The 57,079-nt window shown below is 55.5% G+C and overlaps 1 protein-coding gene and 1 long non-coding RNA gene across 3 annotated transcripts; one reads left to right on the top strand and one right to left on the bottom strand.

The window, feature by feature from the left end:
• Positions 1–1,843: 1,843 nt before the first annotated feature.
• Positions 1,844–26,042, bottom strand: CYGB (cytoglobin). Of its 2 annotated transcripts, none has more exons than XM_067308178.1 (4): positions 25,666–25,927; positions 13,941–14,172; positions 13,177–13,305; positions 1,844–3,273 (listed from the first exon to the last, which is right to left on the bottom strand). In XM_067308178.1, exons 1-4 carry the CDS (start codon positions 25,806–25,808, stop codon positions 3,211–3,213), a joined length of 567 nt encoding a protein of 188 aa, XP_067164279.1. In that variant the 5' UTR covers positions 25,809–25,927; the 3' UTR covers positions 1,844–3,210. The 2 variants fall into 2 exon arrangements, with proteins under 2 accessions (XP_067164279.1, XP_067164280.1); XM_067308179.1 differs by lacking the exon at positions 1,844–3,273 and adding an exon at positions 5,602–6,653 and having other exon boundaries at positions 25,666–26,042.
• Positions 26,043–34,435: 8,393 nt separating this feature from the next.
• On the top strand, positions 34,436–41,805 carry LOC106485390 (uncharacterized). Its single transcript, XR_010886053.1, has 4 exons — positions 34,436–34,674; positions 40,113–40,169; positions 40,548–40,607; positions 40,808–41,805. It is a non-coding gene; the product is annotated as an uncharacterized lncRNA (long non-coding RNA).
• The last annotated feature ends 15,274 nt before the right edge of the window (positions 41,806–57,079 follow it).

Below are 57,079 nucleotides of genomic sequence, written 5' to 3'. Positions count from 1 at the left end.
CCGTCCAGCGATAATCTGCTTCGCGCCCACATCCGCCCGGCCAGCCTGCGTCGTGGCACCTGCTGTGGGTTCCTCATTGCCGCGGGTGCCGAGCGGGGAGCTGCGGTGCCGCCCTGATGGGCAAGGAGCGCCCGGAGAGCACCGGGCTCTCGATGCTTCATGCGAAGACGGGGGAAGCTTTTCAAACGGTTTCAAGAAGCGGGGACTTCCCCCGTCCTTCCCTGTGTTCTCACTCGAGCAAGTTTGGCGTGATGGAAACACGGCTTTGAACATTGCTTGACCTGCTCTGGTTGCAGTCCCTGGTGGGCTTTCACCACTGTCCTGCATGGGGACAACCACACGTCCGGCTGTTTGATGGGAGACGTTTCCAGAGGTGGCTTTGCCCACGTGCAAAGGGCTCTGGGGCTCTGCTGGAGCCCCCTTGCACCCAGAGCACCCCCCTTTTTGGCAGCAGGGCTCAGCGTGGGGCATGGACCCACGTCCTGCTGGTGCCACGCTCGCCCGCCCGGGCTGCCCCCAGCTCAGTGTCGTTGCCAGCATGGGCTGCTCCTGTTCACCCCAAACGCCATGGGTGGGAGCTGGGGGACCCCCGCTCTCGGCTGTGGAGGCACCGGCACCCATGGGTCCTTCCCAAGCACCCAGCGACCCTCTGACCCTCTGGACCCAGAAATGACTGGGAAACTCATATTTTTACCCCCCCGCTTCAACCGCCGTTTCCTCCCTCCCTCGCTGCTCGGCAGTGGGAAAGCACAAGGAAATCAAACAAAATCAGATGAAATCAAAGGCAGGCTGGTGGGAGTCGGTCTTCGGGGGTTTCCTTCTGTTCTTCTTGCTTTCCCAAGGAAGAAACATTCGGGAGGGCTCCGGGGTGTTTTGGCGGAACAGGACAGGGCAGGAGGCCCGGAGCTGCCGCCTCCTTCCAGCGAGTTTCACAGGATAATCATCCGCCCTTGGGGATTTTCCTTCCCACGTAAAGCCCTGCCTGGTGAGGCGACGAGGCTGGGAAAAGCCTGCCTCGGAGCGGGAGGCTGCTTTGCCCCTGAGGGCCAGGCTTGGAGGCAGAAGGTGCCCCACCTGCCTGCGCTGGCGGTGCGGGGCGGAGGATGCATCGTGGCCGTGGCCGCTGGGCGAATTTACGGTGACATGGACGCAGCGGCCACCTTTCGGAAGTGATCCACCTCGCCTGCTGCTACATATCCGGCCTCTGCGCCTGGCCTCACCGGGAGGCTGTAGGTACCGTGGTATCTGTGTGCACCCCAACACCCGTAGGTACCCCACATCAACAGGCAGCCCATCGCTATAGGTACCACAGTCTCTGGGGTGGCATTTCGGGTGGTTTTGGGTGCCAAACGTCAATGCGTGTCACAAGGGAGTGATTTCTATAGATGTCGTGGCCTAGCCAAGCATCTGGAAAACTGCTTGTCGAGGTCCCTCCGAACTGAGCGCAGTCAATGCTGATGGTCTCTGGCGCCTACCGAGAGCAAAACCGCTCTGAGAGCGAAAGTTGTAGATGCCAGGCGCGATCGAGAGGAATCCACCCCTATCAATAGGGACCGATATCGATACCTATCGGTATCGATCCCCATCGATAGGTCTAGAACTTGACAGGCATCGATGCCTCTCCATGCCGAGAGCTCTCCGCGTCGGTGGGTGCCGATGCCTCACCGACAGCAAAATTGGCCTAAGAGTGCCCCAAACTATTTTGGCGCCCCAAAATCTGTAGATACCAAACATCTGTAGGCACCCCGTTGCTATAGGTACCCCGTCTTCTGTAGGGACACCAACATCGGTAGGTACCCCACATCTGCAGGCACCTGATCCCTCTGCCAGGCCCCCACAACACACCCGCTGGTGCCAAAGGGTGTCCGCGGATAGGGGGTATATTTGGACCATGGCTGCCTTCCCGACACCCTCCAGCCCTTATCACGAGACCTTTTTAAAAATCTGGCTCTTTAACCTGAGAGTACAGTTTGGGGGCCTGATTCCTGCCTTCTTCACCTGCTCGTCACTGGCTGAGCCGGAGGCGACATCACCTGGAGGGGACATCACCTGGAGGGGACGTCACCTGGGACCGGGGACGCTTTGCCACAAGGGACACAAATGGGCTTGGCAGAAACCTCCCAGCAGCAGACACAGCTCCTCCGGGCAGGACAGCCCTGGCAACCTCCTTCCTTCGGAGGAAAATCCATCAGAAACAAGTAGCCCACGCAGTCACGCGCCACCGAGACCTTTGCATGTGCATCTGCAACGACATTATACATAGATAGATACAAAATACATTGTTCAATCACGAGTATAATGTTATTTATTATTAATACAACCCCAAAAGCTCTGCTGGCCTTTGTGTCTGGACATTTGTTCCTTCTTCCAAGGAAACAACAAAAAAGAGAGACAGCATTTGTGTTTATTCTTTGAAGTAGATAAATAAGGAACGTTAATGATTTCATGCTATTGCTTAGAAATGTATCCCTAAAACAAATCGCTATTCTATCCTGCTTAAACATAAAATTACGGTAATGTAACAGAGCCTGACAGTTGTTTTATTTCAGAATCCGTTTGGACTATCAGCCTCTAGGCTGGTTAAACGCACCAACAAGAGCGTCTGAGAAGTGTCTATCTAAAATTTCCCCTTAAGGCAAGGATGCTTGTCAATTTGAAAACTAAAAGGATTAGCAATACGCATCAAGAGCTCCCGGAGTGTTTTGTCGCTGATGAAACCTCCCGGAATCTCAGCCGGTGATGAGCAGGTACAAGGCGAGACCCTCTCCCGCGCAAGGCAACCGGACCCTGCGTTCGTCCCTGCGGTGAAACCCTGGGGGAAAACCCCCCAAAATCAGCTACGGCCAGATGCGAGAGGGACCGGAATAAGGTCCATCGTTAAAAACGACAGATTAATTGCGAATAAGGGGCCGCACGTCTTGTGCAGGGGGACAGCGAGCCTGTCGTGGGGCTCGGGTGGTCTCGCCGCGTCTCGTGCTCAGCTCTGGAAACAAAACGGGCTTTTTTTTGCTGTTTTCTTCCCAGTCCCCGGGCGCGCGGCGCGGGGCTCTCCGTGGCTGGGGAGCGCCAGCGCTTGTTAGTCCCGTTACGAGTCTCCCGAGGAATCCCGGGCTGATCTGCATGGATGGAGCAGCCAGTGGGAAGGAGACGGAGGCAGGTCTCTGGGGTGCTGCGATTCGGTGCCGGGGGTCCGTCGCGGCCGGCGGCGGCTCAGGTGGCCGCCAGCGGGTCGGTGGCTTCGGTGCTGCTGCCTCCACCGTCGCCCGGCGGCTCCTGCAAAACCAGAGGGCGAATCTGGCCGGTTTGCCCAGCCCTGAGGGTTGTGTCCCGTCCCCCCCCAGTGCCATCCCTGGCGGAGACGCTTCACCATGTACGGCCTCCCTGGGAATTACGGACCGACGGCACCGTCTCCGACTTGGCACAGCAGTCCTGGCCACGCTGCCCTCCCCACGGGGTGCAACGCTCAAGCCTGGCCCCATGGTCCCCACAGCCCCTGGCATGTCCCGGTGTCCTGGGACTGGGATCAGAGTTCCTCCCCCGTGGGAGACGGGGCCGGAGGATTTGTCCCCGGCCTGGAGAGGGAAGGGGGGAGTGGAGCAGGCGAGGAAGAGGAGGCCGAAGCCGCCTGCTCCCCCGGGAGCCCGTCGCCTCCTCCCGCTGCCCTCGGCTCTGCTAGCCTTCAAAAGTGCCTGGGAGAAGAGAAACCCGGCTGTAAATTAGCCCAGAGGCTTTTTCAATTTCAGATGTGCACTTTCCTCCCCCTCAGCGCCGTTATTTAATCTCTCGGCTGCCAAACTCCTGGGAATTAATCTCGGGCTGTGCTGACAGCGTTTACATTCAGCGCGGCTCAGATAAACCATATCAGCCAGTGCAGATGAAGAGGAGACAGGGACGAGGAAGGAAGGGACACGCTCCTGGTTAGCGTCAGCCCTGCCAGGCTGTTATTTTTCCCTGCTGTCTTGCTTCCTGAGCGGCTTTGCTCCGAGCAAGGAGCTGCGAGGGGATTAGAGAGGAGAAAAGAGGCCCCAGCTCTTCAACAGGTAAAACCGAGCTCAGCCGAGCCCAGGCCTGGCTCAGAAAGCCGGGTGGTCGCGCATGGAGGTTCGTACAGCACCCAGCGCCGCGCACTGCAGGGCAAAGCCTGGGGCCCCTGCATGTCCTCTCGATGCAGATAAGACAGGAGGAAAAGAAGGGAAATGTCCTTCAAGACGGCTGGAGCCTGCAGACTCGGTCTCTGAAGGCTTCTCGCCCTGCATCGCCTGGGACGTAGGAGGATCCCGGGCTGCTAGCAGAGAGCGCTGAGCGTGCCGGAGCTGATTTCTGCTCTCGGGGCTCTGCCGGACCAGCCGGCTCCCTGAGCCCAGCCGGGATGAGCACAGCTCTTTTTCAGTGCACTCATGAGGAGCGAGTGGCGCTTCCCACGCTCAGCGCTCCCGGCTGGCCCGTGCCGCAGGGAGAGCGTCGCACAGCCTGGGTGGCTCCGGAGGAGGTCTTGGCACGGGAAAGCACGTGAGCACTCGGGGCTCACCCCTGCCGCCTGACCGTGTGTCCCTCCGGGGCTGGAAGGGCTGCTCTGGACTCCCTCAACCAAGCGAACAGGGCTATTTTAGGGCAGTTTGGGGCAAACGCAGAGCCGTTCTAATGCTCTTGACCGAGCATTCGAACATGCTCGCCTCTAGGCAGGCTCATTCGAATAACGCCCTGGCACCGTCCCCAGCCGACGTGCTCTGCAGAAGGACGACTTCTTCACACCGTGAGCTCGCTAGGGCTATTTCTTAATAGGCATTTTCTCAGCACGCTCATTGCAGCTATTTACACAGCTCAGCCTCTTTTTACCTTCCCCTTGTAGATGTGTTTCTGTTCGTCCCTTGCAGCAACCTCCCAGCTCTCACCTTTGCTATAACTGGACCCAGGAGGGTAGCTGGGCTCCAATTTGGACACGTGTCACCTTTAAGCTTGTACCTGCACTGAGCTCTTGAGTTTGCTCCCAAGACACCACAGTCTCAGCTGTTTGCAGCCCCTTGCTGGGTTCCCGGGGCGGTTGGGACGCTGGCGAGCCAAGAGGCGATGCGTGCCTGCCTGCAGGCTGGTTGTCCCCAGCATCCCGTCCTGGTCCCCAGGAGCCAGCCAGGGACACACCGGGCACGGGCTGCGAACCAGCCATGCTGGACACGGTGAAACGTGAGGAAAACCCCGGCAGACTAAATCCCAGCAGCTCTGCTGCCAGCTTGCCGCTGCGCTGCTTTGCTGTGCAGGCCTGGTCCCAGCATGACCGCCACTGCCACCCCAACTAATGAAAAGAGCAAAGGGCTGCTTAAATATTTTCTCTCTGCAAGGTGATGCTGAAATTCCCAGCTCCTTTTCAACAAGCCACTGGGAAAAACAACCCCATGTTAATGATTTCCAGTCAGCACTGGTTCTGGCTAGCCTCAGGCCAGTGTGCGAAGGTCTAATAGCTTCATGTCCCCACCACAAACTCCCCTGAGCTTGCTGATCCTTTCACTCATGATTTCCAAGCCAATGTTTCACATCTGCAGCATAGCAGCGTGCGGGCTTTGCTGACCATTCGCTTCCGCCTGAAAGTATATACAGGATGTGGTGGAGACTCCAAGGACGGTTTATTAATCACATTAACAGCACCAAAAGATTTTCCCGAAAAAGGCACAGCAGAAAAAGACAGATTAAACCAGGCCGTTACTCCCTTCTCCGGATGGGTTGGCTTTTGGTTCCCTTCCCCGAGTGGTGCTTTGGCCGTGGCGGGCTTGGCTTGCTTTGACTATGCGACCTCATGGCTTTCTAGCTCACCACCCACATTACAACCTCAGACTGGGGCCCTAAGCCTGGTTTGCTCCCATTAAAACTGGCCCTGGCTGGGTGCTAGTGGTTTCTATCACCCCAGTGGGATGAGCTTTCCCATCCCTGACTGCCCCGACCAAGTTGTGCTCATGCCCTTTTATTGGCATCATCAGAGAGGAGCACAACAAAAATGATCACTTAGATTTCTTTTCCACATCTTTCATCCCAAGGAAATGAGTCTTATGGGGCCATAAGGAGCATCTGACTGTCTTTCTGTCCATCAATCCTCTGCCAGCAACTTCTGAAAAGGTTGGCCAGTGTCAACCAAATCTGACCGAGGTCTCAAATACATCCCTACTTTGTAAAGCAGGGAGCTGGAAAGACCCAATGAGGGAAACCACGACATGACCCAACCATGCTGGGACCCAACCCGCTGCAACATGATTCAGCCATAGCATCAGGCATGAGAGGAGCCGCATGGGACAGAGCCACAGAAAACTTGGCTTCTGCTGCTCAGGGAACTATTTGTTATTTTTAAAGGCTGGGAACCATCTCAGTCTGTGGAGGTCATGGGTGATGTATCTTGTGGTGGTTACCACTTCAGGTTTCACTTCCAGCTCCGCCCCGCAGGCCCCCGAAGCAGGGGGGAGCCTCTGTTTCCACGCCTGTCCGGCTGGGAGGCATTGCTCCCGGATTCACCCAGCACAGAGCCATGAATCAGCCTCACCACTGCCGTTGCAGATAGTTCCCGTCAGTCCCATACAGCTAATCCTCTTGGAGAGCACGCCAAGCTGGCCGGGGCTGGCTAGGGCATGAGACCATGTATCTCCTGATGCATGGAGATTTGCACAAGGAACCTGGAAGCCAAGCAGAGAGCACGGAGAAGGAAACGGTTCCCCACCAGCGGGCACAGCCTGGGCTTGGTTTGAGCCCTCTGGCCGCAGCCTGGTGGCACCTGGGCACCCAGGTGTGGGTGATGCCCAGCCCAGCAGGCAGCCCTCGCTGCGCCGGACCCCCGCCCCGAGGTGCCCCCTGGCAGGACGGACGCGGCCCACCAGCCGCCTCGCAGGGGACCCCAGCGCGAAAGAAACCAGGAAGAGATCCAGCGGTTTGAGCGATTTATCCACCGAAGATACAAGTTTCAGTTTAATAACACCATTCCGTCCGGTTACAAACATACTAAAAACCTACAAAAAGAAAAACAGTTACATCCATCGTACACTAAACGGCATGTATAAAACCAGCACGGAAGCGCCGAGGAACACGTACATGAACAGTATCCGTAGCAGTATCGTTAACAGTAAAGACACAGAGTTACATCGGACCACGCTGGCTCACGTCTGTGGGTCACTGTGGGACTGGTTAGAGACATACTAACAATTAGAGACAACTTCAGCTATGGAAAATAGTTAGCGTTACAGTCTGTTAAATAGGTCAGGCCCACACGGGTAATTTTATCCCTCTCTTTCTGCTAAGTTGGTCCAAGCTTAGTTAATATTTTTTTCCCCTTCCTTGCAAGCATCTGCCTTTCTTTCTGCCGTCACTGGTGCCGGCCCCGAGCAATCCTCGCGCCGACGTTAGCGCGACAGGGCGGTTTCCTACAGCGACGGGCAGGGAAGGCTGAGCTCTGGTCTCAGAGTCCAGCGAGCCGAATTCTGGTCCCCACTGAAGTCGGTGAGCGCGTCCCCAGGGAGCGGAGGGACGCTAAGATCCCCCTTGCCGGATCGAAGGGGATCAAAGCGGCAGAAATGCAGCAGCATTTCCCCATCAGAGTCTGCGAGTTTGGCTACCCTGGCCGCGGGGTTTGGGATCGCTGTAAGCGAAGGCGATGGAGATGGCGCAAGGTCCTTAAGGGCTCCTTGTCTAAACGTCCCTGGTGACTTCAGAGTATTTCTCTAGACGTATATGCATATATGGAGGTATATATATTTTATGTGCTAGCCATGAGTATGAAGAGACAGAGAGGACAGGTCTTTGCCTCATCCGGTACCTAATGCTTCGTTCTCCTTCGAGCGCTGAGCTCCGTCTGACCATACATGGTGTTGACCTTCGGATGGGCAGACACGAGCCGATCCGAGCGGGTGTCCCTAGAGGGAGCCGAGACGAGGGGCTCAGGGCTAGACTCTACCCTGGGGACAACCGTGCTCGGCTGAATCCCTCCCCTTTGACTCAGCATCCATCCTGGGGCTGGCTGGGGGCTACAGAGACGTTCCCACCTTGGGCACTGGTTCCAGCCTAGCCCTCACGCTAACGCAGGGCACCAAACTGCCACGGAGCAAGGAGGCCGGATCCTTCCTTGGGATCTTGGGGTCTTCCGCAGGGGTGCCCCTCCAGGGAAGGGGACAGCACGGCATGTCCCTGGCAAGGGCTGCTCACGGAGGGCCTGAGCTGTCCTCAGCATCATGCTGCCCCTGGGACGTGTCCAGTGAGTGCTCAAAGCTCAGTGGCATGACTTGGCCCCGCTGCTGCTCGCCCGTGAGTTTTTGAGGGATCATTCTGCAAGTCGGTTCCTACCTGCTGTCACTACAGACAGCAAAGCCAAGCCCAAGGCATGTGTGGGCAGCGGCCTTATTGCAGCCCAGACACATCAGGGGCTGGAGAGGCTGCTTGAGCGCGCCGGGAGGCAAAGCGCCTTGCTCCAGTGAGCAGGGCCCAATGGGAAGAGCTGAGAAATGGATCCCCAGCTGGCTGCGACCAGCTTGGATGCAAACCAGCTGCCTGTGCTGTAACAGGGAGCAGCTGTGCATGCATGTGCATGGTGGGCAAGAGACCCACGCTCGGAGCCAGGACCCGTCCTCCCTTTCTGCTTGGCCACACTGCATTTTTCATCCCTCTGTCACTCTGGAATTATAATTTTTCCTTTTTCCGTTCATTTTCAACTCTCCTCAGATGAGACTTCTCCCAGTTTAAGCAATGCCTGTTCTGTGTTGGGGGTGGCAAAGAGGGGGCGTTTGCTTTATCTCTGTCTATTCCCTTAGCAAACTCTCCCCTGGCTGCCCTCCCTGCTTCGTTTTACTTCCTACAGAGCTGGTAAAAATAAACATGTTTTTGTTTGCATATATTTGAATGGTCTGCAATTTGGCTGATGGAGTGGATCCTCAAGGGACAGCAGCTGTACACATCTGGATTTGATTTAGAAAAATATGCCTGGAAAAAAAACAAGCCCAACATACACATGTGTGTGCACACAGACACACACAGCGTCACAGAGCGTGACTGTCTGGGGGTTCGGGAGCGCCTGTTTGTCCAGAGATGCAAAAAAAGAAGAAACTAAGCCACGTTCAAATGTCCTCCGACTCTGGGGCTTCCCTTGGCTGCGGCGATGCCCTCAAGCCGATGGAGACAGCCCCGCTTCGCTTGCTGGAGGGTAGCAGCCTGTCCCCAGGCCCAGCTGGGGGAAGCAACTCTTGTTTCTTTAAAGCCAGGGGGATTGCTGCTAACTTCTGCCAGGCTCGATCCGAGCCCAGCAGGGAGGGAGAGGAGAGGAGAGGAAGGATTTCCACTGAAAAACAAAATTCCCTTCTAGAGCATGTTAACCTCCAAGGTTAACGCGTGAACTTTGCCTAAATACGAAACGTCATAGTTCTGACCTGGTCCCATATCTGCACAGCCTGCAGAGTACATGAACTCATCAAAAAACCACACTGTTGACCCCAAGGTTTTGGCAGGAATCGGTGAAGCTACCCAGCGAGCAGGCAGAAACCCTGACGTTCGTGCTCCCAATGCTCGCGGCTCTGTTCTCGCGCTGGAACAAAGTCAATGATTTAGCAGGTCCTTTCCCATCCGCATGGGCCTAGCCCTGACACCGGCCAGCTGCAAGCGCAGCTGACGTTTGAAATACATCTCTGCAGAGGGTGCAAAGGATGAGCAGCCACGCAGTCATGAGCCAGAGGTGTCAGCTGTTGGCACCTTCATGCGCACAGGCTGGTGGGCTGAGTTTTGGGGGATGCTGACGCTCTAAATTATAGCCCAGCCCAGCTCCAGCGAAGTCACCATGCACCCATCCCTTCCTCATTCGCAACCCTTCCACCGTGCAGCAGCTGCGTGCTGCCACGGCAAGGGAAGCTGGACAGCCATACCCTGAGCTGCTATTCCCGTTGGTTATGCCCAGGTCACTCCAGGAGGGCAGCTCCCAGCTGGAACTCTTCTATCAGCTTGTTCCTAGCTATGGGACATGGAGAGGAAAGAGCTGCAAGGCAAAAGAGCGACTGCAGCGGGGTTGGTTTTCATACCAGTTCTGGGCCCAGATCACAAGGGATCTGGGAGGATCTGGTCCCTGGAAGAGGTCTGGCCCTACCTTCCCCACCAGGCAGGAGGAAGTTCAGGATCCTGCTCACTGTTTGATTTGGAAAACCTCCTCCTTTTTCTGGCAGAGCTGTTATTCCTTGCTCCGCAAGGGAAGCAGTTTCCAAGAGGCCTGAAGACTCTTACCCTGGTGGTTTCCTTGCAGCCCTGCTCTACGTGGCAAAAATAACGGGTGCGAGTGGAGGAAGGCAATGGAGCACCACAGTGATGGGCTGGGGAACATGGCCAAGTAGCTTAGATTGTGCCACGAATCCCCTGTTGCCCAGAGCCCGGCTGCTGGGCAAGGGGACAAACTCCGGGCTGCGTAAAGCAGAGCGCAGAGGAACCCAGAGATGAACACAAAAGGGAAAGACACCTTCTCCTGAGCACCCTGCCCTGGGGCAAGGCCAGCCGTGGAGGGGAAGAAGGGCTGCTGGGCAGCACAGCCGGAGGAGGAAGGGGGAGAGGCGGCCATCTGGCAAAACTCACTGCGTCTAATACTGCCTCCAAGCAGCAGCTCACCCTGGGTCTAGGACAGAGGCACACAGTGGTCATACCAGCTTTGAAGGCAAAATCAAGGATGAGAATGAGGGGAAACAACTGTTCAGTAGGCAAATGGGGTAAGAAATGGTAAGAATTAGCTCCTTGCAGTGCTCGAGATAAAGAACTTAATGCAGTCCCTGCTCAAAGGAGCTTCTTGCCCAAAGTAGTCCAGCGCTCTCCATTGCTTGTTGAAGGGCTGATACAAACGAGAGAGGGCCAAGAAGCTTTTTGGGGCCAGCCCAGCGGCAGAAGGGCCCATCCTGCCAGGGCATGGAAAGGGGAGTCTCAGGTGGGAGAAACCTGCCCGACAGGTAACATCGCTGGAAATTAAATGGGAAAAGAAGAGTGAGCAAGAGAGGAAAGAGTTGAGGCAAAGGGGTGCAGCTGGAAGAATGAGTCAAAATAAGAGGAGGGAGTCACTGTCCCTGCCTTGACCGGGTGGCAGACATTGGGCTATCCGCAACTTCAAATTGTGTCGTTTGACTCAAGATTTCCCAGAGGGCTCCAACACACCAAAGGCACCCTGTGCCAGGCCCCCGCCAAGTGCGATTTAGCTCCGCTCATCATTGGAGGGCTCCTAAATGCAGGATGGGGACCTGCACGAGACCTGTCCCTGCGGCCTCTCAAGGCAGAGGACACATGGCCACCGGCAGCTTTCTGTCTCCTGCTACAAGAAAGTTTCAGCTTTGCGGGGAACAGCAACATTATCTCGGGGAAGGAGCAGAACTAGACACAGAGTCAACATCTAGGAGAGGAGCCGGTCTCCCCTGGAAGGCAGCCGCTTTTGAGGGCAGTAGTGGTTGGAGGCCAGAAGAAATCTCAGAAGAAGGGAGCTCTCCCACACGCTTTGAATAAGTAACATTGCTGTTAACTTTTGAGCTAGAAGAATAGCAGAGATATTTTAGGGTGTCACTGAGGAATACCAGGTGGCAAGGATGCCAAAGCATCCTAGTGAACTTCATGTTTCATCCCCAGACTTTCACCCATTGATACCCAGAGCATCCTATAAAACAGAGTCTGTGTGCGATAGAGGGGATGTGGCTATCCCCTCCTCTTCTTTTAGTAAGCAAAGGGGAAACTGAGGCAGCAAAAATAAGCAGACTTGCCCAAAGCTTCAGGAAGAGCCAGTGTTGGAGGCAGGAGGAGTGCTGTGACCGCACTGCTCCCACTGCAACCACATCTCACTGGGGTCACAGAGCCCTTTGCCAGGACCAGGCAGGAGGATTGATGGTCCATGAAGATGCAAGCTGCGTCCTGCATGGAAATATTTCTACCAGGCACTTTATTTGAAGGAACCCAGTTTCACCAGGGCAGGAATATGTTCTGCATAACAAGGGATTTATTTATTTTAGCGGAGCAGGGACCTTTCATCACACCCAGGAATCTGTCCTGGTACACTCACTTCATCTTTCCCCCCTCCTGAAACCAGCCTGAATTTCCCTCCTTGCAGAGCAAGGCAGAGGTGCCCTGGCTCTACATCCCTCCATCTCCCTCCTCCTGGCTGCCAGACAGACCGACCAACTCACGCCAGCTCCTGGAACGGCGGGCAATGGCCAAAGCGTAACACATGCTGTCCGAGCCGATTTGCACGCGTGTCCCTGCCTCCTGAGGCAACCCCAGAGGAGCTAAGGGGAGACAGATCGGCTCGCCAGCTCCCTGGATCTGGTACCTGTGGCTGGTGCATAGCAGCCAGCGGCTACTGGCACGAGGGATCCAGCTGGCTTGCAGTGCCAAGCTGTGGACCACAAGGGGCAGCTGCCCCAGATGGGTCCCCTCCTTCCCCGCTCTCACACTGGAGATGAGCGGCACGTCTCTCCTGTCCCCTCGCTCCCTCCATCCCCAGGACAGCACAGTTTGCAACAGATAGCCAAGAAGCGGGGCTTTGGATGAAGAAAGATGAGTGCTGCTGCTGGGCCAGCGATGTACAGTGATGTGCAGCTCTGGCTGCAGCCGTGGCGAATCCAGGCCTGCCATCCTGGGAGGCAAGTAGAGAAAGTGCAGGCGAAGCAAAGCATTTTCATTGCCAGCTGGGCAGGAGAGCAGCCTGCAGTCCCGATAAGCACCACATCCCCAAAAGGAAGGAGCCAGGTTTACCCGGGGGCTTTGCACAGAAAACAAGGGTCATTTCATTCGTCGGTAGACAGGGCTGCACATCACTACCTTGCAGCAGGATTTGTGCAAGGGAGTTTCTCAGAGACGGTATAAGCGAGGCACAGGGTTTGGGAAGGTGGCGACTGACAGGCCAGGGCTGCAAGATGGAGCCAACAATCAGCTCTCTCCCCTCTTCCAATGTCCCCTGCCACTGCTTCACCCTGACCCACCTACACCCTCTTTGTGGGTTTTTTTTTTTGGCTTGTTTTGTTTTTTAACCCCATGGAGATCAAATTTTGACTTGGCAGCTAACAGAGCTGGTGCCACCGGGCTCCCCAGACTGAGCGAAGATCTTGAGAAGAGACCAGAGTGAAGTCCTGGTGTGAGCGAATCCCTCCCTGCCCCTTGCCCTTCCCCACTGTCCGCTCACAGGGTGGCGTTCGGATACTGCGCCCAGCCCACCTCCTTGTACGCCGCCGTCACGTGGGTGTAGATGAGGGTTTTCATCTTGGTCCAAGCACTGTGCACCTCCGGGGTGAAGTCATTGGCGTATTCTTCAGCAATTACCTCCAGCATGACACCAGTGAGTTTCTGGAGGGAGGGGTATAGCATGAGGTTAGTGAACTCTCCAAGGAGCAAGTAATAATGAATTTAGCTCTTTATCCTACAAAAAAAAAAAACAAAAAAAGATCATCAATCCTGTTACTGAATTCTGGGAACTGCAACTCTCTGCCCAGCCCTCTCCAGGACTGACAGAGGTCTCTCAGCTCCTCCAGGAGACAGGCAGCTGCTAACCAGCTCACCTGGGAAGACAGTGGGAGGCTGAGACACAGACAGAACCCTGTTTGCATTTTCAAGCATTTCCCTAGTTTTGGCACTTCAAATTTTTTTAGTCCCTTCCATCACACTCGATTTTGAAAAGACCTCAAGAGGGGACATATGGCCACCAGCATGCCTGAAGAGGTGGCTGAGGACACCATGAGGCAGGTTTCCCTAGGCAGGGGAATCGCTGATGCCTGATGTTCCAGCGATGGCTGCATTTGGAAACGCTGGCCTGCATGGGAGAACGTTGCAGTGGGAAATCACAGCCATGCAAGGAACAATCCCTGCAACCAGCCAGCCTCCTCAGGATGAGGACAACCAGGCCTGGCTTGCCACAGCTCCCTCTCTCCTGCCCTCTTCCTATTTTCCAAAGCATCCCAGAGATTTTTGCTCCCATCCTTTACCTTAAAGTAGATGGGCTCCACTTTGTGCTTGAGGGCATGGGCCTTGCCCACCAGGGCCAGAATGGAGGAGACCTTTTCTGGGTCACTGAGGTTCTCCACCACAGTGTTAATGGCACCCATGACCCGCTGAGCGTGCTTACGCAGTTGCAAGCTCCTCTCCATCTCCAGCGGGTCCTCCATATGCTTGAACTGGCTGAAGTACTGCTTGGCCGATGGGAAGTTGACAAAAAACCTTCAGAGAAAGGAAAGACATTGAGTACAATCAGGAGTGCGGGAACAGGTTGAGAGGCTGAAGCAAAGCATGAAGTGGTGGAGAAGCTGAAAACTACCCCACTGCAATCTAACACAGCCAGGGTTGCTTTTCTCATTGAATTCCCTGCAACTGCAGTGTTCAGCTGCCTAAAAATCAGTAGGTTATTGCCTTTCTTCTAGACCTCCCCTATCTGCTAGAAGGGTCTCCCAGCTGGATTTTCATCTGCCTGAGTCAAAACCAAGTTCTTTATCGTTATATTCAGCCACACATCCAGTGACTGATGTGCCACGTGCTGTATACATTCACACATGCCAAAACATCACATCTTGCCACAGAGAGCTGGGAACAAGCACACAAGTCTCTTCCTTCACCTGAGCCAGTCTCTCCTTGCCTCTCTTGCCCAATCTACCATAGCTTCTTAGCCCACTGCACCTTATACCTGTACCACCACCCCAGAGAGCTCACTCCCTGATCAGCTACCTCCAGGCTTTCACAGATCTGGCCCATCCAAGAGTTTCCAGTAAGATTTCAGCCCAGAGGTCAGGGTGCAAAGCACCCACAGCTGCTGGGTGGTTGAGCTCACATTGCTGCTACTCTATGCCAGGAGCCATTTCCCTCAGCTGCAGCAAGAAGATGTGCTCAACACCCAACTTTCCTGCCCAAGCTCCTGAGGATCCTCTTTTCTGCGGGATAAAATCAATCCCAACAAGACACAGCTGAGCCAAATGGAGCTGTGGCTGCTTTTGAGCTGCTGAGCCATGCTCAGGAGCGCCCTGAGGTGCCCAAGGGTTGTGCATCTGCTTACACTCCTGCTACATCTCCTCGCCGGGGAAGGATGGCCATGCCCTGCTCCTGCATCACATGCTGCTTTCCCAGGGGCATGAGGCAGAAATGCAGCTGGGAACTGGGTGCCAAGAGCCCCTGCAGAGCAAGGTCCCAGCTCTGCACCTCCAGCAGGAGAAAGCCTTGTCCAAGGGGCCTGAGGGTGATGGAGCAGGAGCCGAGGGACCAGGCCCGCTACTGTGGGCTGTTCACAGCCAGGACTAGCTTGAGTTGCTTTAACCGCCCCTTTCCACTGGATTTACACTGCAGAGAACAGCAGCAGGATTTGCTCCCTCCTTTCACCCATCTCCCTCCCTCCAACTCCAGACATCGGCAGGTTGGAGCAGCTGGACTCCCTCTGCCTCTCTTCGTGCCCATGTTCAACTGGAGGGGAGCCAGCGGCGGGCGCTTGGGAGGTGGCAGACAGCTCCTGGGGCCATCCCTCGATGTCTGCTCTGTCCCCAGCCCCAGACGAATGTCTCCTGTCACCCACCTGCCTCCTCCCCTCTCCCAGGCTGCCGAAACCCCCTCCCCAAGCACGATCCCAAACCATGCCAATATTCTCCAGCCTGCTCCCGACCATTGCTCCCTCCCTGCAGCACCGAGTGGCATCATCTTCCCTGGTCCAGGCTGATTGCAATTTGAGGATCGGACTCATTTACCACCTCATTATCCTCTTTCTCGCCCCCCCCCGTTTCCTTCCCCCGCTCTGTTGGCTGCGAAAGATTCGGGGCATTGCCAAGAGCAACGTGAAGCAGCGAGTGGAAGATACCGGCACTTCTGTTACTTCCCCGAGACATCTGGGATTCATCAGATGGCCCAAAATAGGTTTTGGAGGTGTGAAGGGTGTGCGGCAGAAAGGGTGGGGGAGGCAGGAAGGTGGAAAGGAGGGGGACAAGGTGTTGCTTTTAAAACCCGAGGGGGGGCCCCATGACAAAACTCCTCCTGTTATTGCACAACCTCCCCCAGGCAGAGCTCAGAGAAGCTACTCCTGCCACATCTGTTCCCTGTCAGGAGAAATTTCCCCAGCTTGGATCCCCTCCAGCTCCTGTCACCACAGAGATTTTCAGTCCGTCTCCTTCAGTTCAGAGCTGTCAGAGATGGGGGAGAGGCCATCAGAGCGCGAGGTGGTCATGGTCGGGACACTGGTCCCCACGGTCCCACGCAGAGCCACCCACCGGCTATGTGAGCCACGCTTGGGGCGACCAGCATGACCAGGCCCCCAGTGATCGCACCCCGCTCATGGGATGCAGGGCTTCCACCTGGACTGTTTCCCAGCAGAAGGACAGATGTTCTTCTCCATTTTAATGGGACCATTTTTCCTGCATCCTGCCTCCCTCCGGGAGCTCGAGCTCCTTCCTCCGTCCTGCTCTCTCCCTTCCTCCCTCTCTCCTGCGCAATCTGTTGCCGTCCCCGAGCCGGCAGCTCGCGCCAGCCGGTGCAGATCGATGCCTCTCAGCTATCGACAGCTAGCCGCCCTTCCAAGGTCACATTGAAGCTCTGCGCTGTCCCTTTTGGAGGCTCTTCTCCTCCCTGATGCCCAGCTCTGGAAGCCATCCTCCCTGGCACATCAGCCTGCTCTCCCCATATTTGGGGTAAAAGTGAGACCAGCTGCCTAAAAAAATACCCTGCTGCAGGTATATATGTCTTTATGCTGAAGCCTCCAGTCCCTGTTTGCCACCAAAAGGTCCCTGAAAAACCTCATTTGAGTTCAGCTCAAGGGCACGATGTTGTGAAGACCAAAGGGAATGGGCTGAGAAAAATTCAGTCTGACTCGCACTGTCTTTCAGCAGAAGGCACATAGCCAGGGAGGGAAACGACTCCTCCATCATCAGAAATCCCAACATCCCCCCCTGCAAAGAGAAGGACAGAAGAGGTGCTGCCAGGGTGGGCGCCCTTCATGAACGCAAGCTGAGGGCGAGGGAGGTTGCCTCTGTCCGATGGTATCACGTCTATCTCCTCTGCCGTATTAGGCATGCAATACCAGGACCAAAGACTGAGCGAAGCCAAGGAGCCCCCCGCCGGGGTCACACCAAGCCAGCGAAGGAGCCAAGTAACTGCTTTCCAACCCTTCTTGCTTTGCAGACCCCAAAGGTGGCACCTTCCATGAGAACTGAACCCAGTGACCATGCTCTTCTGAGGGACCTGCAAGAGGAGGCTGAGAGAGGTCCCTAGGGCTGAGGAAGGAGGCGCAAGACCTTGCCATGCCCTCACTGGGGCTGGACAAACTGTGCCAGGAGTACACGAAAGCAGCAAAACCCAGGCTCGCTTCTTCATACCTCACCCTGGCAACACAGAAGAAGGCAATGCACGCTTGATGAGGAGCAAGGGTGCAATGTTGTCCTACACTGCATCGAGTAAGTGTTTTTAGCCTTACGGGTCCCCTCAGCATAAATATAGGAGCTCCACTTTGTGCAGCTCACTGCCCCGTGCGGAAGGGCACGGGTGTTTTCCCTGGTTCATAGATGGTAAACTGAAAGCGAGAGGAGCCAAAAACAAGTCCCTAAAGTCAAAAAGGAAGTCAGTAGCCAGCCAGAGGCCTGGAGCCAATTCTCCTTGGTTAGTGCCTCCTCCTTTCTCTCTACTGGTGCATAAAGTCAAGCACTTGCAGCAAGAACTCCTGGCCTAGGCCTGGAGGAAATATTTGAGCTGTCAAAAAAGGAACGAGCCCAGCTCAGTGGTAGCTGTGAATAAACACAGAAGATTAATTTAACACAAAGGTTAAATATAACCAGAGGAAGGGAAAAAAGGAGGAAGAAATAAAATAACTCAAACAATAGTGAATTAGAAGAGGTGTTTGTTGTTGGTTTTATTTTATTTTTCTCTCTCTCCTCCATCTATAGAACATTTTTCTGCAGCTCAGACATCTCAGGCTCTGGAATTTTGTTGGCTCATTGTGTGTGTGTGCGTGCACACGTTGGGCTTTTTTTCCCCCCCTTCATTCAAGTCATTAAAAATGATATTTACCACTGCATATCACACAAAATTATGATTGATAGAAAACAGATGCCTGAATACCAATCTCATTAAATTTCTTTTTAAGCGGTTCCATTCTGCACTCTCTAATTTGTATTCTGAGAGTGACATCTGGACTGAATGGACAGGATGTCGGAATTGTTTTTCCTCTCTCTCTCTTCTGCCCTTTTAACAACTTTAAGGACACAACCTTTACCAGTAGCAGAGCCAAAGGAAATAACTAAGGTGCAAACCACTGCGGTCACTGGGAACCTGCTTTCTGTCCAGTAGAAGAGATGCCACTTATCACATTCTGCCCTCCGTCCCCCCTCTGCCCTCAAGAGCAAAGAAAGCAAGGAGGAAATCTTCAAGCCCGGACATTTCCTTCCTTCCCCGCGCCCAGGACCGGGGCCAGCTGGAGACACGACACCTGCGTGCTGCTCGCTTTGTTATCCAGCAGCACTTCAACTCTCCATGCCTCATTTACCCTGTTTGCAAACGGTGGAATAAAGATTGCTACTGACCCCTACACGTTGCTGGGAGACCTTTAGATGAGCAGACCGGGGCATGCAGCGAGCATCTGTAGACTTTTTTGTTAGATTTTTTTTTCCTACGAATACTTTCAGATTTTCTCTCTCCTAATCCCTCTACATGAGCAAAACTCTGCCTAAAACAGCCCGAGGGCTCTGTGAGCCCCTTTCCAAACCTCTCCCTCAAGCTCCTTCCTGCTCCGATGCCTACAAAGCAGCTGATGATGGGTAGGCAGGTGGCGTGTAGCGACTGCTATTTATTACGCTCAGGACTGTCTCACTGCTTCGCCTGCACATTCCTGTGCTTCTCCCAGCCACCTGTAGTCTATCAGCTTATTTTTAGACTGCAAGCTTGCTAGGGCAGGGGCTGCTGGTGGCAGCAAGGGTTTACGGCTCCTAGGCCAAGGAGAGAGAGGTCTCAACCATGCCGTCACCACTGGCCAGCGAGACAGAAAAAGAAAAATGTAGTTAAAGCCAGAAGAGGGGAGTCTCTCCATGCCCCCGTAGAGTCCTCTTCTCTTGGAGGGCTCAAATGGTGGTGGAGGGCAGCACCCTGTGCAGGAATGCAAAGTCTGGAGGGAAAAGGGCCAAACCCTCGTCCACAGGCAGAGGCTGAATTTGATTTCTTACACAGCTCACTGAAAACAAGAAAAGTGTCACTGGTTTCCTCCAGGTAGAGCCCCCGTCCCACCACAGTGCCTTGGGAACAGGCTGCAGCCACCTCCTTGGGCAAGACAGAGAGCAGGCTCAGAGACCTCCTCGGGGCCGTTTTGGGAGCCTTGCATGGGCTGTGTGACAGCAGATGGGAGGTGAGGAGGCCCATCCGCTCTGAGGAGGGGGTCCAGGGATAAAGGTGGGTTTGTCTGTCCAGTTTTGTCTGTAAAGGATCTCATCACCTCCAGTCCCTCCAGCTCCTTGCCATTAGCCAAAAAAAAAAATCCTGCCCTACTCAGGAGTGTTGGGGCCACGAGGCTCAGAGTCAAAAATCATCCCTAGATGCCTCTGGCCAAAAGGTTTTCCAACAGGCCTTTGGTTGCCAAAGGTCCTTGTAAGCCCCTGCCTTCATCCTTGACATCCTCATCCAGGCCACCACCACTGAGCTCGCTGTCCCTGCCTGCGTGCTGCACGGCCACCGACCGTCACTGAGCCTTGACCCCGTGCTGAGGCTCCTTTCTGCGCAGCATCGGCAGAAATGAATATCATGAATATACTGCTCTATCAAACATGGTTAACATGGTCCAACAGGGTCAGAAGTTATTAGGAAACAAGGCTGAAAAAAAACAACTCAGAGAAACTCTCCTCAAAGGAAGGTGCATGTGGTCCTCCAAGAGGCCAGCAAGGAGCTCACCAGAGCCTGTCAGCACATCCCGGCCCCCCAGGAGCAACAGAAGTGCTTGGGGATGGAAAAAAAGGCCTGGAGAGCACCCGTAAAACAACCCCTGGGACAGCAGTGAGCAGGATGGGCTAGGACACAGCCCCAGGGCCAGGGACCCACCATCCATCGCCCCACTCCAATATCTGGCGGGTCCAAATGCAGAGCCAGCGCAGGCCTCCCCAAAAGACCAGTTCCTCCACAAGCAGGTCGCTTCTATCCCCCCTCCCACAGAAAGCAAATCCCTCCCTGCCACCCGCCTTGCCTGCTCACCTCCAGGAGCAATGGGATCACAGCATCCCACTTCCCTCCATCTTCATTAGATCTGGGGGCACCACCAGAGCCCCCAGCAGCCCCAGTTCAGAGACTACAACCTCCACTCACACACTACAAACCCTCTGTCCTAACACTCTCTGTTTTCATTTTCCAGGATGCAGAAAACCTGGGTTTTCTGCGGCTCCTGCAGCATCTCCTGGTGAGGGTCGTTACACCAATTACACTCATTTGGGACAAAGAGATTGGGACCTGCTGCTCAGCAGCCTGCATCCCGCTTTCCAATGGCCTGGGGGGGCTTTGCTTTCAGCTTGCACATTTGGGGCTTTTTCAAATTTTAATTTTTAGGAGCGCAATCCCCAAAGTCGGACTGCCAAGGGCAGCCCACAGCCAGCTCCGTGCACACCAGGACTGTCCAGCCCCATCCTCGCCTAGGACCTCGGGATCCCCAGCACCTCTGGGCCACCAGCCTGTGCATGGTGCAGCCTCAGAAATGAGTCCTTCTCCCAGGCTTTGCATTTCCAGCCTTTGCCTCTCTCGGTGGGGGGTGCCGGTGCGGTTTAACCGGCAGTACTCGCCGTTCCAAAGCCACGCTCAGCTCCCAGCATTCGCCGGCGATGCCAGGGATACCCTCACATTTTTAAGGAGCGCGGGAGCTCCTAGAGCCGGCCGCAAAGGCGGGCTGCACGGTGACGGGCATGCGGCTCCCTGCTCGCCTGCCCTGGTGCCACCACGGCAGCCGCGCTCGCGGCGCTGCTTAACAGAGCTGAGATTTGCCCCTCGCCTCCTGCTCCGGGGCAGGGATTTTGGGGGGCTGGTTCCAACACACGCAACATTTCCTCAGCCAAAATAATACAGGGAAAGCGTTAGGCCTCCCCGTGCCGTTGCTTCCCGTGCACGGGGAAGTCCCGGAGCCCCCAGCAGCCGGACGTTTCCAGCCCCACGCGGCTCATGAGCATGTCCAGGGTTGCACCAGTGCCGGGGTGGTTGCAGGGATCCCCCGGCTCCTCCTCGAGCCCCTGCACAAAACGCCTCTCCTCAGCGCCGCCGTAGAGCCCCGTGGGCAGGCGGGTTCGGGAAAGTTGGTTTTCTGCTCCTAGTGCGTGCCGGCATCCTTTGGATGCAACGGATCCTTTTGATCCAACAGATCGACTGTTGTCAATGGAGCAACGTTACCCTGCTCCCTCCGCAGCCGAACTGCTCGGTCCCGCAGGCTCTGTGTCTAGGTCGCCCTTATTAAACCTAACCCCCCTTTTTACCATTCCTGGAGGGGGGCAGGGGGTTGTTATTTTGAAATGTTCCTCTTGCACGTCCTCCTTACCGGAGCAGGGAGTCCTATCGGGCTCAGGCCGTCCTTTTCTCCTGAAAAACATCCATTCACATTGACCACAGTGATTCACGCGAGTGTGATGGACCAGGGCAGAGGGACATCGCCGTGAAGAAGCTCAAGCTTTTCACCGTGCCCTTCCCAAAACAAAGTATTAGAAGGAGGCGGGGGAATTTTTCAGAACGGCTTTGGTCTGAAATGTATCCTTTTGCAGCCAAAAAAGGCTGAAGAAAACCTGAACGAAATACGTGTTGGCTTTGGCTGGTAGCTGGAGAAATCACTTCTTTAAATGTCATTTTGGGGGGGATTCAACACATTTTTATTTGATTCAGCCAGCTTGAAAAAATAGGTTTTCTGCATAGCCAGACTCATTACATAGGCTCTTTGGTATTTTAACCTAATATTTAGAGTAACGTCTGGTATCCGGTGGGCGCTTCTGCATTTCAAAGCTCTCTGCAGACCGTCTGTGTCCAGGTGTGGTAGCTCAGACTACGCAGCTATCGAAACCCCAGAGCCCCAATCCTGCACTGGCTGTGGCCAGGAAAGGAGGATTTTCTGTGCTGAAAAAATTAAAAATTTGGGGATTTTGGAAGAGGCATTGGGCCTGGAGCAGAGCTGGGGGAAACGGGAGTGGAGAAGCCCTGGAGACTCTGGTGGCCGTGTCCCATCTGCTGGCTTCTTGGCACGATTTTAACCCTTGGGGTGGATTTGCCTGGCAGCTAATGGAAAAAAATCCCTGGGTTTTATCCCCCCAAGCCTGAAGGGATCTATAACGTTTTGGGGTGCAGAGCGAGCCCCCCAGCCGCCAGCGCGGTGCGGGATCGTGGGAGCGCGGGCTTGGAGGGTGCTTGGGGACCAGCCGCGGTGTCCCCACGGACACCCGCCGAGCGCGGCGAGGGCTTCTGGAGACCGCCGTGCTCCTCCACCACCAGGTCTCCAGGGGCGAGCGCTTTCCGAAAAGGCCTAATTATAATTATTCTGAGCTTACGGATGGGGAAACTGAGGCTCAGCAATGCACCCGGGGTCTTGGGGAGGCCGGGTCTGAGCCAGAGCCGAGGTCTCCAGCCACGCTGGCTCCCACGTGGGAGCGAGCCAGCCGAAATGCACGGCCTGAGTCCGGCAGGACTCCGTGCCGCGGAGGTCCCAGCGAGCACCCGAGCCACGTCCCCCCCGGCTGCGGCAAGGGTTAAGGCGACGGGACCGGCGGCGTTATCCGCAGAGACCTCCGGTTCCCAGGAGGAAGACGAGGGCGATGAAGGGGTTGTGCTTCCTCCGCAGTGAGGCTCCTCCATGGAGGAAACTCTCAATTAGTGACATAGCTTTAATCGCACAGCTCAGATTCCCAGGATCCGGCAGCTGCTTGGCCAAAAGTCCCTATTATTAGTGTTTGTTCCCTCTCAGATCCCAGAGGCCCTGCGAGATTGGCCCCCCCCATGCCGAAGGGAAGGGATTTGTGGGGGCTTCAGGCAACGGCCTCGGCCCCGGGCGCTGGGAGCTGCCGTCCCGCTCGTGCCTCGGTTTCCCTGCCCGCAGGGAGGACAAGCGCGGACGAGGCTGGGGGCAGAGAAGGGAGCTCGTGGGCAGGGGCGCAAAGAGCAGCAGAAGGAGCTGGATCTGTACGGAGATGCACGGCGGGTTTCCTTTGGGAAAGGCAGCGCTTCCCGGCATCACCGCCTTCCCACGTCTGCCCTCCCTTGGCCGAACCCCCCCAGAGCAGGATCAGTCCCAGACGGGTTTCGACCCTTTTTGTCTAGAGGCGGCTGTAAATCCTCAGCTCTTCCTATGGGAAAAAAGCCCTTCCGTGCCCTGAGCAGCTCCTGGGATCCTGCTGGCGGAGCGGGGATCAGGTTCCCGGAGTCGAAACAGGGAGCGAGAGCCTCGGTGGGCAGATGAACATGGAAACGTGGCTGCTAATGGACTTGCCTGCTTTCACTGGACCCCACGCGCCCCCGGCGCATCCCGCCGTGCCTCGGTTTCCCTAGCGAGGGGCTCCGGGATCCCCCGCTCTCCCGGCAGCGCAGCGGGTGCTGGCTGCAGGGGGCCATTCCGCCGGTGCCGGTGCGCGCACACGACCCCCCCGCGGCGGCCGGCGGCCCCCCTCCCCGCTCCCCGCTCCCTGCCCCGACCTTCGGAGCTGCTGAATCATTTCTTGGGAAGCGGCGACGCGGAGCGCTGCTGCCGCTCGCCCGCTCCGGCTCCGGCTCGGCCTCCCCGCCGCCTCCTCGCCTGACCCAGTTCTCCCGCGGCCGGTGCACGGGCTGGGGTGACGCCAGCCCTCCCGCGGTCCCCACGGGCCCCGGGGAGCGTGCACGGCCTCTCAGGACCTTGCACCAAGCATCATGGAGAAATCCTCTCCCTCTCCCTTTCCTAACCCCCCTCCAGCTCACGGGGGCCTGGTGGAAGCAGCGGGTGCTGGTTTTAACTGGGACACGCTGGGGTAAGGCCATACCCAATGCCGGAACGGCTCCGGGCGGCCGGGTTCATCCCAGGTGCCGAGGAGGTCCTTCCCTGCCGGCACGGCGGTGGGGAAACCCCTCGCCGCGGTGCCACAACTCCCTCCGGAAAAAGAAAATAAACAAAAATAAAATAAAACTGGACCAGAAACTTCTCCTGGGAAAGTTTCAGGGGAGACCAGAGCTGGGCTGCGGCTGGCACCCTGCTGCCCCGGCCCCGGAGCCGGGCGAGCGGGACGCTGGCCACGTGCGCTCGAGGCCAAGCCTGCCCGGCCACCTCGTCCGCCACGTTCACCGGCCTGGGAAAAGGGGACCCTGGCGATCCGCCGCCTCCGCCGGGTTCGGCGCTCGAGCCAGGCCCCGGCCAGGCTGCGCTCCCGTTTCCCCGCCGGCCGGGCGGTTTGCAGGGAAAGCGGCTGCCAGGAAAGGGCTGGGGGCTGAACTCGCCATGCACCGGGTGGAAATCCCGTCCTGCCGAGGTCGGGGCTGAATTCCCACCGCCTCCGGGGTGAGGTGCCGTTCCTGGGACCTCCAGCCCTCCCGAGTCGACTCCGCGGGGTGGGAAGCCCGGAGGGAATGGGCTCGGATGTGATCTGGCTCTGAGAGGAAGGAAATGTTTGGAGGAGGCGGCGGAAGGGGGGACTGAAATGTCAGTTTGGCTTCTCTGCCGAAGGGGGCTAGGAAAATCCCGTTGCAATGCTGGCAGCTGGCCGGGAGGAGAAGCAGCTCCGCTCACCGGCACGTCTGTCCGGGGGGAGTCTGCTCCTGGAAGATCCCATGGGCTCGGTGCGCGAGCTGTCAGCCTCCCGGAAAACTTTTGGGGGATAAATAGCGCAAAGCGCGTCCGTCCGCGGGGTCTCCGGTCGCCGGCTGGTCCCGCGGTCCCTGCTGCAGGGGCAAATGTGGGACATCGCAACCGAGCCTCCCGCCTCCTAGCTGGGGTGTCTCCGGCTGCATCCTGACGCTGGGAGCCGGAGCAGAGAGATCCCTGCTTTGCCGGCCCCAGGACGGATGCAGGGACGTGGAGGCTCCTCTCTCCCGCCAGCATCCTCATCCGAAGCGTTGCCGACCAGGCATTCCTCGGCCAGCGACGGCAAAACCAGCCGGACCCTGGGCTTTTTAGCTGCAAAGCCCCATCGGCTCTGCTCTGGGGCCCCTCCGGGGGTCTCCGGGACCCCCCACTCCCGCCGAGGGCCCCGGCCCCCCGTGCCGGCAGCCCGTTCCGGCGCGCTCCTTCCCGCCGGCACTGCCGCCTGACGGACAGATGGTGCCCTCAGAGGCACACCTGCTTGGGTCTGCGTCTTGGCTCCCGACTCGCGTTATTTCACCCGCGAGCCGGCTACGGACAAATTCCAGCAGCACGGCTCCGAGCCGGGAGCGGGGAGTGGAGAGGGGGGGAGGAAAAGCACCCCCCGGCGCGCCGAGCCCGGCACCGCTCTCCCCTCCTCCTCCGCTCGCCCACCTCCGCGCGCCTCTAAGGTGACCTTTCCGATGAAAACAGCTTGCCACCGAGTCCCGGCGAGGCTCCCCCGCTGCCCCTGGCTCCGGCGTGCGGGAATCCGAGGAGCGCTGCGGAGCCGTCCCCGCTCCGAGCCCAGCCCCGCGCCCAGAAAGCTCCCCGCTCTCTGTCATCCCCTGCATTTCGGTTATATATATATTGCTCTGCCTATTTCTTATAGCCACGGAGAGGGATTTTAGGTGCATTCGCTCCTTCCCTCTTTTTAATTTTCATTTAAATACCTGATGAGTATGGAGACCCCGACGTCCTCGCAGTTTGCGTACACTCTGCTCCATGTCTCCTGAATAACCTTCTTCTCTGCGTCGGAGATCTCTTCACTTCTTTCCCATCTCTCGATCTCCATTTCTCCCTGGACTTTCTCCATGAAAAACAGCCGGCACAATCCTCCGGGAAGCCGGGAGGAGATAAAGAGGGATGTGTGCGAGCGTGCGTGCGCGTGTGTATCCTGCGAGCAGAGACAAGGTGTTTGCTCGGCGGGCGGGCGGGCGGCAGCGTCTCTGCCTCTGCGTGCGCGTGTGCGTGTGTGTGTGTGTGTGTGTTTATATATGCAATTAAAAAAGAAAAGAGATCCTGGGGGTTTAATGCGTGCGATTAGATTTGAGATCCCCTAGTGCTGTCCATGGCTGTAGTCAGCTGCAGCTCGGCTCGGATGTGTACGACTGACTGATGGGAAACTGCCTAAAAGTAAAATATTCCGAGGCATTGCAAGACCAGCCTCTTCACCAATGTGTGAACGTGAGCTCACTTTCTCTCTCCTCCTCTCCCTCTCGCTCCCCCCTCCTTTTCCTTTTTCTTTTTTTTTTTTTCCTTCCGAAAGGGAGAGACAGGGAAGAGGTTCTGGGCAACATCAGGACGGTGCGCGCAGGGGGGGTCATGGCTGGAAGTTGGTTTTTTTTTTTTTTGCCTTTCAGCCCTTGTAAACAGCTCGGAGGAAATGCAGAATCCAAAGTGCCCAGTTAAACTTATCCCAACAGCCGGCTCCGCTGCACCCTGGCTCTTCGCTTTCCCCTGCGCTACCTTATTTTGCAAGCGGTCGTGCTTCGAACGAAAAAGCCTTGCTTGCCTCCGGTTTCCAGGCTGTGCGGAGCTGGGGCGAGAGGGGAGGGCGAGATACCCCTAGTCGCTGAGCAAATGACTGTCCGTCCTGCAGGGACCTTTTTAATTAGCAGAATTTGCTCTCCATTCTCGTTTCGGTACCAAATTGCTAAGGGAACTAGAGTCAGGGCACTCGTGAAATGAATGTGTTGTTGCTCTCCTGAGATTGCACTGTTTCTGAAAGCATCTCGGCAGGGAAGCGGAGCACGGGAGCACCTCCGCATCGGGCTTTCTGCTGGATCTGTGCGTGCGTTTGGGTTGTTTTTATCCAAACGACGGTCCCGACTCACTAAAAATCTGGATGACAATCTGTAGCCCAGTCCATCCGCACGGCGAGAAGGAAAATACTACGCGGACTTGTAATAACCGACAGTCCCCCAGAGGGGGATCAGAGACAAGAGAACTAGCCTGTGAAAGAGCGTGCGTGCACAGACACAGCCCGTGCGTGCCCTCTCCCCCACGGCCTTTGCACACTCGTGGAGGAGCGAGCGGGTGGACGGACAGACGGACGAACCGGCAGCTGCACGGTGAGTGCACAGATGCCCAGCGCTCCGGGCGGCGTGCTTTGCACCGGGGTGAAGAGCAGAGCCGTGTGGCAGGTGGTTCGCCTCCCTGCAAGGATGCTCACCACGAGCGTCTTTGGAGTTGGAGCCCTGGTATTGCAGATCTGTCGAGGCTTTCGCTGTATTTCTCCTCAAAACCAGCCTCAACCATCCCCACATTAATTTGCTGATGATTTTGTCAGCAAATTTGCTCTTGCAGATCCAACTAGAAGGCGTGAGAAGATGCTGCCCACAGCTTCCTCCCTGGAAATCCTCCCAGCGTGGCCCCGGGAGAGGCTGGGAGCCCTCACGCGATCTGCAGTCCTGCTTCTGCTTGGCGGAGAGCTGCTGAACGCAGCAGCAGGTGAGCGCAGCCCGCGTTGCCAGCCCTGCACCTCCAAGGAATCAGTCAGGTCACCTCTATCACAACAGCACTGGCTTCAAAACCATCACATCGTCATCAGCCAGGTTAAAGCTTCGCTTTGTCTGCTCTTCATCAGCCACCGGGATTAGCACTGGTGAGCCTCAGCTCAAACATGAGATGCAATGGCACAAGGTGGCCACCATGAGAAACCCGTGTCAGTTCAGGATGGTTCACATGTCCAAGCCTTTCATCTTCCCTTAAAAATGCAGGGAAATACGCACCGCATTTAAATCCAGTTTCAAACCAGAGCAAAACTGCAATGCAGTGTTAGCACATTTGGAAAGGAAAAACTCAAATTATGACAAATAGGAGAGCTCATGCAATTATCTAGGTAGAGCGTTTATTATTTGCTGTGTGTTTAAAGAGAAAGGGCTCTTCTCTTAGAAGCTGTCATGCCTTGTATCTTGGACAACACCTTGCTCATAGTCTTGTGACTAGTTATATGGTAAACCTGGCTGCAATGTGTATTTTCCCTTACTCCCTGCCTTGAGGAGTCAAGGGGCCTTGAGTCAAGAGCCTCAATTTTCATTAAAAACACATGTGACAGCACTCTGAAAGTTGAGCAAGCAGCAGGAAATGAGAAGTCTCCAATCCTTTCCATAGGGAGATTGCTTTTGCTCCCTCTGCGGCGACGTTGCCTCTGGATCTGGCACGAGCCCACCCGGACTTGCATGTGCATGACTCCTACCAGCACGAGGAAGCAGTTTTGCAAACAAGCAACCGTGACCAACACGGTGGTGGAGATGTTTCACACAAACCAGCTGGCTGAAGACCTCAGACAAAACCCAACAACCCTGAACTTCTCTGTCCTGTCCCAGACCTTGGACATAAACCAGGGGCATGAGCACAGCCGCACGCTGCCACGTGGCAGTGGCCGGTTTCCATGGTTTCCTGCGACGATTGCTCTTGAGGGCTCAGAGGTAGGATGTGACTGTTCCAGAAGGAAGGAGAAAAGATGCTCGTTGACACCATCGCTGCAAAACCCTGGCAGGGGGCTGTACCGCCAGCCAGCTGGCAACGTCTTATAACGCCCCAGCCGATCTATATCGCCCACAGCCACTGAGTCGTGGCGGGCTCTGGTATCGCAGGGTGCTGGGAAGGATCGGTCCCTTTGGTGCAAGGCGCTGCACGAAGCGAGCCTCGGCGACAGGCAGAGCTTGCTCCTCTCTCAGCTTCTGCACGGCAGGCAAAGATCAAGGGTATTTTCAAGCCGTTCTCCATTTTCACCACTGCAGGAGGTGACGACGGGTTTCCAGGTCCTTTGAACCGCTGCTTGCACCAGCCTGTGTCCATGCTCGGTCTGCAAACGCCTGCCGCTCTCTCTTCCCTGCCGCCAGCTTCTCCCGCTCCCCCTTTGCCCTCCCACATTGCCTCTCCGCTTCCCCGCACACGCCGGGTGCAATGAGAAATGTACTTGGCTCCCGATCCTCGAGTGGGAGGTGAAGGCAGAAAACCGAGGCTCCAGCTCCAAGGCGTGTGGGATGTGGCTGATGGCACATCCCCACCCTTGACTCCGCTAACCGTCTCCGAGGCTAAGGCCCAAACCCCAAATCTGACCCCTCGGCCGCTGGGGACGGCCAGCCTGGGCCCCCCGGTCGCTGGTACCGGTGCCTGTGCCGAGCCCGACACCCGGCTCCGGCACATCCCGGGCACCGGGCAGCCAGAGGTGCTCCAGGAGGCAGAGCTTGGGGGGACATGGGAAGGGTGGCAGGGAGAGCCCACAAGCTTCGGGGAAGCAAAGGGGACCTGCAGGGGCTGCCCAGGGCTCCCAACTTTAGCACTGACGTAAACACATGAGGCTGAAGAGGACCTCTTGTCCAGACCCTCAGGACACCAGGCAATCTGGTCAGAGGGGGAGCAGCCCTGGGATTTTAAGTAAATGAAGGCTGAAGGCATCTGCGTGGGGAAGCCCAAGGTATTTGGAGGAACAGCCTTGACTCCTGCCCCTTTTTCCTTGGAAGCGCATAGCGCGGTAGGCATAAGTCACTGACGTGGCTCTTTGCCATTTTTGCTCCCGTCAGCATCCTGTGGGGTATTGCAGGAAGGTGCCTGCATGCATGGCTAGGTGTCCTTCCTCCTCCGTCCTTCCCCTGCGCCCAGCCTCTCGTGTCCTCCCCAGAGACCCCACCAACCCGGCCGCCCAGGCATGTTGGACTCGTGGCCCTGAAGGCTGCTGAAGCGAAGCCCCCGTCACCGGACCGACTCGCTTGGCATCACCCACCGCGCTGCAATGCCGCTCTCCCTCTCTCTCCCTCTCTCTCTAACACAGCCCTGCTGCCAGCTGGGAAGCCCTGGCCTGAAAAGGAATAACAAGACTTTAGGAAACGGCTTTGCAGTGCCTGCTACAGCCAGCCGCCCGGGAGGCAAGGATTTAGCCTAAAGCCTGTATAAATGCTCTGTACTTATTGCAGGTTTCCTTCCCCCGGCTTCTCTGCTCCCAGGAGAGCTGTGTGCAAACCTGATGCTCCAGCTCTGCCCACACGCCCTGGCTTTCGGCTGGGCTGCAGGGGGGGGGGGGACGGCAAGGCGAGCTGTCGGTTGTGCTGCAGCAGGAACCAGCTGAAGGAAAACACGATGGGGAGGTTAAAAGGGGCTATAAAGCCACCAGGACCTCCCTGGATCAGGCCCAGGTTGCATCGCTGTCCATGGCCTGCCTGGCCGGGTCGTGCCGTGCAGGGGATGGAGAGCTCAGCAGCACCGCGTGGTTGTTTGGTGGCCACGAGGAGGTGGTGAGCCTGCGTGGGACGCAGTGGGACTCTGCTTTAATCAACTAGCCATCACCCATGACCTTGGCACACGCCTTCACTCACAAGTGCCAGGAGCAGAGGGAGACCCCTTGCTCCAAGGGTTCCCTCCAGCTCTGCATCCTTAGCGCGGCTGGAAAGAGCCGGGCCAGAGTGGTCACAACGCCGGGAGCTTGTCCCCCCTGGCCTGGCCCTGGCTAGCCCCGGGGAACCGAAACCCAAGCTGTTTGCGTAGCACAGCGCCTGGGCAGACATTCCTCTTCTGATTGAAACCAGACCTCATGCGACGCTGCCGAAGCTGGTGGGGAATGAACTTCAACCGAACCAGACAGACTCTCCTTCTTAAATGGAAGTAGGTTTCATCTGCTCTGGGTCATCGGCTTCCCAAACGGGCAGAAGCCCAACTGATGCAGCTTTGCAGAGGGACCAAGGTCTGCGGCGCCGGCGAAGCAAACCGCTGAGTCCAACCCTGCCCCTGAGACCCCGCCGCCACCCTCTCTCCAGAGGGGACCCCACTCCCACGGGCTGCTCCTGGGTCACCTGGCACCTTCAACCCACCCCTCGCGTGATCCCAGACCATGGGGCGGTCTGCCAGGGACATCAGCTTAGGAGGCACTTGCGAGGGGGCCACGTTGCAGGGGAGCCATGATGGGGGCCCGTGGCCGGGCAGGGACACGGTGGCGGATGTAGGGGTGGACAACACTGCCGAAACTCCTGGAAAGAGAGTACTGGATGAAGATGCTCAGTGTCAGAGCCGGACTTTGGTCCCGTTGGCTGCCGTGGGCACAGGAAAGGACAGTGAGTGAGATCGGAGGGACAGCGCAGCCTCCTGTGGCCTTCTCAAAGCTTGTCTCAACTTTCCAGAAGAAAACCCCCCAAACCCTACCAGCCCACACAATTAAAAAAAAAAAAAAAAAGAAGAGGGGATTAGGAAATCCAGTGGAACAAGAGGAAGCAGAGAGGCCTGTGGGGCTGCGTGCGGAGACCTGCTCCGGGGCCGCGCCAGGAGCTGCCTGCGTGGCGGCTCGCCCACGGACACCCTGCCATCCGGGTGCTCACAGGCAGGGCCGGGACGGGGAGAAGCGGCTGCGGCAGCCCGGGAGGGTGCTAACCACGAAGCCGACCCGGGAACTGTTGCAAAACCCCCAGTCCCACCCGGAGATTTTCGGGAACTGAAACTCTGTGATGCAACTTGCAGCGACGGAGGGAACCCAAGCCCTGGCTGGCGGGACGGGGGCGGCCGCAGGAGGGAGAGGAATTCGCCACCGCGCCGCCCAGCCCTGCGCCGGAGTCACGAACGCAGCCCCTGTCAGAGCCGGACCCTTCAGCTGTAAGCGAGGATGACAGGGTTATTGGGAAACAAGTCGACACTTCCAAACAGATTCTCTTTGCTGCTCTTTTCCTTTCTGAAGCTGGTCTGAGCGTGGCAGGGGTTGCTGAGGAAAACCAGCAAGCTAATATATTCATGTCATCTTGCATTTGGTGCCAGGACATGAAGTAAACACTGTCAGGGACCTAGCTCAGGTTCAAAGACAAACCCTGTTTCTTATTCCGGTCACATTATCCATGCTCCCCATACAGATTCATTGATTCATATCTTAAAAAGAAAAGCCTTCAAAACCCATTAAGTCTGTCTTGCTGTTCCAGCCCTGCTCTCAAGGGCTAGGGCGAGAAGCATTAACTAATCTGCTCACATTACCTTGCCTCTGAACCAAGTATCTCTCCGTGTCAGTCAAGCGTGTTGGGAACTGATATGCTCCCGCACACAGCAAGCTTCATCCAGCGAGTTTACTGAATGCCAAATAAGTGGAGGAAGAGGCACTTAGAGCTCGCTCCCCGGTGGGTGAACTCCCTTCACCGGGCTCCTTCTGGCACCCGGAGAGGCTCCAGGGATCATTTCTGCCGGACCAGCACATCCATACCTGGGTTGGAGAGCAGGGTGGCAGGGACGGGAGACCCGCCTGGCTGTGGGGAGAAAGTGGATATCCCTGCTTGTGGCTGGGGGGAGCAGGACCTGCTCACCCTCCCTTGCACCCACATCATCTGTGGCTCTGCTGCTGGCACGGGACTTCCACAAGTATCTGGGAGGATGATATGAGGCCAGGAAAGCCTCTGATGAGCTCTGAGCTTACGTCCTTCCACCTTGCAAAGCTAGACACTGCCAGGAGTTGCCTACATCCTCCCATCTCAGCCTGAGGCACGCAGTGAGGACAGTCCACGTTATGGTCTTCCGTTTGCTTACAGAGGTGGGAAAGTTATAAACGAGTCCATGAGGGAGACATTTCCGTGACTCTCCAACATGCTGCTCTTTCTCAGGGACTCAGATGCATCTGGGACACGAGAGGGGACCGTAGCAGGGAGCTTTCTGGTGCCAGTCCCGGCTGGGTCTGAGCGAGGGGAGAAGAGCTTTCCAGCGGCAATGTCCTCGTGGAGATTGCAAAAGCCACGCTGCCTATTGCCAGGGAAAAGAAGGTCCTTTTAGCCTCTTGGGCTCCAACTCGGCCAGCAGTTGCTGTTTATTTGGCTCCAACAGCTTCACAGCATACCAAAACGTGCTCCTGGGAGCGCAGAGCGCTGCGGAGCGGCCGAGCGGGGCGCTGGGCTCCGCACCGCTCCGAGCGCCCGCGCCTACCGGAGGTCTGCGTGGCCGAGCGCCTGGGCGCTCCCCGGGCCACGTTGCGCAAGGCAGCCTCCGCACCCCTCCAGCCTGTCACTCCGCTCGGGAAGAAATTATTCACTCTCATTTCTGGCTGGAAGAGACGTTTGAGATGTTTCCTCCACTGCGTTCCCAAAGGCTCTGGCTTCCCACCCTGCCGGTGCCAGCACCGAGGCTGCTCCCTCAGCCCCCGTCTGACCTCCCAGTTCAGGGAAGGGGCTGTTTACTGGATGGGCTAAGAGGGATTTTGTTTTACTGACGTGTCAAGGCTGCTTGCGGCCGTTGTTTTCCAGACTCAGAGCACTCTGAGATGCTCTTGCCACCGCGTGGGGATTAGTCACATCGTTGGGCTTGGAGGGCTTCTCCAGCCTGGGCTGGACATGGGTCTAAAGCCAGGCTCTTCTGCAAGGTCTGCCTGGCCTCTGGTTCAGACCCGATCAGTTATTGAACCTGGACTGATCTGGGATGCTTGGATCTGGTCCTGGTTTTGAAACCCTATTCTGGGGGACCACCTGGGGAAGTGAGTGCGCGCTGCTCCCTGCCTGCTCCTGGGGCTCTGACCAGGGCCGGGACCCCCTTCGCGCAAAATTAACCCCTAAGCATGTGCACGCCTATGCCTGAACATGTGTGGGCACATGTAGGTGTGTGTTTTCCCTTCTCTCTCTCTCTTACAGAGGTTTCTTTCATGGTTGTTCTTTTTAAACCTAAACCCACAAAGTTGCTAGACTCCAGAAGAAGCATTTGGCATCAGAATGGGCTGAGCTGGGACAGCAGGTGTCAAAGCACTTCCCTGCCCATGGACAGGGAAAAAGGAAGCAGCTTAGGGGGAGACAAAATTTTCCAGGTGAGACTTTGAAAACCGGCCCCGGGATCTGGGAAGAGACCGTGGGGCTGGAAGGGAGAGCTGTGCGTGTCGCCTCGGGGCTGGGTGCTGGGAGTGGGCGAAGGAGGAGGCAAGCAGAGCACCGGGGAGGGGAGGATGCAGACAAGGTCTCGGGATCAGCTGGCTGAGACGCGTCCATGGGGAATTACACACAGGCCTGAGCCTGTCAGATTAAGGGAGACGGGGAAGGGAGGAGCGGGTTGAGGCAGGGCTGGTGGGAAGAGGGAAACCAGGAGACAGCCCTGGCCAGAGATAAAGAGAGAGCAGAGTATTGGGGAAATGGAGGTGGGCAGAGAGGGGAGGGAGGCACCTGTGCAAGGGGGGAGCAAAGGGCAGCGTTCGGCCCTGGATGTGATGGGAGCCGGCAGGGCTGGCAGGGGGCAGGAAGATGGGCTGGGAGATCCAGGGGTGGACGGGATGGAAACAGGCTCAGTCCACCACAAATTGCTCCCGGAGTCGGCCTGGCCGTGGCATGAGTCAGTGGCCAGGCAGGGAGGGCGCATGGGAAGCCAAAGCCAATTAAGTGCTCAAGAGGTCACGGGGCAGCCGCTCTGCTCCCTCCCATCCGAAGGTCAGAGAAAAGCGCCCTCATTTGTTGCCTGTTAATTACATCTGATCCTGCTCTAATTCCTCCTAAAACCAGCCCAGAGAGCCTTCGGGTGGCTGCCGGGCAGAGCAGCCTGCCAGCCGAGGCTTGCGTGTGGATCGGGCACAGCCGACAGCCAGGGCCCAGCGAGGAGACCCTGCACCCAAACAGCCTCCGGGAGGGATGTGAGAGGCCGGCAGCGCTACGTGGTGATGGAGGAAGAGCCATGTGCACCACCGTCCTGCTCATCGGCACGCTGATCGTGATGCTGCGGCGCCGCTTCTTCAACAAAGTCGAACCGTATGTCCTCCCCCTGCCCTTCCCGTCTCTTTGGGGGCCCCATGGCTGCGGATGCGAGGGGTAAGGGAGGCCTAGGGGTGGAGGATCTTGCTATTCAGCCTAGAATCCATGCTTGGAGATGCTTGGTTTCCTTCCAGTTTTGCTCCTCTGGGAGACACCAGGCAATGCTGCCTTGTGCTGGGCAGAGGGAGCCTAATGTGCGATGGGCTGCTGCCTCCTTCCAGTTATACTAGCGCAAGCAAGGAAAAGTGCAGGATCGGTCCCTTCCCTTCATGGCGTGAAGGGACAGGGCTGAACCCCTGCAATGCCTGAACCCTTTGCATGTGTTGATCAAGGCAGTGGTGGTTTCCTGAACAAACCAGCCCAGCACCCTGCTAATTTTCCAGATGAACAGCTTAGCTGCATGCTCTTGTCTTCGTGCCTCAGCTTGGGAGCAGACTGCACAGTGCTCTCAGGCACGGGGACACGTTCAGGCTGCCAGCGACACCCCATCAATGCTGAATTTCCAAACCTTCACCCGGTGTAAAGTAGCCACGGGTCCTGCTCAGGCCCCTTGGGTATGGGGAGTTGTGCGAGGGTCTTGGTACGCAGGATGCTCACGAGCATCAGCCAAGCACCAGCTCTCCTGAGCCCCGTTGACCTCAAAAGAGCCTGCAGCCACCACCATGCAGCTGTGGCCCTGTCGTGCTGTGTGCTGCCTGGGCTCACGCACACACACACATGCAGACACGCACACCCCGGCTCCGCAGCGACAGCAGGGAGCAGATGGGAAGGGACTTGCTGCAGTCCCGCAGCAAGGCAACGATGAGCCGTGACCGGAGCACACGGCCCCTGGGTCCCCTCCTGCCCGCGTGGGCTGCTCCAAGCTCTCCGCCACGGCAGAGCACCGCAGCCCTCTCCAAAGCCAGGCTCTGCTCCGAGAAGTTTCCGCTGTAGACGCACAAATCTATTTACCAGCGGAGACTGGAGACATCTGAAAGTGGGGAGGTCAAATTGGCACTTAATGAGCCAATTAAGGCAGGAGAGGGAGAACGGAGATTCGAAGCAGGGAAGGCATCTCCTGGCCTGCATGACCTCCGGTCCTTCCCCTGCTACCTGCAGCCAAGGGCGAATTAAAGACTTATTAATTGCCGGAGCGAACATGCTCCCACTGCAGACTCGGAGGCTGTCTCTGGGGGAGACGGCTGCAAGAAGGATTACGGAGGCGGACGGAGAGGCTGGCAGAGCTGATGGCCTGCAGGTCTGTCCGTCCAGGAAGCTGTAGGGCGAGCGGGGAGCACCGGCCGCACGCACAGGCTGGGTACGTAGCCAGAGAAGGAGCCACCTTCTGTGTGAGCCGCAGGGACAGCATCCTTGCTGATGGGAGCAAGCCGGGGGAAAGCATAAAAATCATATGAGGAGGTAGGATGGAGCCTAGAGACAGAGAAGCTGGGGCCAGTGGGACATGGGGGCCGAGCTGGCTATGTCCTCGCTCAGGGCAGGACCAGCACCCCTTCCACCACGACTATAAACCGGGGCCCTGCAGCCTGCTCTGACCTCGCACCTGCCTACCATCCTCATCATCACCGTGTGGCAGGAGCGGCCGGTGTGCGACAGCCATGCGGTGGCAGTGAGGCTGGGGCGCGGGGAGGGGACGTGCCTGGTGCCGGACCAGGAGCTCGAGGATGGACTCCGCACGGCGGAGGTGGCCCGCGCAAGGGCTCTCCACCACGGCGTGGTGCCCGCGGGGAAGAGTCGCGGGTGCGACGGCCGGGGGAGCCTTCCCCTGAGCCACGCTGCCGCTTTCAGACAGGCGTCTGGCCCTGGCTCAGACTTTAGCCCGCAGAGAAGCTGTACGTGGCTAGGTTTGTCCTGTCGGTGATTAATTGCTCTCACTGTTAAAGACCACTGGCTCCCGAAAGTACACGACCAGCAGGCCACATCCCATCTGCTTCGGCAGCCTGTCTGTACCCGAGAACAGGCCCAGTTGTGCAGGAAAGGCAACAGGTTTTCTAGTTGCTCCTTTTTGGACATCCGTCTACCCACCTCACTCTGTGCTGACACAAACCAGTGCAGTTCCACTGACAGGTTTGTACTAGGAGAGGAATTGTCTCCAGCCTTTCGTATTTCGGAAAACAAAAGCGACAGGAGTAAGAGAAAGAAGGGACGTCAATCAGGGCTTGTGGGGAAGGGTGAGAAGCAACCAGGGAAGACTGAACGGAGGCTTCGGAGGGACACGGTGGAGGGAAGATAGCCTCTTCGGATCATAAACAGCCCTACGAACAGGATTTCCATCACATCTGCGCTGTTTTGGCGGCAATATCAGGCTAGACCCATAGATTAGAGATGTCTCTGTTTGAAAACCAGCACAGAGTGAAGAAAAAGAAAGGAGTCCGCATTTTACATGGGCTACAGCTGCCTCGGTGGAGGAACGTCCCTCTGGCGCTGACGTTCCCGTGCGGGGAGCAGGGCGCGCGTCCTGGGCGAAGGACACGCTCGGGCACAAATGAACAGCAGAGGCAAGATTAGATTATGTAAAATCCCCTGCTCACTTGACCTCCTTCACGTCCTGCCTTCTATTTATACGCCTGGGGTCTGCCAGGGACAGTTGCCTTCAGCCCCGGGCGCCCTTGGCCCGTGCTCACAGGGCTGGGCTGCTCAGCCTTGAGCCCGTGGGGTCAGCGTTGGACCCCGGAGCTGGCCGAACACCACCGGCTCGAAAGGAGAGGCCTGGAGGGTCCCTCCTAACACCCCAGCTGCAGCTCTGCCTTTCCCCCTCGCTGGAGGTGAAAGGCAAACCGAAATGCCAACCTGGGCTAACCTCCCCATCGAGGACCGGGGAGGCCAAGGTGCAACTCCTTGGGCTTCAGAGCTTGCGTTTGCTCAACGAGCGGTGACTTATTCTTTGTTTTTTTGTACTATTCGGTGAGAACGTCCTGGCCGGGGCCAGGGCTGCCTATGGACAGCTGCTCTGTTTGCCTTTCTCATGTTCTTCCCCTGCCCTGTTCCTGCTGGAGCACGTTGCCTTTTCGGTGGTGTTTGTTTATGGGCTGCTCCCGAGCGATACGTGGGTTCGGGAAGGCGGAGATGTGACACAGAGCCTGGGATTTGGTTTCGGTCCTGGTTCAGCATGGGGGGACGCAGGGCACAGATCGCCCGAGGGAGTGCAGAGAGGAGGATGCCTGGAAGAGGCAGGTCTGCAAGGAGATGTCCTCCGCACAGAGGTCCTTGGAGAGGGAACAAGTCTGGGGCTTCGTGGGGACGAGCCAGACTATGACAAAGCAGAGGGACTTTGGGGAAGAGAAATGTGGATTTACCCTTACTGCTGCTCTCTCAAGACAGGGTGGACACAAGTCCTACGGGACCCCAGCAGGGTTATTTTCCTCGGAAAGGGGTCTGCACGGGGAGGCCGGGCTGCTGGGCTCCACCTAGCCCGTGGGGAGAGGGAGCCTTTCCAGCCCCAGGAGGGTGCCCATGCTCTTCTCCCGACAAGGACACCCTCGGGGTGCCCCTCACCCCCTGTGGCAAGGCAGGAACAGCCCCTTTGCACCTCGGGCTGGAGAAAACAGAGCCGATAGCTTGACATCGTCTGGATGTACCCTTCCAGCCCGGGCCTCTATGGGAAGCAGGACACGACCTCCTCATTTCCATCGCCCAGGCACGGTTGGCAGCCGAGAGCAGCGGCGCACGGCTCTGCACCTCCGGGCTGGAGCAATCAGCGCGCAGCAGGCATGCACAGACAAGTGTCAGCTGAATTTCTGTACGACTTTAAATACATTAGCGAGGCCACAAATACAGCTCCAAAGTGCTGCAGGCACAGCCAAGCCGATAAATAACTCCCAAACCAAGCAGCAAGAAAACAACCCCCCCCGCCTCCTTCTACTGGAGACAAGGCAAGCCCTGGCTTTAGCCCACCTTCCTCCTTGCACATATAGAGCGAGCGAGCGGATCGACTCTCTCCCTCGCCGTGTTTTAATCCAGTATCCCAAGGGTCAATTCTGTACCACTTCTGCGGAGTCATTATCCCGCCTGTTATATAAATGTCTGGGCATGCACAAAAGGCGGTGCTGATACAGTGGCTCCGACACCAGCTCGCTCCGACACCTGCTTTTCAGCTGGAGAGAAAGCCGAGCACAAGAACATCTCGAGAGCTGTCGCACAGAAGGCTGCTGTCTTTCAGGCTGAATGGGGGGCTAAATAGCTCTCGCTTTGCCTTTCGAATCTCATTTCTAAATGCAATTAATACTGGCACATGCATAATGAGAGACTGACGAGTGAATACAGACTCCGGCAATAAAGAAGCCGGCCCCAAGTGCTATGTAAATATTACAAATCCTCGCTAGGAGCTGACCCGGGGAAGGCAGCTTTCCGATGACTAAACCCAAGTGACAATACGACTGGATTCCTACATCTGTCACAACACTACCTGCTGATACATAACGAGCACCGCTAAAACAGCCAGCTCTCGCTGCTCTTCAATGCAGCGAAAATGTCTATTTGTAGGATGTAATTAATCTCTTCTTCAAAATCAGGAACCTTAGTGTCCTTGGTAACAACATGCCAGTGACTCAGAGTGCGTCTCAGGCTTTTTCGCCTGATTTTTGAGTGAGTTATTGAAAGTGACCCCAAATTTTAGCACTGAAAAATGCAATACTTTAAAAGTGGAAAAGCCAGCTGGGTGTGAGGAGGGGTGGAGAGGTCGTACCCGCTTCTCGGCTCTCTGCAAGGCTCCTTTGGTAGTTTAAGGAGATTCCTGGACCTATTTCAGCCACGTTCCCTAAACAGAAACGAACTCCGCTCTAGAGCTACCTATTTCTCTGCTTGCGGTTGGGGAAGGTCCCCGCGGCGTGCTGGGACCGCAGCATCCCTCGGGCTCCCGGTGCCCCACGGCAGGTTTCTCTAAAACCACAGCCAGGAGCCCTGGCGCGGGAGGGGGCTGCGGGCAAGCGAGGCTGGCAGAGCCCCCGGCGCCTCCGAGGGATGCCCACGCACGGGGGCATCGCCCGCTCCCGCAGCCGCCCCGCTCCGAGCGGGGCGAGACGGCGCTGGGACCGCCCGAACGCGCCCGGGGGCCGTATCTGCTTTCTATGAATTTCAGGGGGAAGCGGCCGCTGCTGGATTTCATTCACTGACCCAGTTCCAAAGCCCAGGGGAAGGACGGGCCGTGATAAAGAGACAGCTGGTTGGAAAGAGTGGGTGATGGAGGACTTGCATGATTTATTCATTTTTTGGCAAAAAGGAAAAAAAAAGGAAAAAAGAATTGTTGGCTAAAAAGAGCATTTTCGAGGCCAAACAGTGCTGTGGCAAGGCCTCGCGGGGCTTCTGCTAAGGTGCTTGGTCCCCCTGCGAGGGCCATCCCTGCCCTCTGCACGCTGCCCTGCAGAGCCGGGGGGACACGGGGGAAAGGGGACTTTTGCTGTGCCAAACACCGTCTCACCCCCGTCCCCTCCGTCCTCCAGGCACCCCGAGGGAGAGGAAGAGACCAGGAGAGAGGCTGGCTCCGACCCTCGCACCAGGTAACACCGCTGCGGAGAACAAGCCAGGCGGGATGCAGTGGGAGAGCTGCGGATTTGGGGAAACGGCGGAAAGAAAGCTCTAGCCTGGGGTGAAGCTTGCTCTTCGCCTTCCCGCTCTGCCGCCTCGTTGCAGCCCCGCTGAGCGCACCAGGGACCGCAGGCATTTTGATGATGGCATCATCTTCCACGTTTTGCCCAGGATTTATCGGTCCCTGCCTACCTGTGAGGCTGTGAAGGCTCTAGGAAAGCGGTTTTTTTCTGGGGGGGAGGAAAGATATATTAGAGAGACACGCTGAGCCCCAAACCGGCAGATCGGAAGGGAAAAGCCCCTTTTTCTGGTGATTTTTGGGGACTGATGTGACTTTGTGTCCCACGCAGCGACCCCAGGGAGTGAGGGCTGGCTCCAGGCTGTCTGTCCGTCTGCGACTCCCACCAAAGGTAGGGTAAATCGCGCTGTTTTCTCGGCCCCGGGAGCAAACCTTTGGTGTCGAGGGGGAGGGACGCTGGCCTGGCCTGGGGCAGGTGGCACGTGATTCGGAGGGGGAATTGGGGCCGGGGCTGTCCTTCGTATTCGCCCTCCAGCCCACCAGCAGAGCCCAGCAAACGGGTAACGCTCTCCCCTCGTCCTTGTCTTGCAGCTCTCCCATGCCCTGTGGCCAGCACCCATCACGTCCCGGCCTCGGCCCGTCCGGAAACCCCCCGCGAGCCACCTTTTTCCCACGCCGTCTAGCCACGCGCCGACGAACCCACACAATCCCGGCTTCCTTCCCGGGACTGAGCGGGGAGCGGGGCTCCATGGCGGCGCGGGGCGGAAATGCGGCTGCCCGCAGCCCGCGGCACCGGCACCGGGGCCGGCAGCCCCACGCAGCTCGCGGCGGCGATGCCGTCCGGCAGCCGTAACGCCGCCTCCGCGTGGGGGGCCACCGGGGAGCCAGGCGGACATCCTGCTCCCGGCGCTCGGGCTCGCATGCCCGCTGCAGCTTTCCCGTCTATATAAATACGTTAATAAAAGATCAGTTTGCAGACGCAGCTTGCTGTAGATGACAGCATTAAAGGCGCATCTGTTTCTGCTAAGCACCGGTCTCGTGCTGGGTTTATTTGGTCCATTTGCGGCAGGGAAGAGTTGCTTTCGGCATTCAAAGATGTCTCATGTCTGGGAGAAGTGGCGGGGGGAGATGTATTTTTGGCTCCATTTAGCCGCAAAAATTTGGTTTCAGAATAAAGAAAAATATCCCTCTTTTCTGTTTGCTGAAAAAAAGCCAAACTGAGGCAGACGATTGCTGCGCAAGCCTTCGTTTGTTTGAGAATCCGGTTTCCTGTTGGAAAAACAAATGTTCTGATGGGAAAAGTCTATCAGCATGTATTGATCAGTCACCAGGACCGCTGGACTTGCAAACATTGGCTTACTCTTAAATCGAATTGAAGAATCCCAAAGTCCCCAAAGGTTTTGCCAATGTGAGCGAGGCAGAGGGAGACAAGTCTGCGGGTTTTGGTGAGCGAAAGCGCTACATGGCAGAAGCCTGACTGCGGACGCAGCCGCACCACCCAGACCTCTGCGGGTGCAGGTTTGCAGTGCCAAATACACCCCCTTTACACCCAGAACGGGCAACCTGCTCCCTTCTGAGAGCTGAGCAGACCTTCTGACCACCATTGACAGGCCACGTGCAACACGCAGCGACCGGGAAAGGAAAGCGCGTGTTCGGCGACGGTGGGAAACGAGCCCGGATGTGCCGGGCTCTGCCCTCGGCCAAGGGCAGCACCATCTCCCCATCCCAAGGGCAGCACAGGTCGGCTCCCCGCCGCCGAGGGAAGGCCAAGCATGTGGACCAGAGCTCCCAGCAGCTTGGTTTCCCACAGCTGAGAATTGCACAAACGCCTACAGAGTTTCCCTAATAGGTTTTTTTTTCCCCTGAAGCTTTTTAATTAAGCCTTTACAACCTCGACTCACTTTTAACAATTTTAAAATTTTTTTGGTACTGGAATGATTATGTTAAGGAAGAATAAACCTGCTTTTTCACCTGGAGCCTTCCTTTTGTAGCAGATTAAAAATAAGACGGAGAGGCAAAAACGGCAGGACTTGGGGGGGGGTCAGGTGATAAATACAACGTACATGCACTGAGGACAGTGCAAAGAGACTGGGGGCTGGAAAGGCAAAAGCTGATCTGGACTGAAGCCTCGAAAGCAGAATCAGCTCCTCAGATGATATAAATCAGCTGGACTCCCTTGACATGCCTGCATTGCTGTAGCGTGGTTTTTAGGTATTGATTTAAGGGAAAATAAAGGTCAAGGGCTTAGCTGCACTGCATATATCAGGGCTGAGCCTCTCAGCGCTAGAAGAGGGAAGAGCCTCAGCATCCAAACCATGTCCTCAATGGTGAGCAAGAAGGATGGACATGACATGACCAAGGGTGTCCAAGGATGCTAGGGAGGACTGAGCTCTTCGAGGACTTTGGGAGGCGGGAAGCATAAAGTGAATGCTTTTTCCAGAGGGCCAGATTTAGGCATGCCCCTCCCAACCCCCAAATCACAGCCTTTTGCTCCCAGCACACTGGGAGGGCAGGAGACGGGGGACAGTGATGAGCAACAAGGACGATCCACATTCAGGCATGGTCTGAAATGGGATGGAGAGGAGCCCCAAGAGAGACACGCAAACACCGGAGCTAAGGCAGCCCCAAAGACGAAGGGCAGAGCCTGGCGTAGCCCCGCTCAGCTTAGCTGCCTGGAGCCCCGTTTGCAGGGCCAGGCCAGGTACAGCCATCCCCGATTTGGGGGAAGTCCAGATTTCAATATGGATCTTAACATCAGTAGTTCAGATATTTCTCCCCATCTGGGCTAGCATGAAAAATCCCAAGAAGGAGAATCTGGGGCCAGCTGGAGATGGCAGGGACAGCAGAAAGCAGCCTGAAAATGTCACGGTGTTGCCGGGAACAGGGTCACTGCCCTGCAAACCTGCATGTGCAAACAACGCTTGCTAAATCGGCTGCACGGGGGAGTTGCAGATTTGGGGGATAAAGGTTTCCTGAGCAGCGGAAAGGCCAGCTCCCTGTCTGGGGACTTCCAAGGGGGTGGATTTCATGAGAAATGCTCTTTATTTACTCAGTCAGCTGCAGCCAGAGGCTGAGTTAAGAGTGGGTGAGTCTGCCTTGAGCAAGCGGCTGTACAAGGGTTTCTGGCCCGGGATGGGGTGTTTGCTGTCTGCGCTAAGATTTGTGATGGTCCCGGAAGGCCCTTAGTGGGTGGGAGTGGGAATTCACTTAACCTCATTAACTCCGTCATCACTGCTGGCCAAAACCACGGTCCCCTTTGCAAGATAAACAGAACGGGTATAGAGAGCCCTCACGGGCCAGACAGGCGTCAGCGGCGGCTCTCCAAGACCTGGAGCGCTAGCAGGCTCCTGGAGCCGGGATGCCGCGGGAAAGCACGTGGACGCGGTCCCACTGCCGCAGACCCGCCGCTCGCTTGGGGAGGAAGGAAGGAACGTGACCTCTCTCCTCTTCTTCTTTCCATCTCTGTCCCCACTAAAATCATACTTTGGGAAAACCCCAAAGGGAAATGAAAGAGCAAGCAGGCTAAGCCTGAACTGGGATCGCGGTGGAGGTAGGGTGGGAGCTGCCGGAGAGGATGGGCAATCGCATGCAGGCTCGGAGGAGGGGGCCAAAGCTTCGGGGCCTTGCTGGCCCGGCTCCCCAGGGCTTATCTGACCCTCCGGTTTTATCATTTTTCTGTGAGGAGGGAAAGGGACCACACAGCAGCAGAAAGGCCTGGAAATCGGTGAGGGAGGGTGTTCCCAGCACCCTTCCCTCTCCCATCGCCCCTCTGTACAATTGGCTGTGGAGGACGTATGGCCCCATAAGGCTCCAACTCAGTGAGATAACGCCTTGCAATTCAATTCCTAACTACAGCCAACGAGTGCAGTTTCCCAGCTCTGGGAGTTGACCCTCCTGCCTCGGTCGCACACACGGTGCCGGGGTCCTCGCTGTGATGGACCAAGCAAGCTGGGGCTGGCATTGCCCCATCTCGACCGGCCTGTCTGCTCTGTGCCCTCCATATGAAACCCTGCTGTCTCTCCTCTGCGCCCATTTCTGGTGCATCCTAAAGGTTTCTGGCATCCTAGAACTTGTCTTTTTCTCAAAGAAAAAAGAAAAAAACAAAACTCTTCAGCAGAAACAGGGGGAGGAAATTGCTACAAGTTTCTTAACTATCTCATGGAACAAAAATGCTTCTTAAGGCTGTTCAGGGAAAGAGAGGGTCAAATGTCCCTCATTAATGCTGATTTACTAAGAGGGCTGGGAAGTGGAAGAAGGATACAGTCCAGCTGCCTGTCTCCACGCATGAAGAGCCTGGCCTGGGATCCAGGCCTGGAGGTGAGGGTCAGTCCCCGTAGCTTGTGTTCGGGGTTTTCTGGCAGAAGGGACGGATGGGTGCGGGTTGCTGTGCACCCATGCTGGGCGGCCTGACCCCAAGAGCAGGTGGGAACCAGGTTGACGTGACCTGCACTAATACAGCAGTGACACAGGGCAGAGCTCTCCTGGTTTTCAGCAAGCAGTTTGGAAATTTGGCAGCTATCTGAAGAAAGGTGCGGAAGTGGAGACCTCCCCATGGAGGTTGAGGCTGGGTCGGGGCAGTTCATGCCCTTTCACCAGCCTCCAGCCCCTGGACACCTGGGCTCTAGGAGCACCCTCGCTGGCCAGGGACCATCACCTCATAAACACCCAAAGGGAAACCAAAACCCACCCAAAGCCGTGATGCCTCCTCATCTCTGACGCCAGCCCTCGCGAGCCCTTCACAAGGTGGCTTGCCAGGCACCGTCCCAGAGCGCATCACACACCTCACCCAGAGCCCGGCGAAGAGGGAAGGGCGAACAGCTGTCCCAGATTTCAGGGTGTAAATCAGCAGGGTTCCTCTCTAGAGAGAGCTCAATTACATTGATTTACACTTGCTGCGGATTTGGTCCATTCAACCCAATTAAAACTCCAGAGGAAGTGCAGGGAGGCAGGATGTAATTACCCACACTGGAATCCCAGTTCAGAACAGGAGGCAGAGCTCTCCGGATCAAATTAATCCCTGGTGTAACTCTGCTGAAGTTACACCAGGGCTATAATTGGCCTCAACATTTTAACTATCTCATTTAATGTTATTCATGCTCTGCTGGAGATGAGAATGTTTATCCTAAATGAGAGACTCTAATGCTCCGTAGCAATAATAGAGTGTGAGGCTTATGCGGTTTCTCATTTACGAGGATGCTGGTGAGGCCAGATTGTCACAGAAGATGCGGCAGATCTGGACTCCCCAAATCTTTAACCATTTCCAGGGCTCCTGCAGCGGCTGGTTTCCCCGTTGTCCTTCCTGCGGTGCCCCCATCCTCCCCATGTCCAGCCTGCTTTTCCACCCTGCCTGTCTCGGGGGCTCTTGGAGAAGTTGGGGGTTTTACCCCAGCCCCAGCCAGAGACAGAAGTAGGAGCAGGTGGAGAAGAGGGAACAGAAAACCCCGAGACAGGCCCTTCAACCTTAAAGCTTCTATAGATCAGCAGCAGTGAGATTTCCTGGCAACAGACTTGCCTTCCCGGTGGTCACGGAAGAGGGGATTTTCATTTGGGCTCGTCCTGATGAGAGCTGGCTCCGCGGCCTCTCTGAGTCACTACCGGGACACAGCACCACAAGGTTCCTGCAAGAGGAGTGGGGTCAGGGCTGCAGAAATCCCGCGAGCATGCGGCTGCGCTGCAGGCCCCACTGTGAACCGGATGCCCCCGCAGACAAGGATCCCAGCCACCACCCCTGCGTTATCGACCCGGCCAGGAGGATGGTCCCAAGGTTGTCTGAGCTGCCACCCAGGAGGTCGCAGGGAACACAGCTCGGCAACCTGCCTGAACTGTCCTCGGTCCCGTTATGATGCCGGTGGCCAGCCTAAACATACATCCTGCAGCTTAGGAAGCAAAGCCTCCGGTCACACTCCTCCCTGCCGCAGCTGTGCTCTGGCTGATGGCACCCTGCCAGGGATGCGTTTCTCCCTGAACTTCCTCTGCATGCCCAGCATGGTCCTGGAGCCAGCCCCTCCTGCGCTGGCAGGTGCCACTCTCAGTGCAGGCATCAGCATTACTGCGCTTTCGGAGGACTGCTATTGCCATTCATTAAACTGAGTTTCCACTCCCCAGGCTGATTTTAAGACAGACCCCTGGTCTTTCCCTCTGCTCCCTTGCCAGGGGAAACCACAGGAAAGGCAGATCTGCTTGTTCCAAAGCAATTTTTAACGCCCTGCAGCTTAATACAGACTGAAGCATTATAATTCACTCTGGCTCCTTTGTATTCCTCAGAGGATATTAGATCCTTTTCTTGATACTTCCTCACTCTTTGTAGATGTTACTCTAGTTTATTTTCTAGGGCTTCCAAACTGTTTTTAACAACGCTGATCTTTCAAGTTGCTTCCTTCAAACTTTCTCCATCCATGCTTTCCCAGAGCCTAAATAGCTTCGATTACTCCCAGATGTTTTTTGTTTGTTAACCCTGGAGGAGTATTGTGTAACAGCTTGGAAAGAAGACTGGTAGCAGGCGTCCTGGGTTCTCTTTCCTGGTTCACCAAATTACTTCCTGAGCAGAACAGCCATGGGATTTCTCTCGCAGAAATGCCATTAGCACTAGCTTGTCTCGCCATAGGAACAGGACCAGAGGTGGCTGAAGTCATCTGGCTAACATGGGCTGTAAAGATAACCCTCTAAAAGCACAGGTTATCCTCTCCACCCCATTTCTCCTTATCCTCTCTGCTGAGATTTCTAATTAGGATGACACATTGGAGCAACAAGCCTGCAAAGAAGCCTTTGAGGAGTCATCACTAAAGCTGCCAGGCAGCACCTAATGGAAGAGATCTTGTTCGTGGCCAATCTGGGCTGGACTCAAGCTGTGGCCATGCCACATGGCAAAAGGCAGGGTCTTCCTCTCCCTCTCCTAGTGCCTTCCCACCGCCCCCCTCAGTCAACAGCACAACAACAGCTCTGCTCTTCTTGGGCCAAGTTTTCCTTGGCCTGGAAGGATGCAGACAGAAGTGTGGGGAGCAAGGAGAGTTTTACACAACTGGCTGAGCTCCTAATAAACCTCTGCGGCCCCCCTGACTCCAGCGGTCCTGCCCCTCTCATATGTAAGGCTTTGCATTGCTAAACACAGATAAAACATATCCCCATTCCCACTAGTAGAGAGCCAGGGTGTAGCCGAGTTGGCAGGAGATGCAGTTTCTCCCTACTAGCCATCAGTCTCCCCCAGAACACCTCAAATCCCCCATATTTCTTGGTGCCTCCACCCACCCTGCCTGGATCCTTTCACTTCTGCTTCTCATCCCAGCGCTCAGCTCTGCAAAGCCTGAGGTTAACAGGAAAGATGTGACTATATCACACAGCATCTCCCTCTGATGTGGGGAGGACTGTGCCTGGGCAGGGCAAGGAACAACAGCATATGAGGAAGGAGGAAAACAAATAGGAAAAAAAAAGAAAAGCAAGTGACTGCAGAAAAGCATCAGGGGAGATTTATTCCTGGAGGGCTAAACGAAGGGCAAAACCAATCTCCCTAACAACTTGGTTGGCAGTGAGCACCGTGGAGCAGCAGGGTCGTGTCACTTCATGAGACCTGAGTCTCCCCAGAGGCTGGGCTACATCCAAAGGGATGCTGAGGCAGATCAAACCCTGGGGCTAGGTTAAGTGGCCTGCATGACTCTGCAGTGTGTGGCACCCAGTCCTGCCAGGTTGTATCTGCCGAGACCCCCAGCTGGCCACCACCATGCGCTGCTAAAGAGGGAGGGTAAGTCTCTTGGTCTGATGATGTCACATCTAAGTCAACGCTGGTATACAGATACATCTCAGAAAGCAGGTGAGAGGCAATTCAGCACAGAAGAGACTATGAAGAGTTAAGTCCTAGCAGAGTCAAACTGACCTACTGATAGAAGATCCTGCCCCAAGGCAGACCTCAGTCCCTCTGCCTGGGACACTGAGCATCCCCAACCCACGGTCCCACAGCAGCAGCAGACAACGTAGCATTGATCAGACATGCCACAGGCCAGCTCTGTCCAAGAGGGGCGCAGCTGGACAAGCACTGCACCCAGGGGTGCCTGCGAGAGCAGGGAGAACTGAGGGAGGAGGACCAGAGAGCTAAGCTGTGAGTGAGAAATGTCAGTGCTTGGAAAGCGCAACCAATTTGCTTTTAGTACAGTTCATGCCTTTCCAACAGTGCCTAGAATAACAAATTCATTCCACCCTCCAAGCCTGAATGCTGGAGGAAGCTGCTGAGAAACTTAATTGATTAGTTGGATGCGTGCACAGAAAAAAATTGCCCAGCATCAAGGAAGTTACTGTCTTGACAGTTAATGCAGACACTGGTGGGAGATTAGAGAGACCAGCTGCAGGTTTGGTTTTTTTTTTTTTTTTAAATCACACAACCCTTTCTTTTTGCCTGGGAACAAGGAAAGGTCTGTTTTGATGGGGTGACCCATTTTGCAACTGCATCGAGAGGCTAGAGTGTGAGGGCCACGTCCACATGGCACCTACCACCCGCCCTGGGCCCCTGGAGCTTGCTGGGCCTGCACGGTCTGGTCCTCAGTCCTAGCTCCTTGAGCCCAGGCTTGGAGGGCATGGATGTAGGCCCATAGTGTCCTGTGGGCCCTCACAGGCGGTGAGCTGCAGGAGGAGACACCCAAGAGGGACATTCAGCATCCCACAGGCAGGGACCTGAGCTGAGCATATTGAAGGAGCTGGGTTTCCAGACGCCTCGCAGCATCCTCCTCCCAAAACAAGAGGCACCCGGCTTCCTTCGTCCCTGCAGGCTGCCTCCTCCCTTCCCAGCCTGGTCCCTGCCTAGCCTTTCTGTTTTGTTCTCAGCATCTCCAGCTCTGCCCCTTCTGTTACGGGGTCAGAGTTTGTGGCCCTGTCACCACACAGGATTGCTTTCCCCGTTCGGCGAATGAAAACAAGAAGCCAGAGGCCTGCAGGGGCTGTGAACTTGCCTGTCATGTTCTCCGACAGTATCAAAACCTTTCTCTGCTTTTGTTTTTCCCAAACTGTCACCACCCATCACACCCCTTGCTTAAACCTCTGATCCTGAAAGGTTTCCTGAGGCCCTCCACAAAATGCAGGGAGAGGGCACTATCCGTTCTCCGAGGGGATCGGCTGCCAGTGCAAAAGGGATGAGGCTGGCAGCCCAGGAGCTCTGCAGCACCCCAGAGCAGGCAGAGCCCAAGTGTGCCAGCCCGCGTTGCAGGGCTGCTCCCGCTCAGCTGCGGGAGGTTGGCAGCCTGCTAACCCCTCACTCTCTCCTCTGCCTCAAAACTGCCTGGCTCCTGCTTTTGGGCTTTGGAGACTGGAGGCAAAGGGATAGAGCTCAGCACTCCTGTTTGCTCTCTGCTGAGCAGAGCTGCTCCCTTGCCCCCCGTTTCCCCTATTGCTATTTGACCTGAGCAGCCCAGAGGAATTTTAGTCATGGTGCATTCCTAGCACAGCATCTGTTTTCTAGAGCAAAATGGGAACAGCTGCCAAGAAACAAATCTTCCCCTGACGCCTGGCACTTCTCATGGGTGGAACAAAACTTCTTGAAAACCCAGGGGAAAAACCACCAGAGTTCAGCTCCAGCAAAACCCATCCTGCTCCAGCCCTTCCCCTCTAGGGACTTCTGCAGAGCGAGGGGCTCAGACAGAGATTAATGAATGCAATGATAGCATCCATACGGTACCACTTAGAAACCTTTGAGAGAAAGAAGCTAAAGAGAGATCCCTTCGCTAGCTGCAGAAAGCGGAACACTGTGGGAAATAGTATATTTTGGCTGAACTCTCCCAGCCCCAGCATCCAAGCCAAACCATGCCCAGCCTCCTGCTACCTGTCCAGGCCTGTTGTACCCATCATAACTGGGCTGGAAATGGTAAAAGGTGCCTACACCCAGCACACTGAGTTTGAATGTGGCTTTTTGTGAAATAGCTTTTGGGCCTTGTTGGGGATAAGGTTTGTCCCCTAGAGCTGTGAGAAAGCCTGGTGCTATCAGAGTCTGACTAGCAAGGAGGGATGCAGACAGAGGTTGCATGGGATGAGCTGGTTTCTCACATTGCAGGTGGAGGTACCTGTATTTATGAGACTGCTGCATAATGGATTAGCAGTATTGAAAGATGTATACAACACCCATGAAGGTTAATGTCTCCTGCAGGTATTAACCGAGTGCAGGACAGAGCCCGCAACAGTGTCTCTGCTATGCCCACAGGTTTCTTCTCAGATTTGAATGGAGAAAGGCTGATGTACAGAGTGCCTGGTTGCTTGGAGGAGTTGTGAGCAGAGCAGTTCAGGTAGCTGATGCAGTCAGGCAGAGCTCCAGCTATGCTTCAAGGAGCAGCAGCAGCACTGCTTGGGAACAGGAAGATGGTCAGAGAGTCAGTCCTTCCTCCTTGGCTGCCTGGAGAGAGGGTAGCTAGGAGCTCAGAGCATGCACTGTCTTGGCCTTCAGCTGAAGGAGCTGCACTCATTCCATGCCCAGAGCCAGGACCCCTCTGGGAGAGGGATGCCTGAGGGGGACAACTGCAACATCTTTTCTAGCAGCAACACACAAAACACAGGATGGATTTGCTCATATCTTAAGTAAGATGGACACAGCAAGGTCAGAAGCATCAATAACTCAGTTTCTTGGAAGGTTTATCCCAACTGAAGCCTAGTTTTCACTGGTAGCCAGGTTTCACCCTTGGTAACAATGTGGAAGGCAGCCTTCAGACAATGTCAAGGCAGTATGCTTTTACTTTTTCACCCTGATTGAGGCTGAGGTTTCTCTTGAAGTACCCATTGCAGTTAATGCTCAGCAGTCTCAGCCTGAGCTGTCTGACAGCAATAGGCCTGATGGAGGTTCAGCTTCACCTTCTCAGTGCATCATTTTAGCAAAATGTGCTCAAACAGGCTCAGTCAGCAGCAGCAGCAGCCAATAACTCAGTTTCTCAGTAGTTAACTGCTGAGGTAGGGGCACTGTTCCCCTGACCATGAAGATTTTTCAGGCACAAAGTGTGTAGCACTCACAGCAGATGTGTTGCTGACCTTCTAAAGCCTAAGGCAGTGACACCAGGTTGACCACAGTTTAGATGCCTTTAGGCTTTTGGTGAAGTTCACATTGCATCACAGACACACACATCACATCTTTGGTCACTAGAAGTCCCAGGAGACTGACATGAACACTGCACAGTGACTAAATTATTGGCTACCAGCAAGTCACGACAGCATTTTAGCTTGTCAAGTTGGAGATGTCAGACAAGCCTGATCCTTGGAAAAGCAAAAGTCCATTTGTAACCCAGGATTTCAGATGAGGTTCAGGCTAGATGGTCTCAGCAAGACTAAACTGCAGCTTCCCTTTCCACTTCTTGGCTAAGCAAGGTTGTTTTTCTTTCTTTTTTTTTAAAATAACAATACAAGCAAAGTCCATTGTCACAAACATCATCTGCTGAAGAGGAGGAAGGTTTCATGCTGCATCCATCTGGTTTTTATCTTGATGTAGGTTCTGCACAGGAGCCAGATGAAGTTGGGAAAACAGAGAAAACCCCAGCAATAACTTTCCCTGGTGCTATCCAAGGCAGCAGGGACTGATTTAACAGAACCGGACTTCAGGGAGACAGGACATCATCCAAGCAGGCCAGTCCCTCACATCACTGTCCAAGCTTTGGTTAAGAATAGGATCAGGGCCCTTCCCCACCACATCACAAGCAGCCCCAGGCATCAGAAGCAGCTGACAGGTAAGTGGGTGGAGAGCAGCCCTGCTCAGGAGCTAAGCAGACCCAGCTGAGCTCACAGTCTTTCTGCCTCAGATCAGGGTACTCCAGCAACAGCCAGAGCTGGCTGTACAAGGAACCACCACATACAGCTTCACTCAGGTATCCACACAGAGGTACAGCCACAACACAGGTCAGCAGCAACAGGGTCAGCTTCTCAAACCATCCAACAGGTATTTGAACTTCTCTGGAAACAGCACCTTCAAACCACAGCTCATCACTGCAAATAGACTGAGCAGTTGAAGCAGGAACATAATTCTGGAGATTGTAGAGCAAATACAGCTGGTCAGAGCAGATCTCTACAGCAATACAGGTTGCTCATAGCAGCCAGAGCAGCAAACAGCAAAGACCTCTCCCACCAAGGAGCAACTGCCTTGTTATGGGTGCTGAGGTGATATATACCCTGCAGCCTGGTGTGGGCTGAGCAGGATTGGGCCAGCGGGAGACTGTGGCAAACACAAGATTGGGCAGGAGCACAAGTCCTTTCCCTGGGTTGGTCAAGAGCAGAGTGGGTGGGACTGAGGAGTAACAAGAGCCCTGACTCTGGGCTGGCAACCAGCCGAGACCTCAGGCAGGCAGCATGGTACTTCTCTGCTCCCCGTTGAGCTTGTGCTCATTTGTTCCTCCCCCAGGTCTCTTCTTCCCAGACCAAGGTCTCCCCCGCGTTGAGAAGGTTGGCACCCTCCCCTGGGATCCCCAGGCAGGCAGTGGCCCTGCTCTGAAGAAAAGGACAGATGCTCCCAGGCATGTGACATGGGATCTGGCGTGTCAGGTCCGCAATGAGGCTGAATAGCAGCCACTGGCTCTGCCTCACGGCTAGGGTCCCCGGCAGCCCACGATACCCAGGGCTTCAGATCACCAAGCCCCCCCCAGCCCGTAGCCAAACCAGGATACAGCTCCAGGTCTTCACCAGTAAAAAGCTGAACTGAGCTGCCAGCTATGTATTTAAACAGGAGTCACTCAGGGTTTCTGCTGTGGTGAGGCAGAAGCCAGGTGCGAGCGGAGCTGCCAAGGCAGCTGGGGAAGGAGGTCAGTCAGGTCGGGAACTGGGAGCCCCCATCTCTTGGGAGAGGTTCTCATGGGAGAAAGTGGCTTCTGATTCTTGCCCAAATCACACCCAGGCAAGGTACCAAGTCAGCTGCCCCACAGCAGCGTGCTCTGTTGAGCTTCCCGGCTCCTGATAAGTTTTGACCACCCTGAACCTTAGGTCTGGGAAACAAAAACATCACCGGGAGCACCAACAGACACTGAATCCAGCATAGATGCCCCAGCCGTGAACTGGGATCCTACGGTGAGAGGTGCTGGCCAAACGTGGACATCAAAGGCAGCGCCCACGCCAAACTACAGCCACTTGGAGGAAGATGATAGGGAAGCGATTATTAATTTGGAGCCTCCCAAAGTGTGTTGGCAGCTGGATCCTCCAGATACATAAAACACTGCCAAAAAGTGAGATCTGTTTCTGTGAAGCTGAAGCAGCAAACTTGTTTGTCTTTCCTCCTTCCCCTCCCAACCCTGTTGTTGTTTTAAACATTTACAGAGAACTTTTTATACTGTTTAAATGATGATTCCTTTCAGAGGGAGGAGAAGGAATTGTATTTACTTTTTTGCCAGCTTCTCTAAATCAGTAGCACTTCACACACAAGCTCTGGTAAATCAGGTGCTGTGGTTTTAGCCATCACCACCCCCAGCTGTGAGGGTTACCCCTGCCTCAGTTTACCTCCCTCACAGCTGGGCTAGCAGAAGGACCCCCATTCCCAAGCGTCAGCCATGCCCCTGCCAGCTCTGGTGCCTGAGCTGGGGCTGCTGGGGAAGGCGGGTAACGCAGAGACCCTGGGCTGTGAGCTGCAGCAGCCTGGCTCTCCTCTGCAGGCTCTGTCGTGTGTCTGTGCAGGAGGAGTGCCAGCCCGTGCAAATCCTTGGCTTGCTAGATAAAGGGGTGTACGTCCAGTTGTCCCTGCACGGCCTCCCCCTTACCCACGGGGCAGCACTCCGCAAGCCGCAGAGCTCGCGCACCAGCGCTAGTGTACCGCACACGTGCCAGGCGGCAGAGGCTGGGGTTTTTCTCCCTAACGCGCCAAGGAGAGCTGGAGGAGGATGCCGCGGCTGAGTTCTCCCATCTCCGAGCACAAGTGCTATGGGAGATCAGCCATCTCCCGCGGTGCGTGTTCTCCCACCCACCTCCTTCAGCAGCAAGGCTGCTTGAGATGACAGCTGAGGGGAGAAAGGAGAGCACTTGAAATGTGCAGGAGGAGAGATGGCTGAAGACAGACCAACCTTTATGCAACAGCAGAAGCATTAGGTCAACAGCAAAGCAGCAGTACACATGTTGGTGGTTAAATTAGAAAGAAACACACATGAATCTCTCTCTTGTGGGCAGGTCTCCAAGAATTTGGGGGCTGTGTTTGGCTGATTGATTTTTATTTGCAACCTGGCAGGGGCTAGAGAGGTTTGGGGAAAGGGATTGAGAAAGGCTGTCTAGGAGAGCTAGAGGCTTTTCCAGGATGTTTGGACTGAGTGAAAGGACAGAGAAGTGAGTATGAGACACATTATGGAAGCAGGATGTGGGATGGAGAAAACGTTTATACAGTCAATTGTGGGCTAATCCATGGGAGGCTTTAGAGACCATAAAAGCCCTCTGTAAATGGATACATCACATTCTGTAGGAAACTGGAGGTTTAAAACAATGCTATCCGCGTTCTTAGATCTGTTTTGAAGAGCTCAGAGCTGGGAGGCTGACATGAAGAGAAGGATAAGTAGATCCATATGTTCTGCATGGCACAGGCAGGATGGGTAGGAAGGACCATTCATGATCCCTTCCAGTATGAGAATTTGGGGCCATCAAACTAAACTAATAGGAGCCAGATGCAAAACAAACAGAAGGAAGTTGGTTCCTCTCACAGCACGGGCTGACCTGTGCATGTCCTTGCCACCGGAAGGAATGGGTATTACGGGGTCACAGGGAGACTGGGAAAAGAAACTACTGAATCTCCATTCAAGAGAAATCCATTACCATATTCACGGAATTGACATCTCGCTCTCAAGTTCCCATCCTTCAAACGGTTGGAGGCTGGGAGGGTACTGGGAGAAGTATATATAATCACCCTGTTCTTGCTCTCTTTCCTAGGCACCTTTCTGGGCAAATCTTGGAAACAGGACATTTGTCTGGATGGACCTTGGTCGATCCTCTGCAGCACCCTTACGAAGATCTAGGCCACAGATGAGGCATTACACGAAATCAAAATCCCGCAGGGGTGTGCGGAAGAACACTCCCTCCCCTCCATCCCACACCAGCCCCTGCCAGAGCTCCCTCAGGGAGATGTGACCTGGAGATTGCTCTCAAGAGATCTGGCTACAGGCAGCACAAAAGGAAAAACAGCAGCCCTTTAACCAGCTGCCCTCCATAACCTAGTCAGACCTCAGTTTACCACTTGGGAGTTCCAAAAATTAGGCATTTGGCCTGCTTCTCCTCCATTAGGGCAAGAAAAATGACCTAGCAGAACCTGAAATAATGTGACTTTTGATAGTTTAAACATGTTCTTTCACAATAAGCAATGAAACTAGCAGAGACGCTATTCTTAAAAGTACCTCAAAACAATTATCTCCCTCCTCTGATGTAAACGATGGGAGACACAAGAGGTGAGTCAGAGATATGGCATTTGCAATTCTCCATTTTCAGTCTTCAGTAAGAAGAAATGTTGGCAATTTGTATTGTTCTCTGATACAACTGTTTGACCTCAGTGCAGCTTATGCTAATTGCTTGCAAGAATATGCTTGTTTGCTCAGTGCGTGCCTAGCATATTTCTTGTATCTAAGCTTGATAGATGAAATATTGCTTATATGACAGCGCAGACTGGGTTGAATGAATCAACGGCTGGTTGGCCAAGTAATCCAGGCAAACAGAAATACTGTTTGTGATAGAAGAAGACCTGAGAAGTTCCTCATTAATACTGCCTAGACATTTTTATACCAGTTCACTCCTTTTCTGTTTACTGTGCCCTTAATCTCTCACGTTGACACAGAAAATGGAGAGGATCCATCTCTTTGCCCAAAGCAAGGTCAGCTCTTCTTTCCTGACAACTGCAAACCTAGCCTGGCCTTAAAGACCTTCTCTGATGAAAATCTCATTCCTAGCTTCACTAGCTTTCCAGTGTTGATGTTCTTCCTAACATCTTTGAGTGTGCTTGTGTGACTGTGCACCTATCTTCAATCTCTGAGAATATATATTTTAATTAAACACATTCATCCATGAAGAAGCTGGATTCCTACTGTTATTGAGCAACAAGTACATACGTCTGGCCCCAGGATTTATCTGTGCATGAGTTGCAACCGGAACAATTTGCTGTGTGCTCTCTGTTCTGATCAGCTCCTCCAAGGACTGAAGCTGTGCTTAGTGTCTGGCTAGCTTGGAAGAGATGGTCACTTTGACTTGCTGGAACATCAGATCAGAAGCTATGCAGTCAGTCAGTCATCTCCATTCCCCTGATGTGATCTCCTCAACTCAGTTCCCCATCACATGAGCTCTGTGGACAGCACATTTTGTTGTACTGTGCTCAAAACACAGTTGAGGAGAGGAGGAAGAAGAGGGAGGAACAGCTGAGGGAAGCTGGGGGAAAACAGAGCCAGCTCCCGGGCTGAGTGGCTGAAGTTGCCATTTCTTCTGCTGTTCAGCAGTGATGAGGAGGAGAAAGGAGAACCTTATCCTTTCGCCATCTGCAGAAACCCATAACAGCCCTGGCTGCAAATACCTGCATGCTCCCAGAAAGGTCAGCCCTTGATTTCACAGCTATACTGTAAAGATAAAGCTCTTGTTATTCAGTGAACAAGGTTCTGCCTTCAAATAAGTGCCGATTCAGCAGAGCATTTCTGAACCTGCTTAAAGTTCAGTTTAAGCATACAGGACACACTGAAGAGGAATGGGTTTAAGCATGTATTTTACATTAAATGGAGGCTTAAGGGTTTTGCTGCTGGGGGAAGGGAAGGAGGTTTTGTTTGCAGTATGCCTCGTCCTGCGTGGAAAGATGTCGTTTCTGTCTGTTACTGAGCTCCAAAGAGCCTTTCTTGTATTGCTTGGGATTGACACCGTGATTTGGGACCTCATGGCAGGCTTTCCTTAATACTACAGATCTTTTCTCTTAGAAGTCTGGCACCT

Source organism: Apteryx mantelli, chromosome 19, assembly GCF_036417845.1.
Source record: "Apteryx mantelli isolate bAptMan1 chromosome 19, bAptMan1.hap1, whole genome shotgun sequence".
NCBI classification, from domain to species: Eukaryota; Metazoa; Chordata; class Aves; order Apterygiformes; family Apterygidae; genus Apteryx; species Apteryx mantelli.
This window is presented reverse-complemented; position numbering and strand designations above follow the sequence as displayed.

Bases quoted from the DNA above. Each gene is read 5' to 3' on its own strand.
- CYGB (XM_067308179.1), bottom strand. From the start codon at position 25,808: ATGGAGAAAGTCCAGGGAGAAATGGAGATCGAGAGATGGGAAAGAAGT. The intron at 14,173-25,665 runs GTATTTAAATGA...CTTTCTCTGAAG, and splicing joins GGGGTCTCCATACTCATCAG to GTTTTTTGTCAACTTCCCAT. The intron at 6,654-13,176 runs GTGGGCTGGGCG...CTTGGCTTCCAG, and splicing joins TGACGGCGGCGTACAAGGAG to GTTCCTTGTGCAAATCTCCA.